Here is a 72,089-nt window from a genome sequence, read left to right as displayed (position 1 = left end):
AAAAATAAAGTCCAAACACTATAATTTTTCTCACAGAAAAGTTACATATACTGTAGGTATCTTTAGACACAGCTGCAAAAGTGGATTCACTTCTGACAAGATTGGTGTTAATTACCAGCAAGGACTTCAGTATAATACTATTTAAATCATTTTAAATTATCCCTCTCAAAAATTAATTTTTCATCAAAGATTACACAAAAAAATCATGATATCATCTCTGCAGCTGCGATTTAGTAATAATTTCATCTATTATTACCAATGTCAGTTAGATAAAAGAAAAATGGCATCCTACTGTGCTGATTCCAGCATAGGCCATATATAGAAATTTTTAACTATCACTTATAATCGCCTTGATGAGCTTAAACCTCCTCTCAATTAACACCCTAAATGACACTGAGACATCTTAATGGAGGATGTAAGTAAAGGAAAAAGACTTTAATCAAAGAATAAAAAGAGAAGTGCCAAGTGAAAGGAGGGGGTTTCATGCACCTCTCAGTGTCCAATCACATAGAGGTCCTTTATCTTGTCTTGAACTTCTTGTCATCCCAATATTGCTAGTGTAACTTTGCAGTAGCAGTGAAAAAAAGTGAATCTGCAGTCAGGGTCCAAATCAAAGAAGGAGAACGGTGGATACTGAGTTGTATGGTGTGTCACAAACACGGATTGAATAAGCCTGGTTACAGTTAACCTACCACTGCTTTTTTTTTTTTTTTTTTTTTTTTTAACCAATAAAGTCAAAAGAAAGTCATTGTTTTCAAGACTGAAATATGGCAATTCCCATTCCTTTCTATAAGAATGAAACTTAGGGGTGAGTTCTAATCCAAACATCCCACTCTAAATGGGAGTTATGCACGGGTACTAAGAGGTAACTACACCTCTAAAGATCCAAAATGTCGGAAATCCTTGTATTAAGTGCACCCACAATCACTGCTATGAGGGCCGTGTTGGCATTGCTAGTCTATATATATACTGCTGGCACAGGCATACTCTACCAGAAGCATTGCCGGTGGCATTCCATAGCAGAGGGAGACAGAATGGGTCCAGGAGTGGTGGAGGAGAACGCTTAAGAGTGTGTAGAGTGCTCTCCCTCTGACAGTGCCTGCCACTGGCCCCCAGAGAGCCTATGGCGCCACACACCTCCACTGTGATAGCTAGTGATGCTGGCAGTACTAGGACTCTCTTGGACCTTGGGCTCAGGTACAACAAGCAGCAGGATTCTGACTTGCTGTGAGGGGCACCCTATCTTCCTTTGCATAACTCCTGGCCCTTGGTCCATATAAATAATACCCCTTCAATGTACGGGCACTATTTTATATTTAATATCCTTTTCATGGTCTATATGAATTCTGAGAAGATGATCCTTTACTTGTGTACATACCCATTGACAGCCAGATTTTTAAAACATTGTTTTAGCCATTTTTAAAGTAGCCAGAGAGTGCTAACACAAAATACAAGTTACTGGTTTTAGATTCTTTTTGTTGTTTTTTCTGTGACTCATGGGAAAAAAAATTGTTTCATGCCCTGATATTTTTCAATGAGAAGCAAACTAATATCTTTGGGTATGTTAAGAGTAAAAATGAATCCAATTAATATCAACCATAGTATTCCGTTTCTTTAAAGTGTTTATTTGCCTATTAGAGCTTAACAAGCTGTCTGCTACAAATAATATCAGTTAAGGATTTACCCAAGTTTCATTAGCAAATCATTTGCAAACTCATCCTGATTTAATTTGTAATTTATAAGTATTTGCTGAATAGTGCAACCAATCATTTTCAGGTGGACTGTTTGCTTCAGCTACTTGCTAGTCACTAACTGTTATTCATGCTATGTGTTTAATATCAGTGTGCTACACACAAGCAATGTTAAGAGTCAATTTTAGTGCTTGGAACTACCATGGCAAAGGTAAGAAAGGCCTAGACCTTTGCCACATGACAGGATCGATAACCATTGACTTCAGCCGCTGTTCTTACAGCAAGGTTGGTCACACTCACATGGCATTGTTTCTTCTCCCTCATTGGACGATTGAAACATTTTAGACATGTGAGTAACAAATAAACAATAATAAGCAATGAAATGTGCACTTTTAGGGAGAATTTTTCAGCTGTTCAGTCATTCTTGCTAAAATCTGTGAAGCTGTCAGCATTTGCAAATATTTTCACTGTTCTCTGATGGCTATCTGAATATTCACAACTAAATTAATAATAGGCCTCCATGAATTACAGAAAACCAACTTCAGCACTTTAATTCCCCAAAATATTTGTGGATCACCTTTTTTTCTTCCCGACAGTTCTACTGTCCATACACATTTCTTCTTTCAATTAACATTTGCAAAGGATGGGGTTTGTGCACATATCATGCAAGGCAGTAATCAAACAATTAATTCAATTAAAAATCCCTAAGTATTCATTGATCTGGAGCCTAACAGTCTATCAGTTTATAATAGAAATGAAACTAATAGCTTTATAGAAATAAAATATCTTGCATGGAATCAGAAAGGTCAGCTGCTGCAGCTATACCCTGCCAAACAAGCACTAAGGCAGGGTATTTGCTTATGAATTCATTGCCACATCATCAAATCTATTGTTTTAAAGGCAACAATCCTCTTTGTGTGTGGTGGGAGGGAATGGATACTTATCTGGCAGGAGAACTCCAAATGCGTTGCTTTAACTAAAGGTGTGACGTGATAGTGCAACTGTGTGTAGAGACACACATAATGGTTTAGACCCAGGTAAACCAGGTTTAAACCTGCATTAGTGTCCACACACAGTTTAACTAAATCAGTGCAACTTCTGTGATTAGACAAGCCTAAGGCATCTGCACCCAGACTGTACTTAACAGTTTTGCCAGCAAACCCTTTCTAGTGTAGTCAAGGCCAGAGAGTCAGTCTGGGGCTTTAGAATTTGAAGACAGAGCTGTGTTTCAATTGGTGCCACGCAGCAAGGCTACATGCAGTAGTGCCTAGTGCTTCTTTGGCTGTTGTAGCCACTGTTGTTCAAGATAAAGAGGAATTATCAACATACTGTGAATAAAAATGGTCTAAAATGAATATCCTGAGTGTGCATCCTCTTATGTTTCTTGAAAGCCAGGAAAACCCTCAGACTATCAAAAACAAACAAACCAACAAAAGACAAGTGATGAAAAGTGAGATGAGATTTTCCATGTGGTCATCAGGATTTCTCACAGATCAGCTACTATAAAGACCTGTATACTGGGTCCACCATTGAAAATATATTATTAAATCCCCTTTCCAATGGAAAACATCACAAATGCTATACAGATTCCAGCATCATTTTCGCAGCAGATTCTCTTACTCTGCAACTAAATTATGGGAAAATATATCAGAAATTCAGAAGTTTTTTTAAATAAAACAATAAAAGAAGAATCTTCTAAGGCTATAGGAGTTGCCCCTTTGGTTCAGATTAATATTCTGCAGCTTTACATCTCTAATTTTGCACATTGTTGGTTATCTATACTGGGCTCTGATGGGCCTATGAAAAAAGGACTTATTCTGATCTCTCATACACCAGTTTTACAAAATTGTAACTCTACTGAATTGACCGGCCTACTCCTACTTTACATAATTCCCTTTCAATCTTACCAGGTCAGATTTGAGCACCACCAATAGTTTACAAACAGGATCTGTTACTAAGAAATGTGAGCAAACCAGAATTAATGGATTTCTTATTAGTTTGTAGATATAGTCTTATGAAAATAGGTTTGCACGTCTTTAAATAAAAAAATTAAAAAAAACATGCTCCCGACAGGATAGCCTGACAGACTCGCCCTAAGCCACTTTAGGTTCATTTAACTGAAGATTTAATCTTGCAGAATGGAATTCCTCCTACACTATATCTTATGCTTGGATGGATCTATGGCTAACTGGACAGGTACAAGGATGAATGATAATACATGACTATATGAGCAAGTACTACTTTTACACATGAAATCCTGGAGGAAACTATGCCTGACAGAGATTTCACTTGCATTGAGGTAAATCAGATATAACTCCACTGAAATCAATGGAGTTACATGATCATAAAAGCATTATGAGTAAAGAGAAAAATCAGGCTCTATATATTTAAGCATAAGATATCCTGCAATAAGTTTGGCTTCTGTTTCTCTGAAACTGTAGATATGTTTTAAAGGGCAAGTGAACAATAAATAAATCTTGAGTATAGCATTATCTTAATGTTGCTATGAAAAAATTCCACTAAGAACGCTCTTATATACCATTTAGGTTTAAAATCATTATTTGAGGGAGGAAGAAAAACTCTCCTTGTTTCTTCTTGAAAATGAATAAAACTATGGGGAAATAATTCCCATGTGTCTTATTTTACATCTCATCATGTTCAGCCCAGAGAATTGTAACAACCCATTAATATTATATCTTTAATTTATATACGGTGCTTTTCTTCCCAAAGGATCACAAAGTGCTTTACAAATAATATAGCTATGAATTTCTTTAGTTACTAATGAAATTCAACCACGTCTGAGGTAGAATATAGCAAGTATTTAATCCAAACCCATTCATTCGTTAGATCTGAAGAAAAATGCCTTACACAACTGAAATTCCAGGTAAGTAGGGAGAATGTACTCGCCTAGTTTGGACATCCAGATAACACTTCTCCTCCTTTGAAAAGTATTGGAGCATGGGCTCTTTAATATCCACAAGTGATCAAGACCTCAAATCTACATCTTGTTCAAAAGATGCCACCTGCCAATGACTTAGAACCGCTAACATGCCAGCGTATTGACTCAGAGAGAAGAGCACTATTCACTGAATCTCCATCACCACTCCTTTGCAGTACATGACTAAAGGTGTATCTTGTCCCTGAAGATTATCATTCTTCTCAGAGACTAAACTTAGAAAGAATCTCTGTAATACAAGAGAACAGAGTATGTTTGGTACAGAGGAAGCCACCCAATACCTGCAAGTTTCCTGAGATGGCACATGAGTTTACTGTGTCTGGGTATGTAAATCATATAGTGGCACTACAATCAAATAATAAAATACAAATAATAATCTCCTCCACTTTGTCATCAATTATCAATATTTTCAGTAAATATTTTTCTAGGCCAGATTTTCAGCATCAGTTAAGAAGTACACAAGCAGCTGAAAAGCAGGCAGTGCAAAGGGGGGCTATAAGCTATTTTTGAGATTGCCTGAACCTGAGGTCACTCTGTTCTGGTTTGGTCCCCAGGTGCATGATAGAGAAGCCCAAAGGCTGCTTTAACTTGTAACTCCAGCCTTTGGACTTAAAGGTCTGCCAGGGCAGCTAGGAATTGCTGAGGCACAGGAATGCCCTAAAGATGTCTCCTCTGCTGGCTACAGGGAGGGATTTGGTTTACAATCTGCTGTGGTGGCTCTACAGCACCCAAATATCCCCGAGCTGGCTTAATCCTCCTTTGGTCAGAGAAGGCAGCCTTAGAATAGCTGTGTTCTATGGAAGCTGCACAAAATTCCTGTACTCAGTCTAATCCAGTGCATGGACATGTACTTCATTCCTTGTTCATTCTTATTGTGGGAGACGGACAATCATATACAAAAAAGTTATACTAAATATGGAACAATGGAAACAGTGCCACCTTCTGATATTGTTAATACTGTATCGTGATTGAATAAGACATTAGGCGGACTGCAAAGCAAAGCAAAATGCTGCCCTACTGTTAAGCTTTAATTAGCTAAGGCAGCAAAGAGCCTCCTTGGAACAGAAATTCTTTTATGGAAATTTGAATTAAGAGCTGTGCTGTAGTGGGGCCAGATCATGCCAGAACGACATACTGGCACTTTTGCCACATGGAGGATGCCATTTTGTTGAGAACAAAATGGCATCCTCTGCACAGCATGACCTCGTACGCAGGGCCAGCTCCAAGCACCAGCTTGTCAAGCAGGTGCTTGGGGTGGCCACTCCGGAGAGGGGCGGCACGTCCAGCTATTCGGTGGCAATTCGGCGGACGGTCCCTCATTCCGGCTTGGAGCGAAGGACCTCCTGCTGAATTGCCGCTGCGGATCGCGATCGCGGCTTTTTTTTTTTTTTGGCTGCTTGGGGCGGCCAAAACCCTGGAGCCGGCCCTGCTCGCACGCATGCACGCTACATGGAGGATGCCACTTGGTAGGGCAAAGTGGTGTCATTCACACGGTGTGTATGTGTATCTGGTTATGCTGACTGGGGCGTTCCCATGCTGGTGGGAGCATTCCGGTAGCAGCCCAATTCAGACTACACCCCGATTAAAAGTAAAATGGGGGGGAAAAAAAAGAGAGAGAGAGACGCTGGGGGTTGGGAAAAGGGCATGATATCCTACTGGCAGAGCTCATCTCTCTTCTCTTCGGGTAGCCTTTTCTCACTCTTTGAAATACAGCATAAGCACTGCCCTGCCAATAGCAATGAGCATTAGCGGCACCATGCTATCTTCTTCAGGTATTCCACAAACACCTCATACGGTATTGCGAGCGGGCACCCACCAGAGGCTGCCCTTCCTTTTGACTTTATCATCTTTGCAAATGGTGTTTCTAGGAGCACTGGACTGGACTGACTTCCTGTGTGTGAATAAGTGATGTTGCCATCACTACAACCTTACCACCTCAGCCACACAAACTCGCTCCCAAAATACTAATCCCTGTAGAATGTTATCACCCTTTCACTTAAGTCATTTCAACACCCAATCTGGGGTAGCAATTAGCACAGGGGATTGGGAGTGAAGACTGCTGTGTGTTATTCTGTTCTGGATCTGCCACTGAATCACTGTATGACCTTTGGCGAGTCACTTCACTATATGTAAAACAGGGACAATAACATGCCTATCACAAAGGTTTGTTGTAAGTTTTAATTCCTAAAAGTTTTCAAAGTGTTGTGAGATCCCTGGATAAAAATCACTATACAAATATGATCTTAATGCGTGAATGTGGTGGGGAACACTGAATAAATGTGAATGATCTAGGTTTTAGATAATCAAGGGAATTTTCTATGTAATGAATTGACACCAAGGACACAACCCCATTTCAGATAACAGGGAATGCTGGGTAATCAAGGTGGCACTTTAATGTTATGGCATTGTGTATTACATATTTTTACAGTGAAATATTGCATCAAACATAAAACAAACTGAATTAGAGGTATGTTAATATGCAGTATGGAACAATTTCAGTTGAACAGCAGAATTTGTCCTAAGTATAAAATTGCTTCAGTTCAGAAATGACTGGAGTTGCAGGCACGGGTAGTGGAGAATAGTTAAAAGTGACTGGAGTACTCTTCAAATTATTGAAGCAATCTAGGAAACCTAAATTGGTCTACAGTGCACGTGCCCAGAACACCCTAATTCACTTCCAAAATGAAGTGCTCTTAAAAAAAAAAGTGAAGCATTGCATTTGGAAAGGATCAGAGTTCTGGGCATGCACTATGCAGAACAATTTAAAATTATTGGAGCACTTCAACTTTTTTTTTTTAAAAAGCACTTCATTTTGGAAGTGAATCAAATAGCATTCTCCTACTGCAGTTGAACATATGAATGATTTAAAAATGCAACAACCCCCTTCTCCCCCCAAAAAAACTCTTGGGGAAAAAAAGTTGATAATTAAAACTAAAAAAAGGAGTAAGAGGGACAGCGGAGAGAGAAGGAAAAAATGTCCATACCAAGTGGATTAAAAAAAATAATAATCACACCACCACCTCTGTTCTCTCAGCCAGTCTGCTGACCTTTTCAATGGTTCAAACACTAATAAGTACAGCAGTAGAGTGATGTGATGGTGCATTTATGCTCCGTGGGCCTGTCAACAAGTCTCATATCAATAAAACTGTATTCCACCCCCTATGGGTGACACAGGGTGAGATAGGCTATACCTTATCGTCTCGTCCCTGGTTATGTGAGCTTCTCTTACATTTCCGTACATGTACAAGCATCTCACCTACTCATTCCTGATTACATCTAAGTATCTGCTTCCTTAATGCCCTCATTTGTCCAGGACTAATTAACAATTTTACCTATGGATTTTTCTCTCTTGCTGAAGCGAAGCCATTTCCGGTGTTGCCAACGCTTGTGATTTTATTGTGAGTCTTGCAATAGTTGATGTTCTTCTTAAAGCGCCTGCTCCTGGAGGCATGTGATTAGGAAAGAATCTCAGTTTTCATTTAAAATAAAAATAAGTTTCTAGCCCCCATGCTGGAAGAGAAAAGCTAGAAAATGTGAACCAAGAGTGCCCAGGGATTCAAAATCCAAGGCAGCAAATAAAAAGGACCCCCAAATTATATAATTTTAAAATCTCATATTTTAAACCAATCTCATGATATTTTGGGGGAGGGAGGGGTAACTCATGATTTTTGAGCTACTTGGTGTTGCTAATACTTTTATCTGAGCCTCCCATTTCAGTATTTAACTTTTTCTCATGATCTAAGATTAAATACAGAATACGGATCGCTCCATGATTCTACCAAGTCCATTTCTGAGAGAGGAATTTGAGGATTCTGCAGCAGTCGGGCTGCCTCCAGAGCCAGCCCGTAGTACACTTTCACTGGATCTAGAGAAAGAAGCGGTGTCCCTCTTGGACCTGCTGCCAATAGAGAATCCTCAAGCTGGCAATCAATCCTGATGCTGGTAAAATTCCATGAAGGTTTCTGTGTCTGTGGAATGCTGCAGGCCCTGCTCAAAGGGAAAAAAGGAAGAATCAGCTCCATTGCCAACAAAATTATGGCCCTATTCCAGCTTTCAGAAACTTACATGCTTTTATATATTTGCCACGTGGTTCTTCAGTGCAGCAGCACATGTGTTTTGGCTTCATGATACTGAGAAAAAAGAGCACTCAAGTCAGGGAACTTTATACTAGTCTATGGATGAAGCTTGATGAGTTGTGAACCTGAATTTAGGTTACAAATACAGAAATATTCTCTGACTGTATAAAGGGATAAGTCACTTAAAGAAGTAGCCAACACCTGATTGTACATTTGGGATAAAGGGCAGGAAACCCCTTTGTACAGTCTGGTCAGATTTACACTCTTACCTTGAGCATTTGGGAAGCATCAGCTTTTATTTTCTTAACTTCCTTCTGTTATGATCATTGCATGCATTATTACTACTATCTATTTTACGGTACCCCCAAACTGAGATCAAGACTCATTGTGCTAGGCGCTGTAGAAACATATGTGAAGGGAAGGTCCATGCCCCCAATGAGCTAACATTCAATCAGATAAGACAGATAAAAGATGGGTATTAGCCACATTTTACAGAGGGAAAACTGAGGCATGGAAAAATTAAGTGATTAGCCTAACATTCCACAAGAAGTTTGTGGCAGAGCTGTGAACTGACTCCAGATCTCTGGAGTGCCAGGCCAGTGCCTTAACCACAAGACCATCTCTCCTCTATGCATTTTGCTCAGCTGGATTAAGAAGCTACCTATGGAAGCAAGAGGTGAAAAATTGCCTTTAACATCCCCTCATCCCCGCCGCCCCCCGAAAATAATCCACAATACAAATCCCTACCTGGTGTCCATGTCTCAAAAAAAGGAATCCACAAAAATGGCATTAAAATCAATCACAAGCCTATGTTTCATGAATATCCTGAGATGATCAGAGAGATAATTTGGGGAGAATCGGCTATACAGGCAGAGTGGGGTTTTCCTTGCCACAGAGAGAGTCAGTAGTTGTTCGGTATGAACAGGTGACACAGGATGATCTGCCTGCAGCCTAATGTTGATGGAAAGCTTGTTTGTACTTAGTACATTAGAGGAGTTGCTCGGGAACAGTTAAATAAAGATTAGTCCTGTAACTCTGCCAAAGACTTTGTGTTATTATGTGTTGTGCTTGTGCCAGGCAGCCCCACATGTCAGAGCTGCCTAGTGGGGCAGTTTTAATATGCACACCCACATTTCCTGAAGATTTTTTTTAAGATTGAGGAGCCAACTCTGACCTCGCTTACACGCTGCAATCACCACGGACTTCAATCAGGCTGCACCTGTGTGAGCCTGTGCAGCATTGATTTTTAACGGCATGTCCAGTGCTTGTTCCGGAGAAGGCTGTCCTTTCTCCCCACCACCACCTCCTTTTCTCCCATTACACTCCAGCAGATAATCCCAGCAGTATGCCAACAAAACCACCATCCCTAGCCCCTTCCCATCCCCACACACCTCCAACCATGAGGGAGCATACAAAATTAATGTCAGCTAAGTTGTCTAAATAACTCAGTGATCCGTGTTCTAAACAGGTCATACATCTAGGGAGTAAAGACCTCACAGCATGGCCTTGTCGCTGGGTTTCTTCCTAAAAGTTCATTAAACAACTGTTTTGTTTAAAAATGCATGCGTGAATTTGATGCTCTTAAAAATGAGAATGTAAAAGCGTTGGCCTGAACCAGACATAGTGCAGTTGGACACTGTGCACCCTTCCCTAAATACATTCCTCTACCAATGTACGAGGCTGATCCCAAACACTGCTCCAATTGCTGTCTGAGCTTCTTTTATAAAAGAGGCTGTCAGCCACGCACACAAATGTTAACTGTGCTATGTTTATCTTTGGTGATGTCCTTACAGCAAGTCAGCATTTGAACCCAGTCCCAGAGGAAAACATTACTTGGCTAACCCCGTGTGTTATGGCCTCCTCCTTGCATTAAACAAGGTACATGTGCACACGTGTCGACTTATTTAGGGCTAGACTGTGGAAGCATCCTGTGCAGCCACACAGGGGAATAAGGGAGAGCAAGGCTTGTCTGCATGCAGGATAACTAAACCAGCACAGCTAAAGCAGTACAACATCCCTAATATGGATGTTATTGTACTGGTATAAAGGAGCGGACAATGGCACAGCTTATTCCTGTAAGGAAAGGACAATCCATAATCAATAATCAATAATAGTAATACCCAGCTCTTATATAGCATTTTACAAAGAAGGTAAGTTCCCTTCATTTCTCATTCTTATTCTCCCTCCATCTCTCTACACATCGTCATTTTTCTTCTTTCTTTTCTCTTCATTATATATACACCTCTACCCCGATATAACGCGGCCCGATAGAACACGAATTCGGATATAACGCGGTAAAGCAGCCCTCCGGGGGGGAAGGGGGGGCAGGGCTGTGCACTCCAGTGTATCAAAGCAAGGTCGATATAACGCGGTTTCACCTGTAACGCGGTAAGATTTTTTGGCTCCCGAGGACAGCGTTATATCGGGGTAGAGGTGTATTATACATCTATTATATATTATACATCTAATTTGGGTTCATGTTTTAGTTTTCCTTTGGTTTTGGATTCTTTGGGGTTTAAGTACCTCTCCAGTTTTTCCAGGATTCTCCTTTTGTTCATTCCTTTGGATTTCCATATCTCTTCCGCTATGATCTTCGCCTGTCTGCTTGCCCTGCAAAAGACCTGCGGCGCAGCTGACTCGTGCTTCCAAGGCTCGGCTATGGCGCTTAAAATTGCAGTGTAGCTGTTCAGGATTGGGCTGGATCCTGGGATCTAAGGCCCCACGAGGCAGGAGGGTCTCAGAGCCCAGGCTCCAGACTGAGCCCAAATGTTTACACTGCTATTTTTAGTCCGACAGCCCAAGCCCTAGTAAACTGACCCAGGCTCTGAGTCTCAATGCCATGGGTTTTTATTGCAGTGTAGATGGATCCTTTCAGTCTGCTGTTCTTCATTCTCCTTGAAGGTTATTCTCTTCCTTCCTGGTTCTGCTTTGAAAGCCCTATTTTTACACTCCATTCCCTTCCATGATCATTTGGAATGTCCCTTTCCCATCCTCTTCTTCTGTTATTCTGATTTATAATTTATTGTAATAGTGCCCATAGGACCAATCCTGACAATCCCCTCCCCACCATGCTACATGCTCTGCACACATCAAGTTAGGGACATTCCCCGCCTCAAAGTTCTGACAATCTTCTCCCTTCCATCTTCTTATTCTCCACATGCAGTTAGTAGCTGCTGGCAGGCAGTGGAAGCTCAGAGTAAGTCTACACTGCAATTAGACATCCACGGAGCTTGGGCCAAGGGGCTGTTTAATTGCAGTGTAGACGCTTGGGCTGAGGCCCAGGCTGTAGGATCCTGAAAGGTGGAGGGTCCCAAAGCTTGGGCTGCACCCCCTGGCATGAAGTGGTTTCCATCATATACAGGGTTTATAGTTTGGTTCAATGGCTCTCAGCACCTCCACTATAAAAACTGTTCCAGCACCCCTGCACGAGCATCTACACCACAAACAAAAAGCCCCTTAGCCCAAGCCCTGTGAGCCCAAGTCTCCTGGGCCGGGCCAACCACAGGTCTCTAACTGCAGAGTAGACATATCCTCAGGGATAATTCCTCACAGTACCTCCTCAGAACAGGTTCTGGCTCCAAGGACAGCTCACATTAGACTCTGACGAGGAGGGACCACACTGCAAAGTGACTCCCATAAGCAATTTCAACTCACTCAAGTCGAGAATGCCTGCTGGTGTAACTCATACTGATGCCCACCGATGGCCAAGGTCTGTTGGCGTTACACTGGCACCCGCACACAGAACATGCTGGAGGAGCAGCTTAGAAAGGGTAAATCCTTTTGGCCCTGGGTCAGTTGGTGAGTGCAGAATAGGAAACAGAGCCATGACTCTACCCTGGAGCTTCTAGCACCAATGGCAGCACCTCTCAGAAAGATCACCTAAAACTCCAGGATGAAAACCATAGCTGAAAACTTTGCTCCTCTGACACAATGGGCCTCTCTACAACATAGAGAGAGAGCTTTCTTAGGGGTGGCCCATGACTGTGGAATGTATGTCCCTCAAACCTCAGCACCTTGCACTCTAGACTGGAGCTGGAGCTGTAGTGTCCACCTCACATAGACATACACACACTTGCTTTGATCAGGCTAGTGTGCTAAAAAATAGCAGTATGCCACCACAATGCAGGTAGAAGATGGGCTAGCAACTCCGAATACAACCCAATCTGATACGTCCCCATACTCAGCAACTAGCCCATCCCACCACCCACATCACTGTGACTACACTTTAAAAAACAACAACATGCTAGCTCAGTCAAAACTAGCGTGTGTACATCTACCCATGCTGGACGTTACGCCTCCACTGCAGTCTGGATGTCTTCTAAATGCAAGGCACATTTCTTTGTCCTTGCCTTCTCTAACTTAAACATATAGCTCTGATATCCAAAACAAGATAGTCTGCTGCACCTAACCCCGCCGGGAAGAGGATAAGAGAACAAACATGACATATGTTAGTCACACTACTTAATGCACTACTGAAAAGTGCTCAGATACTGTGATGATGAACCTGGTGTAAGAACCCATTAAAAAAAAGAATAGAATAAGATGGTATCTGACCCTTTACAAGGATGCAACGAGAGGGCACTTGGAGCCCTCTCCACACCTGTTGTACACCTGATCAGAGAGATCAGACATGGCAGGGCAGGCAGGGGAGGAAGAGTCTACCATATTTCATCAAAGACTATTGTTGCGGAGATAAGGGAATTTGCAAAAGTGTAATCAGGATGGGGAAGGGAGACTCTTGCATTTAGGGCATGAGAAGGGATGCTAACATAGAGGAAGAGAACAGAAAAAGGATCAATGTAGGAGGGAAGCAAGAACAAAAGAAGGAGGAGGAACACAGGAGCAACAGAGAGAAATTAAATGACCACAAGAAAAATAAAAGGGGGAAGGACAAATGAGAGGAAGAGAGACAGAGAAAGAGAAGGAATGAGATAGAACAAAAACTATACAAGAAAACTACTTACAAAAAAGATAAGCTGAAAACTGGCTATGCAGGTGTGGGTTTTATTTAATATTTTCTCTTTTTCTATTTCCCCCCCCCACCACACACACACACACATTTTTCCTTCCCTCTTCGTACACAATTGGCATGTGGCCCATCTGTGCATGCCTGTCAAGCTCTTCGACCTTTAGCCAGGTGTGTACAAATCTGTATGATGTGGTAAAGAGGTCCTTGGATATAGTGCCTGATTACACTGATCTACATTGCACTGATTTTAAAATTAAAATCACCAACAACTGTGTGCCCCAGATACACACATCACATTTACCTGGCCACCTCCTGATGTTACCAAACTCCCTTGTAGGAGATGATAGATGCCTGGATCCATTTCGCTTTCTCTGAACTCCATAGGGAGTAAGTCAGAGGATTCAGCCATGGTCTATAGTATCTGGTCAGCAGCAAACTAGAAGTGTGCTGATACACAAACAGTGGAGGAAAGAGGAAGTTGTGGTATCAGAGTTTCGCTCTTGAATTTTCAAGGTCATTCAGACTCTGAACATCTCGGGGAAGAGAACTGTAATCATCCTGTTGAACATAACAAGAAAGTTGTTTATTTTTGTGAGAAAAAAGAAATGTTCTACCAATACATCAGCATTTGATGCCACCATAAAGGATATGCATTCACGCTGCACATCCTCAGCTATATAAAAAATAGATCAAGAGATTTGTTTTGGGAAGAGGAAGAGATGCAAAAATAATGAAATTTAATTTGTTTGCAATGTGTGTATAAATTTAAAAAAGTAGCTCAAATTATTAACTTATTTTAGAGCAAAAGATGACAAGATTATTACTGTACCAAAGAAAGAGGGAAGGAGGCAGGAGGAAATGAGGGAGGAAGGAAGGGAAGGAGGGGGAGAAACTGTATTATTCTCATGCACACATGTTCTGACATAATAATGAGGATTTTGTCTGTTAAATGTTGACATGCACAAAATCATAGCCAGGTCTAAATGCCTTAGTCATGGCAGGGGGTTAAAAAAGAGAATATTTGAGAATAATGTGAATTAAAAAGGCAAGTTAGTTTAAATTTCTGTTTGGTAGGGCCTGAGGCCTACAACTCCAATGGGAATACACTGTAGCTGGAGGGCTGATGAATGCCCTTAATGAAGTTGGACAACCTGGAATACATGCATAAAATGATTTTAAATATTGATATGAAGTCATTGTGTGTCTGAAGATATTGAAATGTTCATTTTCAGAGCTAGACAGGTTGCATGTAATTTATGAAAGGGGAGGGGTGATTATTTACATTCTAGAATGTTGCAATAAAACAATTATGGGATTCAGGGAGAGAGAGAAAACATTCATTCTTCTTAGGGGGAATAATATATGTTCAGATGTAAATGACTTAGACTAGCTTATATCAGCAGCTATTAAAAAAACCCACTTTCCTTTCCCTCCCTGATAATTGAGGCAATACATTCATAAAATATGTAAAGCAAAAGGACCCGCTGACCAGTGTTAATTATATTTAACCTGCTCAACATATAATAGAGAGAATGGTTTAAATATATCACTGGGGACAGCTGGCTCACCCATATATTCTGGATGTGTCTATTATAACATTTCCATGACATTGCCTGGTTGTCTGAACAGTGTGAAGAAGCAGAAAAGAGATATGGCGTGATAGTGGTATGTTCAGCTCTGTTGTGATATGAACGTTTTTACAGAGAATGCCTCAGGGCAGCCACCTGCCTCATGTGTTCAATGTTACAGCTGTATAACATACAGAAGTGGAAGAGTGTTTGAGGCAGCAGCCACTGCAGAGTCTGCTGGAAGTTTCCAGTGCTAACTATTCTGAGGATCTAAAACAACAAACTCTTTCCTTCTTGCTTAGGATACTTTTCATCCAGCACCTTTTGTCCCCAAATGTTATTTATCTCATTCCACGAGCGTGAGTTTAGGCTAAATTTCAGTAGGGGTGTAACTGGGAACGACTCCATTAGAATAAGCATCAAGTGATACATTTGGGGCCTGACTCTCCATTTCCCTGAACCTTGTGTGTGCCAAATGTGGATAAAAAACTACCAAATCTGAACGGAGGTGTTCAACACCCACCTTATTCTCACTAAACATTGGTATAAGGCCTCAGTTCAGCAGAGTACTTCATCTGTGCCTCTAATCACTTCAATGGGGAGTATTTCTGCACTTGCTTAAGTAACTTGCTGAGTCAGGACCTATGTGATTGTCTAAGGTGCAGGGTAATGGCGGCCTTTAAAGGACCTAACAGTTATAGTCTATGTCTGTGCCACTTAATGGCCTCCACTATGACTATAGGCACTGGCTGTGGTGTGGAGGGAGCAGTAGCAGTGCACTGCCATGATGGGACCTCCAGAAGGCATTGTGCCTCAAGGTTTCCAGGAGCACCTGGGAAGCTTGGGCCACATCTATAGCTTATTACAGGATGCACATATATGTCTCCCCTTCCTACCTTAGCTTTGCTCCACTGGCCAATGTAGAGGAGGTGGGATAACCCTTGGCCCTCTTGGTCCACTTCATGGAAACTCATACAGCTGTTGATAGGAAACTGGTGCTGTCCTTATGCTCCCTGGAGCAGGATTGTGTCTGCCCTCTGCTTATCGCACAAAGGGGAAGGAAATTTCCTTACACCCTCTCCTCATTACCCTTGTACACACACACGCACCCCCTCCCCTCCACTGCGCACTGTCTAGTCCATTCATCTTGTTCTGATATCCAAGGCTTTCATATCACAGCTACATTTTACCTTATCTAAGGGACATTCCTTTTTATGTTTTACCTCGTGAACATAGAGCTGTTTAAAGCAAAACAATGGATGCATCAGATCTCACAACTGTTCCAGCTATTCACTTATTTGGAGTGATTAGCCTGGAAGGACCAGGATTTGGATCTCAAATCAAATAGGCAAACGATGCAATTAGCTTATATCAAATTAGCCACCATTCACCAGCTGACACCCCAGAAGTCTGGACTCCAACCACTAACTGACTTTATTTCCACTTCCTTTAATGTTTCTACCTGTTTTCATGCTGATAATTGGATTTACCTGCCTCTTAATTTCAACCGTATGATAATTTCCTGCACCCTTTTCTCTTCCTTTCACCTGTCCCTAACACCATCACTCCTCTCTCTCTCTCTCACTCTCTCTGTGTTCCTCCGATCTTTCCTTTTCTCACCATCCCGGCACCTTCTTCACTGCTGTCACATCAGATCTACTCACTAGGACTCTGTCTGTATAACTCTCTAAGACAGGGACACTCAGACCTCAGTGGTTCAGGAGCCAAATTAGCAATCAACATTACCCAAAAGAGCTACAGTACTGTGAATTCATTGTTTCATTTACTATATCTATCTATCTATAGCTATATATATCTGATACATATATATGTGTATTTCAACTCCTGGAGCGTGAGAGGGGCCATAGCATGAGCAAGAGACAGAAGACAGTGTCAGATATATATAGATATATATCATTATTTTCACAGCAAAATGACTGACGAAATATTTTGGAATTGGTTAATAACATAGTAAAAAGCATTCTGATTGGTTAATAATTAAATCACAGTGTTTTAATATTATGTGCTGCAAAGAGTCGCAGGAGACACATTAAAGAGCCACTTGCAACTCCCGAGCCCCAGTATGAGTATCACTGCTCTAAGAAATGTCTAGTACACTTCAGGGTCGTGTACAATAATACGCCATAATAATTTATGGCATAAAAGGAGCCAATGTGGTCAGCCTAACTTTTAAATAGAGAAGTGTCCACATTACAAAAGAACATGTGGACTAGTTGGAATTCTTGTTAACCAGTCAGAATAAAGAGGCCAAAGTCTGTCTGCAAAGGGGGGAAATGAACAACTCTCTCACCATATCCCCACTAGGACAGGATTGAGGCATATTGTTGGCATGGAATGTGGAATCATATCTAGCCATGGCCCATCCTGTGATTATAAAGAACTTCAGCCTCTGGGGCTATTTAATCCAAACACTCAAAAAATCCACTTCTACCAGTTTGATTTTCTTTTAAGGACCTGAGATTGTCCAAGAAAAGTTGATGTCTGACAGAATGAACAAAAGCAATTTCTGCAACCACCTCTACTTAGATCTCCCTGATTCCTGTATCATCCCTCTCCAGCCCATCCAAACTGTTGCTGCTAACCTTGTCTTCCTCACCACCATGCAGATGTCATGTCCATTGTCAAATCCCTCCACTTTGCCTATCACATTCATTAAAAACTTCCCGTCCTCTCCTGCTGAACCCAACTATGGTACACCTTGGTTTACGTTGAGGGCTACTGGGTTTATTAATTTCATTTTTGGGGTGGGTTATTTTTAGTTTTATGTAAGATGCCCCAAAATCAGGGGGGTTGGGGACTCTCTCTTAGCATGTACTGTAAGCAGTAATGTATATCAGACACTGTCACAGGGTTCTCTACTCACTGCTGGGATGCCTCCTTGAGGCTGCATCTGTGGAACAGCTCCGCCCAGTCTGACAGCCTCTTTTGTCTCTCGGTCACGCTATGGCCCCTCCCACACTCCGGGAGTTGCAGGACTTCATCTTTGTGAGTCAGGATGCTCCCTCTTCATGGCTTGGAGTGTTGCCTTTTCATGCCTTGGTCTTCCAGACAGATCACTATGTGGTCTTCCCCTTTCCAGGGTATCAAAGCCTCACTGGACTGGCGGATCGGGTACTGTTTCCAGCAGTCCTCCAATCCAAGGCCATGTCACTTCCCCAGTGGCTGATAAGGGAACCTGAGCACACCCACTGCTTCCGGTTCCAGGACAGGGACCTTCGAATCAGTGGCCAAGGTCTGCACCATGCCAAATCTTGCTGCTGTTTCCCTGAGCCTTTTCCTGCTCCGCCACCCTTCTGGGTAAAACCTTCATTCAGGGTCAGGATCCCAGGATTTCTACTATTCCTCCTCCTTTCCTTCTCTAAGCCCAGAGAGTGACTGCAGGCTTCTACCCTACAGCCCCTTTCTTTGCAAATGTCCTGGCTTTATACTAGCCCGACTTGCTCCCACTCAGGTGGGCTCCATCCTTAATTAGTGTTTGCTCATCAAGCCTAACTCTCCCTCAGGTCTGGCCTATCAGGTTACTTAACCCCTCGGGGCCAAATTAACCCCGTTCCAGGCTAGTGTAGGGTGAACACCCCCATCACATTCACATTCTCATTGCAGTGATATATAATGTAATGAGTCAACTCTTCATAATGTTCCCCAGTGTATTTGAATGTTTCAAAGAGCACGGTCTTAAAGCGCACTAGAGAATCTTTAGTGCACACCAGCAGGGTCTACGTGGCCCAATTAATGTGCAACACGTTTGTGCACTTTAGAAATCACATCTCTGTAGCCCACATTACTTCTCCATATAGATAAGCTCTTAGATAAAAGTAACCATTTCTGGTGCTTATTGGACAAACAGCAGTTTCATTTTATTTTATTTTTATTGGAGGTGTTTTATAGACTAAAAACAAAAGTCCCAAACCATACTTATATCTCAGACCTTTCTTGTTAGTGTGTCCCTCCACGTTTTCTTTGCTCTTACCCACCAATGCCAGCATCACCATTCCTTTGTTCCCTTCTTCTTCTCTCATCTTCACACTTTCTTCTAAGTGAGGCCCCTTAGACAATAACCCAGATCAGCAAAATGCTCTCTCCATCTTGACACTATGTAAGAGAAGAGACTGAAAGTAAAAAACAATCAAAATTACTCCCATATTCTGAGTGGAGTATCATGGAAACTTGGAGTGCACAGGAGTCGGGTAATATCTCTTTAAATAGTTTGTGAGCCCGCTAGTGGTGCTCTCTGTGTTTTAAAGAGCTTCTAGAAACCACTCAGAGCAGCAGTATGTAGGTAGGTAGATCTTGGGTGTTTAGGTAGATTTTGTCAAATGTTTATTTGGGACCCAACTGTGCCCATGTGTTTTGTTTGTATTGCTATTGTTGTGTAGGGAGCAAAAAAACACATCAGAACTGTAGTTTTTTCAGGAACAGTCACCATGCAGTCCCATCCTAATGAAAAGGATAATATTTCTCATCAGGCATTGTAACCTCAGCTTTCCAAATGCTTTTAGAGCCCTTAGGATTCCAGACAATGAGAATAAAAGGATCCGAGCGCTGCAAGCTAAACATCAGAGGAATTGAGGCTACTCAACACTTTGCAGGCTCTAATCCAGAAATAACATAATATAAATGAGCAATTCACCTTCTCTCATTTCAATTATCTAAAACATGCCACACCATACCATGGCTGGGATGGAAGAACATACCATTGAAGAGCTACTGCCACCTAATATCATGAGACAAGATTTAACTTAACAGACCTCTGGTCAATTATTATAAGGCCAGAGAAGCTCAGTGATAAGAGAGAATCCATCAGCTGGCTTGCCAAGTGGATTTCTCAAACTCTCCCTCAGACCTATGCAGAGGCCTTAGAATTCCATAACATTTCAGGGCTAATATCTGTGCCTCACACAGAAAATTTTAACCAGTTCTTCTGAATACTTCCAACCCACAGGGCTACGTTCTCCTTTGCATCCCACCCCCTTTGTGCTGCCTCAGTGCCACAGAGCAGACAGAAAGCAGCTGGAGCTGGCTAAATGAGAATGCTCCTGATGTATGAGAGCTATCAACTGATGCAGAACAGGCCTCTGGACCCCACCCCAATCAGCACTGGCATAGGCAGGGGCGGCTCTATGTATTTTGCCGCCCCAAGCATGGCAGTCAGGCAGCCTTCGGCAGCATGCCTGCGGGAGGTCCACTAGTAACACGGATTCAGCGGCATGCCTGTGGGAGGTCCGCCAGTCCCGCGCCTTCAGTGTGCCCGCCGCCGAATTGCTGCCGGCGGACGTCCCGCAGGCATGCCACCAAAGGCCACCTGACTGCCACCCTCACAGCGACCAGCAGGCCACCCCCATGGCTTGCTGCCCCAGGCATGCGCTTGGTGCGCTGGTGCCTGGAGCTGCCCCTGGACATAGGGAACATATTGGGGAAGGGATGGTGTGATCAGAGCATTATGTGCTATAGCAATGCTCACCAGTTCTGTAGTGAGCATGGCTTAAATTTAGAGCAGCCTTCAGGGGGCTCAGCATAGTAAGAGAATCAGTAAGCCATAACAGGTTCCCTGACAATCTCCTCCCTTTCTGCTTGCTGAGTGAAAGCCCGACAAAGCAGAGAATGTGGATCATTTTCTTTCCAGTATTTGGCTTCAGAATGCCAGCATTTCCATGGTGGCTATGTAATTCAATTAATCATTTAATTAAACTTGACTCTAGAGTAAATTTCTAGGGAAAAAAACAAAACTATAAATGAACATCACTGAGTGTTAAACAAAATCCAGGACAGGAAAGGAATAAAACAAAAGATTAGTGCAAGAAGCAAATGATTTCTAGGCAACCCCGTAAGTGTGGGGAGAAACTATTCTTTAACAAATTTTTAAAAGCTTCTAGATAACTTTTTTTTTTAAAAAAACAACACAGCAAATCTGTAAGATATAAATGTAAACCTAGACTTGTCAAAACGTATTCTCTAAATAGTAATGTTTTGCTACTTTGATACTTAGGGCTTGTCTACACGGTGTGTTAGTCCACACAGAGGTGTGTAAATTCTAGTGTGCGCTAGCATGTTGCACACTAACAGGCCTGTGTGGACCCTGCTGGCATGCACTAAAAGATCCCTAGTGCATGTAGTGTTGTTCGAAGTGGGACTATGCTAACATGCACCAGGGAACTTTTAATGCATTCCAGCAGGGTCCACACGGGCCAGTCAGTGTGCAACAGACTAGTGCGCACCAGAATTCACATCCCTCTAATGTGGACTAATGCACTATGTGGACAAGCCCTTATAAAACTGGAGGTAATATCAACTTTAATTCATTCTTATGTTAGATTGAAATTCAACTATCTTCAATCAATGAATATAATTGTAGTTCAGAGTAAATGAAAATATGCTTAAATTCACCTTTTCACTTTTTAGACATTTTTATATTGTAATTGATAAAATCCTAAAGCGATCAGATTGTGTTTCGCATTTCTCTGCAGAAGACAATTGAAAAGCACTTTATAATGCAGACCATAATGAAGAGTCTCATTTCTAAACTTCACCTTTGCAGAATTCTGTTCACCTGGGGTGAATATTTATTGTTTTTATTGGATATGTAAATTATGACCTGTTTTTTCCCAATGTCATCAATCATCATTATAAAGGATGGACAAGAAGACTTTTCTCTGGCAAACTTCAGGACAAATTTGCTAGGCTGAGTTACACAATGCATTACAATATATTATCTAGGCCTTCTCACAGAAAATCAATGATACAACTGAATAAACCAGTGCGAGCCTTGCTAGAATAATACTGGCACAAAAAGAATATACTACACCAAGGATCTAGAGCTATTATAGAGCAACACAATGTATATTACCCAGATATAAACCCCCTATTTTGAGATCCTTAATCTCTTACATTATAACACTTCATATCAGGAATAGCTTTTTTTAAGGGGGATCTTGGGGTCAAAGCTAGGATTTGTCTATGGATAGTTGAATCAAAGACACCAACAAATCCTCTCAAATCCAAGACACAGAGACATAATCAATGACATTGGAGCCAATGGAATTACTACAAGCATACAAGAGCAAAATCTGCCACAAAGTTCCCTGTCTGCTCTGTCTATTGGCTGAACCTCCTGTCTGGTCTTGAAAACAATACTCTCACATTAATAAGTGTCTGAGAGTCCTGGGGGCAACACAGACAAATGGATTCTTCATGATTGGTTGAAGTGATAGCCAGCAAGTGCCTAGAAGCCTCAGCTCCACTGTGCTGCTCACTCTACAAACACATAACAAAAAGACAGTCTCTGCCCCCCGAAACTTACAATCTATGGAGCAAGAATATACTTCTGTGATTTCTTTCAAGAGATGCCAAGCTAGAACTAGTGGGGACCATAGGGATGAAGTGAGACCAAGATCCCTTGGTCTCCGGCATCTTTGGTGCAGTTTGATTACTGCCTTTTCCTGTCACTTATGTTTTGCAAATGATTGAGTCAAAAGTTTCAGGTAGCTGTATCAGTGATTAAAGAGTTGTATGTTAAATTGCTTCCATTTCTTTGTGTGTTACACTTATTATATAGAAAAATGTTACACACATTTACACAAACAGACACTCACGAGCCCATGTGCATTTTAGATGTCAAAAGAACAGGGGCCCAATTTTTTGAAGTCTTGCATAGTGTGTAAGTCATTTATACCCATGCAAAATAGATGCTAAACATTATCATGGTGATATGGTAGCATTTTACACCCGCTCTACACTGGAACAATGACTACACAAGATGCAGGGCAATGGATGTTCAGGCTCCAGGTTTCTGGGCAGATTACATACCTCTTGATTCCAGTGTAGAATGTGTTAGGAGATGATACTCAAGTGGATGGTTCAGAAGAGGATCCTTTAAGAAGAGTGTGGTCATACTGACCTCACTTTCACCAGGCTGACAGCTTGGTGAAGAAAGCTAAACCGAATATCAAAATCATCAGTAAAACCCCCCTCTCTTTTTGATTGTACAGTTTAAGAGGAGCCATTCAGCTCAATTTATTCTCTACACAGGAACTTCATTGATTGTCTCAGACATTCATGCAGGAAGGAAGATGAGATAACATTTTTAAGTGATTGCAAGATGGAGCAAACTGCTTTGTGAGAGTAATATATACCGTAAAGTTTCTTTTGTGTAATCTGCTTCTGAAAAGTAACAGGAGTTTACCTTTTTTGAACAAAGGAATCATTAGAGATGATCTAATGATTACTGAAGACAGGAACTTGAATGCTGGGACATAGATTCAGATATATTTTGGATATTAAGACACAAAAAAGTTTTATTGGGGGAAAATTTGTAGAATACTGCCCCGTTGACTTCACCTCTTATCATATCCCCCATTGGCTTCAGTAATAAATAGAGACTGATCACATCTCATTGACTTCAAAGGATATTTTGATCTGATCTAATCTTATTGCCTGCAATTGGGATTTCAGTGATTTAGAGAGAGAATTAATCCTGATTGGGAACCGCTGACATCAGTAGGGATGTGATTTGAATCATGTGTCATAAAAATCAATATGGATTTTCTACCAATCACATCTTCTTACTATCAAAGGGGATACCCTACTTAACATTTAGGATTAAACTTTGTACTTGATTATGCACACAAGTTTCTTTCCAGACTAAAACTCTATACTCCAGTGTGTGATGGCTGTGCATATTCCACCCAGGTGGTGATTTAGAAATGTATTTACGGCAAGTAAATGAGAGGAGGGGTTCAAACTGTAGATGTTTTATGTGGAATTTTGCTCATTTTACTATAATTTGAATTGATTAAATAGCAACATACACACAGAGGGTCTCTACCGTCAAACAGGTTGTTTGGATGATGTTGTCACCATCATGCTAAACTTTACACTTCACAAGATAGGTGTGACATAGATTTTCAAATATGGGCATAACCAGTCTATTGACTAGTATTTGTGTACACCCTAATTTGTGCAGGCAAATGCTCATCCATTTATTGAATCCATTTATGGGCTTCTACTCAATATTCAAATGCAAGCTTAGATTCAAGAAGGGCAAAGGCCTTTACAGGCACACACTTTGTAACCACTGTCAAACTGTCTGAAGTGAGTGCCAACCTCAGGGCAGACTGTTACAAACCAGGGCACAAACCCCAATCTGATTGTGAGTTCCGTACTGAGATTTCACCAACCACGTATCTAGTGTGAACTCCTCAAGCACTACAACGGCCTTAACCTGGAGTCACAAACAATCCCCTTGGGTACTCTGGTCTATCTTGCCACCCAGGTAAACTTGCTTTTGTGATTGATGGTCCCTTACACCAAAAATCACACCACCATTCAGGTTACTCCTAGTCCCAAAGGACCAGTCACTCACCCCTGATCAATTGGTACTCTAGATCTTACATCAAAGACAACACTTGTAGCCAATCTTGTAATAAAATTAACTAAGAAAAGGAAACAAGAAATAAGAGAGTTATTTACAAGGTTATGGCAGGTAAACATACACACACACACATGAATTACAGTCTTAGGTTTCAAAAGTTAATAGAAGCTGCTGTAATATGCAAGCTCTGAATGTCCTTTAGGGCCGACCCAAGCTAAGCAGCTTGGGGATCTCTTGCTTAAGCTTAGAAATATTGCCCTTTCCAAATTCCAAGCAGCACAGTGATACAGATCCTTCTGGTCAGGATTTTTATTCCCTTCCCAGAGTTCAAACTGTGGTGGGATGAGGGTTTGTGCATGTCCCCTCTTATGGGAATGCGGGGAGCAAGTCTTTTGTCCAATGACGTTCCACAGTGGCTCATCTGGTGTCTATGGGCCTTCTTTTGTTGGGCAAGAGATGACACCTCTTGTGATAAACTAGTATCTCACACTTGGTAATGCTTATCTCCTGCCTTGGGCGAGGCAGGAAATTCCATTTTCATAGCAAACACAGTTATAGTTGCAAAGCAAACCTTAAATATTACCTCATAGTAATTACCTCATCGGATACAGATATTACAAGTCAGATTAATGCATGCAGCAACTCACAAGCATTTCATAAAATCCAAATGCTAAACATATTTCTATAAATCGAATACCTATTTTCACAATACTAACACACAGGTGAACCAACCTGGTTTCCAGCTATGCATTCGTCAGTGTTCAGTGAGGCCTAAGGGCCTTGGCATGAGCTGGCACCTGGTCTGCCAGCTATACAACCATATTTGAAAATTTGGAGTATATTATTACTGCTCTGTACAGCAGTTTGCAGGAATGGTCCCAATCTTTGGCTCTGGCTGAGGAGACTCAGTGGGGGGAGGTTGATCTAAGCCATCTTTGATCCCTACTCCCCTAATTGGCTTCTCTATGCCAGGCCAGTTCCTTGGCACAAACTGGAATAGCCTAAAGGCTGCTCTAACATGTATACCAAAAGACTGTTACAGCATCCAGCAATCAGCAGGGAATAGGGATGCCATGGGCACAGCCCCTCTCTTCCTTGGTCATGCAATGTGTCTGGGCAGCAAGGAAGGAAATGGCATGGAAGCCCCTACTGCATCTGCATGCCACCTTGGAAACCACCTACACTGATGATTCTCCTCTGGCCAGCTAAACTGGCTTTAAGGAATCTTTGCAAGACGCCCTCAAACAGGGGGTATCTGGCCCAGTATCTTTAAATTATAAGTATTTTTCATTTTCAAAGTGTTGTATCACCAACATGAACTAAATCCATATTATGCCAATTTCATTGATGCCGTCAACAGTATAGAAATATAGTGAAAAAATTCACTGTAAGTGTGGCCTCTCTTGCAGCACTGGAGCCAGGGCTGCTTGAATTCTCATCCCAACACTTACTCCTGTGTTCTTGGGCAAATCTCTTAACCTCTCTCCCTGAGTTTATCCATGTGTAAAAATGCAAATAATGATGCACTGTCTACATCACAGGGGTACTGCGAGAAATGAGTACTTCTTGTTAAGTTGTGGGTTTAAACCACAGTCCTTCACAGAGGGGTACTGTCCCAGCACGAGCTTCCAGATAAATTGCATCCTGCTACACCCTCTGAAAGGGCGAGTTTAGCCTGCCTGTCTGGGGGTAAAGTCATGGCCCCACCCTCAGCCTGTCTTCTTTAAGAAAGATGGTTATGAGTTTCCCAGTGGGCTCTAGCCTACAGTAGTGGTTGCATTCCTCGAGCATAATTTCAGCCCTTATAGCTAGACTCTCCACAGAAGGACAATACAGATCTGTCTCATCTTACGCGGGGGTTCCGTTCCACGGTTAGTGCGTAAAGCGAAAACCGCGTATAGCCAAAATCCCATTGAGTTCAATGGCGGGCGAAATCGCCCGCACTACAGGTATAGTATTAAAATTGTTGTTTTTCTCCTTTTTTTTGTTTTTTGTTTTTGCCGACCGCGTAAAGTTGAAATCACGCATGTTAAATGCATGTAAGATGTGACAGACCTGTATAGGCTCTTCATAGCCCCTCCTTCCCTTGCACATGCATGCAGGGCTGGGCACATTCTATTCCTTAATCTCTGTAAAACCCTTTGACGCAGGCAAACCAAGTGCTATTAAATGGACACTTTTCTTTAAATCTCTCTCTCTCTCTCTTATATATATAGGCTACTAAACCAATCACACTAGGGTGCAGACCAAAATGAAGTTTGAAATCTGCACCTTTTAATAAAACAATCTGTATGAGAGCAGATAATATTTGGTTATGGAATTTATCTGTAAATATAATTTAAAAATTCAACCACAGAGTGCTCTGAATTAAGAAGTAAATATTCAGTGTAATGCAGAGCCATCGAATTACATGATTCCTATTATCGTTAATGGGACTCTTAGAGTTAAATCCCTGAGCATCATGCTAAAAATTTACCCCCTAGTGTTTGCAGATGGAGCAAAAGGATTATCGAATATACCAGCAGAAAATAAAGCCACCACAGATATTTTGACCAGAAAGCCTTCTTGATCCAGGAAGGCTCAGCAGAAGATTTAGCTTAGTTAATTATTTTCCTGTAGGCTCTTCCTGAAGGACTTTTCCTATTTGAGATGACATTATTGATTTGTGTTTCATTCACTTTTATTTTGTTTTAATTTCACAATCATGCTCAAATTTCTTTTTGTCTGCCAGCCAACAGCCCAATCTTGCACCACTGAAGCCAATCAGCAATTTATCTTTGACTTCAATGGGCACAGGATCTAGGGTGACCAGACAGCAAGTGTGAAAAATTGGGATGGGGGTGGGGGGTAATAGGAGCCTATATAAGAAAAAGCCTAACAAATTGGGACTGGCCCTATAAAATCAGGTCATCTGGTCACCCAACAGGATCAGGTCCCAAACATTTGTTTTGCAACACCATTAAGGGACACAAGGATACAGCAAATGTGCACATGCTGTTGCAACCTCAGATTATTTAATTGCATGTGCAAATGGGTGGTTGGCTGTGCAATTACCTACTTTGTGCATAAACAGAAGCTTTTGTGGGATATACCCCATTTCGAAAATATGGCCGTGAAGAATTACAGTTTGTTTTTTTAATATATTTTCTAAAAATATAGGTAAAAAAAATCTTAAAAATCTAACTTGGATTCCCATTTTCACTACTGTAACTCAAAATGGCCAAGCAGATTTGTTTACGTTTTGTATACAATGCTTCAGTCCGGAGTGAATTTTTATGGGTGAATTTTAAAACATTTGACAATAGGGGATTATAATGGAAACACTGATAGACCGTTATTATAGTGTTGCTCATAAATACAACATAATTTCATTTTATATAACATTCTTCATACAAAGCATCACTAAAAGCTTTACAGTGAGTATCAATCGTAAGCTAAAGTAAAGAGAGGGGACATTTAAAGGCAACATTTAGTGATAGGGGAGAGAATTCCAAATAGATGGGGCATCACAAATGAAAGAGTAACCTGTCTCCTGACACACTTTATTGTGGGGAGATGATGGGAAGAGGGTGAAGATGTATTTATTAGGTTTATTTCAAAATGTGGCCTTCCTGAGAACAGACTAAGGCCCCAATCTTGCAAAGACTCACCCATGTGTTTAACTTCACACACTATTAGCAGTCCCATGGACATACATAGTTAAGCACATGAATTAAGTCTTTCGGGATCGGGAGCTAAGATCCAGAGTTCTCATAGACTTCAATGGTCGGGGTGGGGGCGGAGGGCGGGGAGGGGCTGGCAGCTAAAGTTGCTCATCACCTTTCAGGATTGTGATCGTAAGACTGGGAGAGCATCGGCAGCATAAGAGAGTAAAGGTGAATATGAGGACAGGTTTGAAATTGTTTTGTCCAAGTCCTCCTCACAATCTTATTATAGGGTAAGTAAAATAATGAAACAGTCCCTATATGACACAAGGCACATGGGTACAGACAGCTATTAAAACTGAAATGATTTATTTCATAACATGCCAAGGTAGCATACTTTAACTCTAGGTACAACAACCCCTCAATTTCTGCTTCCCTAATTTGCATAGGTAATTGACAGCTTGTTAACAGCTCATTAGGAACACTGAAAACCATGTGACAGATACAAACCTAGCGCTAGAGGGGAGAAAATCTGTGAATTACAGTATATTGAAAACTCAATCAGATTCAGAATTACAGGTCACAGAACAACTTGATTATTTTATTGGGTTAAAAAAATTAAAAGGTTAACAGACCATTTTTAGATATTTTAGATATCTGTATTTTAAAAGATAGTACACTACAGAGTAATTCATTAGGAATCTAATTGTGGTGTTGAGTTGCCTTCCAGTTTTGTTCTCCACTGCCATGGATATGATTTGAGCATTGCTAGCTTTATACAAGTAATGATTGCTGAGAATTTTAGGTTTTTACAAAACATTAAAAAGCATTGATGTTGTTTCCAATTTTGTTTTAAGAATTCACCTTTCTCAAAGTGCAAGTCACTTATAGACACTACCATCTAATATTCTGTAACTGAGAAAAATGTAAGGAATAATTTGATTTTAGTCTATAAAAAGAAGATAAGTGTTCTGATTTGCACTGTTACTATCCATAAATTTTGATGATGACTTATTTTTTTAGGAGATTTGAATATAAAGAGTGCAAATAACTGTTACATCAGCAAATCTACTTTGTGTATTAAACATAGACCCATGCACACCATAATCTTGCTTTTCTAGCACTGCTAGCAGAAATAGGGCAACCAGTTTGAAGAAAACGGTCTCCTTGAATCAGTCCCCTGTTCCCTGAAATCTGATATGCATTCTGTAACCAGAGTGACATTTGCTGATGAGGACAGAGCTGGTCAACTGCACATTATTTTGTAAAGGAAACCAGAAAACTGTGATTCCAAAAAATGTTTTCTCTCTTACAGATTCTGGCAGCTTATGGATTCTTTCCCCGTCCTTCCTAGAACTAAACACCAATATAACATAAACAATAGCCAAAAAAAAAAAAAGAAAGAAAGAAAGAAAGAAAGAAAGAAAGAAAGAAAGAAAGAAAGAAAGAAGAAAGGACTCCTTAGATGAATGAATGAAAAGAAAGATTTAAGGATGGGGTTTTCAAAAGGGCCTAGGGATTTGGAACATGTGACCTAAAAGACAATGAGAGTTGTGCTTCTAAATCACTTATGGTACTATCTTCTGTCTTCATTGTGGGGACAATGAGAGATTTTTTTTGGTGTTCTGCATAGGCTTTGGTTCAGGGGTGCCAGAACAGCGGGGGTCCTACTATAGTCAGGCCAAACCACAGAAATACCCTTTCTTGAGGGTGTTTTTTTTTTAAACCCTTCTATTTCCAGTCCTGGCTTCGATCCAGTCTGACAAAAGTGTACACAAATATGATAATCAAATTCTTTCAAACCTCCAGTATATTCCAGTTGGGTTTTGATTGAGTTACGGGTGAAATTTGAGGGGAGACTCTTATTCCATCTAAGCCAGTTTAATTACCCCATAAGCAGATGACATACTGTTCAAATGAAGTTCTCCTGGATCAGAAATTTGAACTGATTTTACAGGTTAATTCTATGGCATATGACAAAAGTCTTCTAGTTTTCATTAATTGTAAGTGCCATTTTCTGTAGGCTTTTATTTCTGCAATTTGTACTCTACAACTTTTTAAATGACCTGGCCTCAAAATCATATTCTCCCATATTGCCCCTTCCCCCAGTCCTTGCGCAACATATATACTAGCTCTGCAGGAAGTGAAAATGACTATTTTATTCAGGCTTCCAACTTGATGATGTATGAGCATAAGGCTGAAAGACAAAGTATAACCCAGGCCCTGTGATATCAGATTCCACTTTTGAGTGTGGTTGCTGATCAATCCATTCTTTGAATTTTCTTATCCACTTGATGGGCAAAGTGTTCAGCTTCTGGCTACATAATTACTCATGCTCTTGAAGCACACCACCCAGTTCTACTTCAAAGAAAGTATATTTTCCAGCATAACCCACCCTCAGTAACCATGGTTCAACTCCATAGCAACAGTCCAAGCATGGTCAAGGTGCCACCAGCCTCCAGAGTATTATGTGGCATGTTCTGTAGACTTGATTGAGCAGCATTAGGTAATATGGTACTTTAAATGGTAGGGTTCACCTGGAAGCTTCACTAAACTAGCTCTCCCACTGCTGCTCCCACTCATGGAGTTGAACCAGTAATAGCTGTAGTAGGACATTTGGGGCTATTCATGAAATCATGGAACTAGAAAACAGGTTTGCAACAAATCTGCTTCTCATGAATTTGTAAAGCTTCCTCACTTTGTAGACTCACAAATGTCCATAGTCTGCTTTCCCAAGTCTCCGTGGTAACAATAGGCTGCTTGCACTTCGGTAGGTTGAGAAGTATATTGAAGACACCCCTCCATACTAAAAGTTTTTTTGGGGGGAAGGGAGATTTGAAATTATTTTATATTATTTGTAGAGAAAATATTTAATTTCTATAGGATCATGTTATATTCACTGAAGTGACACCTTTAAAACAGATTTAAAATTTTCAAACTAAGGATGTCTGGGCTTCATTCCCAGTTCTTCCATTGGCCTGCTGTGTGACTTCAGGCAAGTCTCTACTTACCCTTTGTCTATTTAGCTTGTAAGCTTTTCAAGGCAGGGCCTGTCTCTTACTGTGTGTCATATCAAAAGTTATGATACTATTATATTAGTTTTAGGAGCTACAGAATGAACTTCTATAGACACTTGGTGCTCAGCCTCAGACTGATGAACATAATTTCTTTCCTTAAATATGAAACGAAAGTGTGATTGGAAATGCCATATTCTGGGTATGGGAGCAGTGTTTCTCTAATCAACCATCCAAAATAAACTCTTTGATTAGGGGAAATCTATGTTACTAATTGAAGGCATGCAAGTTGAAAGCATATATTGAATTCATTTGACATACTTGGAATACCCCAGACAACTATCTTACTTTTCCTACATGCATACTGGATATTGTTTCATATTGAAGATAGTTTAGCTTATAAGGCCCTTCACTAATATGAGTGCATGAAGCACCACAGAAAGAGAGTGGAAAGAAATGCTGACTTGCATAAAAACTACATGCAACAAAAAGATGTGAAGGTACATGACTGGAGCTGCCCACCTACAAATCTTTGAATATGCTCCTGAATATCAAGGTGCAAAAGAAATGCCTGCTTACTAGCAAACCTGGTTGGTTAAATGTGTGCAGACAAACACATAGGTCTTCAAATTTCATTGTGAAACTATTGAAAAAAGGCATAGTTAGCACATCTAATACCCATGCAGTCTTGGGCAAGTTGACTTATTTGCAATTTTCCCTAGCATCTAGCCCTATAAATGTACATGATCGTGTGTGCCATAAATTAGGTCCAGAATGCAGTTTGCCTGTTTTTAATCCACAAAACTTCTAAGCCACTGCACTAAACTTCCCTATGCCTCACTAAGCATCACAGGGGCATGCAAAACAAAAGCAGATGAAGCAGGCGCACACACACACACACACACGTTGTAGCCTTTTGAACACATTTTATTCCCATTCAGAAATAAGAAAAATAACTAAATCCAGATAATGCCCTTGACCAGGCAGAGCAGCATTTATACATTCACCTCTGTCATTGCTTTTCAACCCCTCCATTTCTTCTTAGCTTTTTTCTTAATGGGGATTTGCTGGATCTAAATGGGGTTCCCTGCACAGAAACCACTCACTGAGCTTAAAAAAATTCTGCAAACGTATGCACCTAACTAGTTATTTCCCACTACAAACCCTAAATTATTATGTTGCTTAAGAGATGCACTTGCATTTCTTAGCAGAACCAATGCGCGCATGGACAAGCACCCACACACACAAAAAACAACATTCCTTTCTAAGAATTCATTACATTTCACAAAATCTCTTTATCAAAAAACTTGGTTCTCTTTCAAAATAAGGTTTTCTTACCAAAACTAGTGTAATATATATTACACTATTATATTATTATATACTATATATTATATATATGAAAAGTCATGAAATGTATGTATATGTATTTTTACTTCTTCAGCCCCCCACACAAGGCTATGAAAAATTTTCTTCTGGCAATGACATCTGTCTCCATGGCCGGTTCCTCGGGTGGCTCTGTTGGCTGCTTTGGAGTTGCCCCAGGTCTGTCATGCGGTTATGCTGCTGATGGGCTGTCAATGGTGTCTCGTCTTGCTCTTGCTGGCTGCCATGTCTTTTGATTTACCTTTTGATTCTGCAGAATTTGCATGCTTTCATCATTTAGTGGACAAAGTTCTGTGCAAATCCCTCATGGCACTTGCCCCTTTATTTACTGCCTACAGAGAGGTTTCCCTATGTGCATATTTCTTTGAGGTGTAAATCTAGGCTCTCTGCTAGCCTATGCCATCCAGATTTCAGAAGCTACTGCTTTAATGCGGCAGGCATGGACTGTGATTCAGAAATGAAAATCTACAGCTTCCCTGTTTCTCAGAAATAAACTTCATTTTGTTGTTGCCCACATATATGTCTCCAATGAATGGAGCCCATACTACATAGATGGGCCTAATTCTCAAGATTTGGAGCTTATTCTGAACTTCACAGATTTCAGTGGTTATTGTTGCGCTGAGATATCTAAATCCAAATCCATCTCTAGCCCTTAAACTTCAATCAATTTACCAAATACACCACTGCACAATGAAAAGCCTCAATAAGGCAGTAATCTGGGGTTGGTGCTCATTCAAATCTTCTCCTACCTCTGTTTTCCTTAAGAAAAGAGCTATTAAAGATCTTTTACCCCCATCTGGGAAACCCTTGCTTTGAAACAATTCAAAACTCCCATCTTTTTTCCCCATTCCCATTGCACTGAAGTAACGACAGGGTTAAATTGCTAATAGAGGTTTCATGAGGTCTGCCAGAGCCCACTCTCCAACACTTACATCTGTTCAACAATTATTACAGCATTTTTGTCATAAAAAATTCAACACCCTGAGTGTCGTGCTAGCAAAACCTGAAAATTTATGCAGTGAATAGAATAGCTAATTTCTCTGAGGAAATGCAGGGGGAAAAAATACAGATTTAACTTAAATTCTCAAGTACTGTAGAGCACACATCTGACTCCTTCTTTAGGTTTTGCCACTGTGTAGCATAAGTAGAAATACCATCAACAGTAGATCAGCAGAGCTAGCAAAGTAAATTTATGCCTTCGAAGAAACAATGGTTAAAACTCAGAAGGGTACTGTACCGGGTTCGCCTCTTTATCTCTTCGCAGAATCTCATTTAAATAATACATTCTTTAGTTTAATTTCAGGATGGGGTTATTCTCTCAGTTCATATTGCTCCTATAGAATTAATGGTATCTTTCGAAATGGATAGATTAACCGCATAGATGAGAAGGAGAAGAGCTGACAGGAAAAACATGCTTTAATCTTATGAACTCTGTAATGTTGCTTGATGGTTTCAATGAAAAAGAATCTTGTTTCTTTTCTCCGTAAGGTTAGAAATATGGATTTTATGCTAAAATTAAAGCTGTCTAGTTAGGATGCCAGTGGACTAGAACAACATGCTAGAGGCTATAGCCTTCTATTCTCAAGGGCCATAGTCTTACTTCTAGTACTGGTGAGTTTGCAGCCATAATGATAATTGCAGGCATGATGAACAGGGAGTTCTTTCACTGTCACAGGAGTAACAAATAAGACAAATGGTTATTAGGGGTCGGGGAGGTGGAACAATTTCAAATATTAAGGTGCACAGAGTATGCTGGCTCAAGGAAGGATGAGCATTTTACATTTATCCCCTGGGGGCCACATCCTGCAGAAGCTACAAGAGCTGTGCAAATGCTCCTACAAAAAAGTATTCAAGAACAATTCATTCAGATATAAAACTACCAAGTGACTTGAAAAGTATTTACATTCACACAAGTGAGCTTGATTTTTTTTATTCACAAGAACGTGAGAAGGATGTGAGTCTCGCAAGTGCTCATGCAAACATATGTTCAAGCAAAAGTTTACATGGGAAGGGTTCAGGTAGTCCAGTCATCCAATCAGAGGCCAGAAACAATCCCATGTGACTTAGTAAGCAATCACATACCACAGGGAGCATATATTGAATAGTCAAAGTGTACAGTTCACAAACTGCCCACAGGCTAAAATATACTGGCATAAAGTGCCTGAAGAACACTTTTAAATAACCAACAAATCTAAAAATCAAGTCACACCGTTTCAAAAGTGGCAAATGATTTGAATGCCTTAGTTTTCGTATGTCAAACTTGAGCTATCTGGGACTTGATTTCAGAGGTGCTGAGCACCTGCAGTTGCTATTGACTGGGCTCCCAAAACCGCCGAATATCAAGGGCCATTTTTGAGAATTTCGGGTCACATTACACAGATGTAATTTGTGAAAAGAAAAATAAAGATTAAATGCTAGTCCTTACTGAACCACAATACCACTGAGGTGAAGAATTGAGTAGAGACTACACAATTTTGTCCTTGAATATTAATGCACTTCCTCCAATTTTCAAATTGTCAATACGAATGAAAATGGGCATGTTATACATTAAAAAAAAATCACTCTGCTCCATAAATACTCAAAATAATTCTCTCTCCCCAAATGAATGACTGCTATAAAATGATCATTTTTATCCCCTACCATTGCAGCAAGTGGTAGAGGTGCATATGCTCTATGAATCTTAGGACCTGCAGAAATAATATTTCAATGATGCTTATCACTTGATGCAATGTACCTGTTAAAAGAACATGTCCCATATATATATTTTTCAAATAAACATTCAAATTTTTTGGTATTGTTATGTAATGTGAATTTCAAACATGCTTCCCCAAAATACTTGGTGATTCTACATCCGAATTCTAGATAACTGTTAGTGCGATCAATTATAGGCCACAAAGAACAGAAGGAAAAATAACTTTTCTTCTCCTCTTTGCTTTCCTTTTCTCCTTCTCCCAGCAGTGGGGCTAGCACTGTGTATGGTTGGCCTTCACAGGACACAGATGCCAAGTGTTGGCAGATATTATTGCAGTGTCAGAATCTTTTTCCTTGTCAAGATCCCCTGGCAGTTGTGTTAATGGATCTGGAGCTGCCTCTCGGTCTGTCACACTGGGCAGCAGCTGATGGGTTGTTTTCTACAGTGTCCTCCTGCATGACATCTTCCTTTAGCTTATCTTTGGTCTAAGGAATTTGTACACTATTGTTTGCTTGGAAATAAGCTTCTATACATTCTGCATTAGGGCTGTGAATTCTTCACAGATTTCCTTGCTGCCCTCAAAGCTCACATGTGCACGTTTTTCTTCTGTAGTAGAGCCTCTATATAACTCTGACTGTCCTGCAGTTAAATAACTTCTCCTGCAACAACAAAAATGGCTTGAGCTGATGTAACTATTTGTTATGAATTTGTGTCACTGCCCACCCCCTATAAAATTTTTTGATTGTTTTTGGTAAGTTAATCTTTTGCCAACTGATCCAGACTTTCTTCTATTGTATTTGTCACTTTTGAGTATTCATTGATTCGTTTGGAACAATTTTTAGCCTGTGGGTTTTCCCATGAACTGTTCACTTTCTTCGACGATTTGCCATTCGCTATCTGTGCTGCATGGACTAGTCACTTAAGTATTAGGCCCTTGAGCCTACAAAGACTTACCTGAACTCACTGGGATGACACACAGTGAATATAATTAAGCACGTGTGTAAATCTTTGCAGGCTTGGAGTCTTTGACTACAATCTACTATTCAGATTGTACATTTTTTGGGATAGGGACTCATGGGCTTGATCATGCTTGTGCCAATCCAGCAAAGAACTGGTAGAGAAAAAAGGCCAGATCCTCAGCTGGTGTAAATCAGCATACATCTATTTTCAGTAGAGTTATGACAGTTTACACCAGCTGAGGACTGGGTCCAAAGTATTTGGCTCCGGACTGATTAACTTTTTGTGGGCAACACTGACTCAGAGCAGAGCTCTTCATCACACTTGGTAGCTTGTATCAGAGGGGTAGCCGTGTTAGTCTAGATCTGTAAAAAGCAACAGAGTCCTGCGGCACCTTTAAGACTAACAGATGTATTGGAGCATAAGCTTTCGTGGGTGAATGCCCACTTCGTAGGATGCATGTAATGGAAATTTCCAGGGGCAGGTATAAATATGCTGGCAAGAATCAGTCTGGAGATAACGAGGTTAGTTCAATCAGGGAGGGTGAGGTCCTCTGCTAGTAGTTGAAGTGTGAACACCAAGGGAGGAGAAACTGCTTCTGTAGTTGGCCAGCCATTCACAGGCTTTGTTTAATCCTGATCTGATGGTGTCAAATTTGCAAATGAACTGAAGCTCAGCAGTTTCTCTTTGGAGTCTGGTCCTGAAGTTTTTTTGCTGTAAGATGGCTACCTTTACATTTGCTATTGTGTGGCCAGGGAGGTTGAAATGTTCTCCTACAGGTTTTGTATATTGCCATTCCTGATATCTGACTTTTGTCCATTTATCCTTTTACATAGTGACTGTCCAGTTTGGCCAATGTACATAGCAGAGGGGCATTGCTGGCACATGATGGCATGTATAACATTGGTGGACCTGCAGGTGAATGAACCGGTGATGTTGTAGCTGATCTGGTTAGGTCCTGTGATGGTGTTGCTGGTGTAGATATATGTGGGCAGAGTTGGCATCAAGGTTTGTTGCATGGATTGGTTCCTGAGTTAGAGTTGTTATGGTGCGGTGTGTGGTTGCTGGTGAGAATATGCTTAAGGTTGGCAGGTTGTCTGTGGGCGAGGACTGGCCTGCCTCCCAAGGTCTGAGAAAGTGAGGGATCATTGTCCAGGATGGGTTGTAGATCACTGATGATGCGTTGGAGAGGTTTAAGCTGAGGACTGTAGGTGATGGACTTGGTAGCTTGTGTACATGACCCGCGCAGGCTCCATTTGCCCTTTCATTTGTAAAATCATTCTCTCACTCCCCCCCCCCAAACCCGAGCTAACTTTTACATTTTTAAACAATCTTGTAATGTTTTGAATGCACAAAATATGTTTGGTATAGAGGAAACCGGTGATGATTAGGAGGAGTCAGTGCACCGCAAAGCATCCTGATTTGGCTACACCAGCATCCAAAAGCTGTTCCATGCAGACCAGATGCAGTAATCCACCTTTCCAAATGCACACTGATGGAAATGTTTAGTCCTATGGCTTTTTGGGTTAATCAGTTTTTAAACTCAACGCACAAAGGGAAAAAAAGTGGGTCAAGGAAATGTTGAGGTTCATACAGCAATGCCATTTTCTATTACATAGCTCGAAACACAAACAGAATTCGTAAATCGCAGCATGTAACACGACATGAAATTCTGAGGGGCAGATGCATTCCTGCACTGAGAGGCAGCTTGAGGCTTCTCTACTCACAGGCTCCTGTGAGCCCATTAGGCCCCTGGCACAAGCTAGAGTAGCACTGTGGGCTGCCCTAAGTTGCACTACTACATCAATGGTCTCGATGGGCCATTAAAGGGATAAAGAATCTAGGATAATAGGCCTGTCTCAGTCATTCCCTATTTTGCCCAGGATCTGCTCCCTCACTTCTCTGTGCCACTCCCTCACACTCCTGCTCAGAGGCTGTGCAGAGCAAGCTTTGCAGCTGGAGTACAGGCTCCCTGTTCTGGTGCTGCTCACCTGAGAGCTGTAGAGCAATGCCGAATCAGGCCCTCACAGACTGTGGACCTGATTCTCCTCTCATGTATCCAATCATAAAACAGGAGCAACTCCAGTGATGCCAATGGGTTTATACCAAAATGAAACAGGTGTAATTGAGAGGAAATCATGCCCACTGTATCTCTTAAAGACAAGAAGCCAAGTAACCACATTAAAGGCTGGAATCACACTGATTGAATGATCACATGTTACATTTGAAATTTTCCTCAAACTCTTATTGCTAAAGCAGAGCAATTTTTTTTTTATAAATGTCATCAAATAGTGTTAATTGAGAATCTTATTTCTACGCCCTTGAGGAGAGAGGCAGCATCTTCCTCTGCCTTTGGATAGCACCTTGTGCATTTGGATGCCGCTGCAACCCAAGTAAATAATACACCTGTTCAAAACTAGAAAGAGTCAGTATTCTGTACTGGAAAGAAGCCAGGTCACCTGAGGAACAGCAAGAGGTGTTAGGTGAGGTGACTCTACTCTCTCTAGAGGGAAGAAAGAACAGCCAAAAGCCTTCTGTTACCATTATGAAGTGTCCGAAGGGCTGAAGATGGAAAATAAAAGCTCTCTTCTCATTATTCTGGTATCTCTGGAAGGGGAAGATGAGACCTGTAACAGCCTTCTCCTCATGAGTCAATTGGCTCCAGAGTGGGGGAAGACAGCATGATGAGATACCACTACATTTCCACAAGAATCTGCTATAGGCAAGCCATGTGCACAGAGCAAAGCCCAGAAGTTGCTTCCCCATATGAACTTAGAAAGGGCCAGCAGGATGTCAACAACTCTCTAGGTTGTTCTGCTTCAGAGAACAATCTGCTTTCATTATCAAGGGGCAGAGGAAATGGGCCACCAGGAATCTCTACCCAAAGAAAGGCAAGTCTCAGAAGAGGGTAAAAACAGAACACTAGCAACACCCTCCTGTGTGACATTATGATTCTGCTGCCCCTGAAGTGGGCCTTGTCCCACTCTATGATAGGTTGTCTTAGGCAGGAACTGGACCACCATCTGCCTTTTGCTTACATAGGACAAGGAAGTAGGTCAACAGCATCTTCCTCTCTCCCACTCTTCTGCCATTCCTTGAAAGAGGAAGGAAGGCAGGCTGCCAAAGAAGTGAGACCTCAGCAGTCTCCCTTCATGAAGATCTGTGGTGCAGCAAAGACTTGCAACAGGTCACACTCCCTCATGTTCGCAGTAGTTTTTTATTTCTATTGTCTCTTCAAATCAGGACTAATTGAGCCTGACACTTGGTTAGACCACAGTTGACCCCCAATTTACACCCATGAAAGTGGCAAAAGAAACAAGCCGATTGTCTGTTTTAAGTAATCTCGCTTCATACTGATGAGTCAATACAGGGGCACAGTTATCTGTTATTCTCCCAGAGTATGGCTCTGTTTCAAAAACCCAAAATAGCAAAGTCTGCTGCATTGACAAGCAGAAGACCCAGATTAGAGAATTTCAGACATCAGTCTATCACAAGCCCATCAAAACCATGTATACTATGCAAATGCTGATAGGAGAGATGGACCAGCTGACTGAAACAATATAGCAATACAATATGTTTGCTTTTAAAAAGTTAGATAATTAAGGTAGCAATCATAATTATTCCCCCTTATGAGGCTCTTTAGTTTTACTATGTTTATGGCTGGGGGACTATTTTTAAAGAAAGAATTAGAAAACAGCCATGATTCATGACAAAGGTCAATTTTTAAACACATATAGTTGAATTATAATTAGTTGTGATTTCTAGTTACTATCTAAATGTAGGGTCTACCCCCCAGGAGATCATTCTGTTCTGCCACTGAGTTTTAGAACTAAGCATCTGAGGCAAATGAATGCATACAAGAGATAAAAATAATAGTCGAAATAACCTATTATCTTTGAAAGCTGGTTTTAGTGTTATTTTTAATTCCAAGCACAAACAGAAATTCATAGGTGAATGCTGCCTCAGTTGGTTTCACTTTATAAAATGGTCATCAAGTCCATATCAAACATGTGTGTTTTGGAGTTAAATCCTCTAAAACAATGAGACGAAATAAGTAATCATTTGATAGAAGTACTTATAATGAATTAGATTTGAAAATGTTGGAAAGTCATTCAAGGAAAATCCTTCTTTTACCTTACACTGAAAACATATCATTAGCCTTAATTTAAATCAAGGTGAGGGGGAGAAGGGGGAAACAGACATTGCAGGAAATTCTTGAGTGACTATTGTTTAATCCCATTTAGGGACACTTTGAACAATGACATATATATAATGAGATATTTAAAATTCTTTGGTCAATCTCTAGCTAAAGGCTTTTACTGTGGAAAGAATGAGTAATTCAATATGGACTACACAGCCTTTCACATGCTTTTATTCTTGATTTGTTGGACATGTGTAACATAAATTTTGAAACCAATCTATTAATGACTTAAACTGGAAACTGGTTTCCTTTGCTTTACATACAGCATTTCAGTAACAAGCATAATAACAGGTAGATCAATAGATCCTATTTGGTGCAGTATGTTAACATTAGTCCTGTGTCTCTATTATTGAATATTGTGTCAACAAATTTCTGTTTCAAGGAGGATGGCAAAAATATTTTTCCAGTGTCAAGGTTATTTAACCACATGAAATGGTAGAAATTTTTGTATATGTGTTTCGTTTCATACTAACCTTCTCCCTCCTCCCCCATTTAAATAACCCATGTTTTGATCAAATCAGTGGGTAAAAATATTTTTGCATCAAATCTGTCTGCTGTCAACTCAGATTATGTTCTTTAAAATGGACAGTGGTTCTGGGAAGAAAATCAATTTTTTTTCTCTCAGTGAGAGAAACATAAGGAAGGAGAAGGGCACTAATATAAACACAAATTTAAAAAGAGAGAGAGAGAGAGAGAGACAGAGAGAGAAAGACATAGAGAGCGCAAATGACTGAGTTTACCATTTGAAGAAGAAATTTAGCTAGGGAATTATTTCCAACCTATAGTTCTCAAACACAGCATGAAAAGACAGAAAAATGAAATTTTAGTCATTAGAATTTGACAGCTCCCAGTCATAATATGCTGACATGTGTAACGGGAATTAAGGGGTTCTGCAGGCAGAATGAGCATTAATAATTTTTTAGGCAAATCATTTCTTTTAGCTCCATGAATCTACTATGTTGGAGGATCTCTGGACACTTACAAATGACAGGTATAGCACAGCTGTTCTGTGCTTTGTATTCTTTGTTAAATAGATTTAATCTAGGGGCATTAATTATTGTTTGACTGGAACAAATTTTCTATGTCACAAGTATGTAAGGGCTCTGTCCAGGAAGGCACAAGAAATGAAACATGGGTGCAGTCAAAATAGATCCAGTAGGCTCTTTGGCCCCTCACCAGTGAAGCACAACTTTGGCTCATTACCACAAAACCATGAACACTTTGGGGGCTCCACAGACTAAATGTTTCCTGCTTGACTAATGACCTTCAGTTTCTATACAACATCGAGCTGTTTCTCCACTCATGATCCTATTTGGAAATTGGTACAGATGGAATGCATCAAGCCCACAGAACCTGATAATACCCAGACAAAACTAATGTTAAACAAAGGGAGTGAGGGATTTGTTCCTGGGGGCCGAAAGGGATGAAGTCGATGTAAACAGGCTGTAGGTGTAGGGAAGGGACTCCAATGTCAGGAGGTTGAAGGACAGAATCCTGTGCAACAAGCTGCAGCATATGGTGCGAGCTGAGCCACAGTGGCTGCTGCTGCTGGGTGTGAGGAGATGTGACCTGTTGCTTCTCACCAGCTGAGGTATTTACCTTCTATTCCTTTGTCATGGAGTCCCCGGGCGATGCTCTGGAACTGCTCCCCACAAAGCCAGTCAGGACTTTGGGGAGCCTCCTCTGTCTCGGAGCAGATCGTCTTCAGGGCAGGAAGCTCACATGTCTTCACCTCCTGGGTCTGACCTTGGAGCATTCAGCATATGCCTCTCCGTGCGCTTCCCACAGCAAGTCCGCCCAGGCGTGGTCCTGGGGAAGCCAGAGGTCCTGCACGCACCCCCACTTTGCAGTCAGACGTGACTCTTAACCAGCCAGTAAAACAGAGGTTTATTAGATGACAGGAACACAGTCTAATACAGAGCTTGTAGGTACAGCGGCGAACGGGACCACTCCGCCGGGTCCATTCTGGGGTCCAGCAAGCCAGACACCCCCGTTTGCACTCCCTTCCCCGTTCCCAGCTAGCACTCAACTGAAAACCCCCTGCACCCCCTCCTCTCTGGTCTTTGTCTCTTTCCCGGGCCAGGAGGTCACCTGATCTCTTTATTCACCTGTAGCTATTTCCTTGCACGGGGGAAGGGCTGGGTCATTTGTTGCCAGGGAGACACAGTGTCCTGATTTATGCACACTGGCCTTTATCCCACCACCTAGAAACTTAAGAAATGCATAGGGGAAACTGAGGCACTCACACAGTAGTCAGAGGAAACATTAAGAACAGTCCCACTTCGTCACATCCTTGCTGTGCATAAACCCATTAGCAGGCACCCTTCCCCCCCTCTGCACTGCAGCCCAGAACCACAGTCAAGCTCTGCTCTGCTGGGCACTGAGGTGTGTGGAATCCCTCTGTGTGAATTCTCCCCTGCTTGGTCTATGGCAGCATCATTTCCACTGTATCTGGGCCTTTCAAATTCACATTAGGCCACTCAGGGTTTGCCTCCACTACAGGGAGCCCTATTGCAACAGATCAGTTACAGAGAGAAACAAAGAGGATCCCAGCACACTGCATACAGTACGTTTCTCCAATAGGATCGTTGGCTTTTTATGAGCTCTAGATCAAACAGCTTGTTTCCAGGAGACATAACTATATAACATACAGGTCAGGACCATTAAGCAACAGGGGATGCATTTCTTTGGCACTTATCTGCCACTATGGTACAAACAATTGGGATGATTATCTGACTCAACAAACAGCTGCTAAGATTCCCCTTTGTCTTTCCCTTCCAAGCAGACAACACAACACACCTTGTCTATGCCCTCTACAAATGCACTGGTTCAACAATGTCCTCATCCAATGCACAACTGGCTCTTAGAGTGACACCACATAATAGTTCTATGCTGCAATATCTTCTTCCTGTATTCCTACAGAGGGAGTGAAATTCATGTTGGGTCAGAGGGCCTGCATCAATCTGAGATTTAAATGATCCATAGACCGTGTGATGGCCTTCTGCCTAGGGTGAATTGTACCCTGAGTGTTTCACAATAGTAAGAGATAGGCAATGGGCATGCAATATTGTCACCAGTCTCTTTGGTACAGCATGTTATTTGTTATCAGTGGCTTCAGGAGATCTGTTCTGTCAATTCAGAGACCCAGTCATGCCACCACCACCACCTAGTAATAACTTCTCCTCTTTACTTTCTGCTAAGTGCTCAGCTCTATTGACTATAAGCAAGTCACCTTGTGCAATATATGAAAACTGCAGAGGGAAAAGACAGAATGGTTTGAAGAAACGAATGATGGGTAAACACCCAAACCTGAATTTGGCTAGTCTTCCTCCAACCCAAAAATACCTGCAAGCTTAGCTGAAGCTTATCAAATGTTCTGAGGTTCTCTCTCTCCATTTCCTCCTCTTCTGTGTGGCATCCTTCTTCCTTCCCTGACCTCATTCTTTCCTTCCTTCCATTTGCATTCTACATCCTACTCCCCTTCTTCCTTCTCTCAGAGGACAATCTGCTTTTTGGCTAATCTACTCTACATGGACCTGATGAAACCCTCCATTTCCTTCTGAAACTTCTCTTTCCCACAGACCCAGTCACCAGTTCTGTTCTGCCTCTAGAAGCCCTACCTTTGCTGATATTTTGACTCTCTTGCAAGGTCTCTGCCAAGCCCTCTCTGACAGCTCTCATAAAACCTTACAGGGCTCTAAGATATCCCTGCCTCAAAAGGTATGCAATGTCCTGGGATACCAACAGCGGGGAGAGAAAGAAATTATAGTTATGGTGCCTGCATGAGGCGACATCACAGACCATGAAGCAATGTGAGGTCATGTTTACCCTTTGGGTGCTACAACGGCACAGCTGCAGCATTGCAACTATGCCACTGTAGTACCGTAGTTTACATGCTTCCTACATTGACAGAAGGGGTTTTTCCATCACTGCAGAAACTCTACCTCTGAGCGGTGGTAACACTGGGGGTTAGGTCACTTAAACTATGGCGCCCAGGTGTGTGAATTTGTCACACCCCTGAGTAACGTAGCTAGGTTGATCTCAATTTTAAGTGTAGACCAGGCCTTAGTTTCCAATGCTAGAGACTGGTCCATAGTTTCAGGAGGTCCACGACAACAAACAGATTCCACTAGTGGCAAGAGACACCTCTCCCAGATTCCTTCATGACACTGCATTGCCTTCTCACACTCATCTCGTCTCCTAGCAGTACACTTTATTTCCTCCTGCCTGCAGCTGGCATTTACCAGTCAGTTAAGGTAGCTAGAGATGGCATAGGTATCCAAATGTGGGTAGGAAGCCGTATTGTAAGAGCTATAATATAAATACTTTTTTTATAAAGTTTGGTACAGACCTTTTCCAGTAAATGTGTTTTTCAGCCTTAAAACAGTAAATGTGTTTTTTCAGAGCAGAGCCTTAAAATAGCCAAGAACATAGAGCTAAGAACAGGTTTAAGAAACCTGAAGGGTGAGAGATGGAGTCGCAGCAGACATCTTGGCAACACAGATCTCCACAAGCGGGATGCCAAGATTAAAAACGACAACAAAAAGGAGGGGATATCTTTGGCTGTCTCCTGTTCTCATATCTCAAAAAAATGGGCTCAGCTATAACTATTGGATTCTGGTAGTGATTTCATGGTAAATGAGAGCAACAGCATGCCCCAGATGCAAGGGAATTTTCGAAGTGAGGTTAGATGCACATTCAACACCTTTTAGTTGATATTTATCAGCAACGCCCAATGATCTACCAACTTTTCAGTGACTAAGTAACAGGGCCTTCTGTTCCTGTCACATTTTGAGGTGCACCCCAAACCAGTAAGGGGTTGTGTCACTGCTTGTTCTGCAACGCTGTTTGCCTTGATATGTTCTGCTGCTGTAGCTTCCTGTTTGTACACTCTCAGCCAGCATACAAGCATGCACTGAGAGTCTGTGTGCTGAGCACTCCTGGCTTAGCAACCCTGACTCAAACAGCCTCCTTGTTACACCGCAGCCACACTCTGGTCTCCACCAACCTGGATTACTACTACCCAAGAGACCCCAACTCCCAGTCCCAAATTTCCACCAAACCCTCTGCCCTGAAATGTCCAGTCCTTTCCTGAAACATCCGGAGGAGAAATAAGATCCGTTGAAGAGACAAAAGCACAGCATATCATTTTAACTCCTGTTAACAATCCTCTCTTTTTTTCTTTTTGTTTTTGTTAACAAAAAGACATAGGTTAAGTGATACCAAGTAGAAGGGATTGAAGGTAGAATGGGTTACAAATGAACAACAGTAAAAATATGCTTTTTGGTAGCTGAGACTTAACAAGCTATAGAAGGGGTGGCCAAACTGTGGCTTGCGAGCCGCAAGCGGCTCTTTTACAGTTAAAGTGCGGCTCGTGGAGCCCCTCATACTCTCCCATTCTTGGCCTAGCAAACTGGTGGGGAGCTCAGGGCTACTGCCCTGTGACAGGGTGGAGAGATTAGGGGCTTCTGCACAGCAGGGGAGGGGGAGAGGGGTCTAAGGGTTTCAACCCTGTGGGAGGTGCCTGCAGGGGCTCAGTGCTTCAGCCCCGTGGGGCATACCTGCTGGCACTGAAGTCCCGAACCCCAGCAGATGCCTCCTGTGGGGCTGAAGCCCTGAGGCTCCCCTCCCTGTGGTGTAGAAGACCCTAGACCCATCATCCCACTCCAGGGCTGAAGCTCCAAGCCCCAGCAGGCACGCCCAGCTCTCAAACTTCTGAAAATTAGCACATGCAGCTCGCAGGGTCAGTAAGTTTGGCCACCCCTGAGCTATAGCCTAGGTTTAAGGTAAATTTCTCACCAACCTTTAGTTCCCAGAAATTTCAACCGCCTTGGTTAAAGGACCCATCTTTCTCAGCATGCAAGAGCTCTGGGCCCTTATATCTGTCTAGTGATGATGTCAAGATGGCTTCTTCACTCTCTTTATAACTTTCCAAACTCAGTTTTGTCCCCAGACTAAGGGCAACTTCATGCTGTTTTTTCCTTCTTGTAGACTTCCCATCCCCTTGTCAATTCATATGTAAAATGGGGCTTCCATAATTTTTAGTTACACATTGCTTAATTTCACTGGAGATGGGTAGATGGCTCCCTTCCCTCCTGTGTGGGGGAAAACCTGTTTCTCCCTGTGTTTGGTCACAGAATTTAAAGCATAATATAATTAAGTATCCATAATTCCTCATATACTCTTAATACACACATTTTGCAATGAAATTAATCACCTGTATGTCATTAGCTTTAATAAAAGACCTTGGCACACTTTTATAATACAATGATATGGTGTATAATCAATTTATTTATTTGCTTCTCAATTGAGGTTAAGACCTCCTCAAGAGGTTCTCCCCCTCCATTCGCTAGCTTGAGGCTTTGTTCAGCTTTTATGTAAATGTGCCTTCATTATCTGTGCCTGACAACTAGACTGGTCAGGCAAACAAATACACGTTCCTTTATCTAAGGCAAACTGTGCTTACGCATGGTTTGTCTAACACATTAAGAACATAATTCTAGCACATTCATAACTCTTTGTATGCTCATCACTCAAGAATATTAATGATCAGTGAGTTGTTAGTTCTCCAGTTACATATGACATGCCATCTTTTGGGTATATATCATGACTACAGTGTTTTAGGTGTAGTGAGTACATTAGGTCTGACCAGAGTTGCTGACACAGAGTAAGGAGCCATCAATGGGCCTCTGTGTCACTGCCCCATCCTGCCAATTAGTGTGAGAACACTACATAAAGTTGCTGAATTTCTGCTGACTCACTGTAGCAGCTGCGGTTTATTACCTCCACTATGGACAAAAGGAAGGTAAAAGTAACAGAGTGATGATTTTGTACGCTAGCTGAAGGGTCTGTGTGTTCTGATGAGGCTGGAGTAGGAACAGAGCCCCTCCATGGGGTTCCTTAGTTCCCATGTATAAAAAGGCTGAACAATAATATTATGTAACCTTCATAAAATGGGTTACCAACTGGATGAGAAATAATTTCAGGAAGTCATATTTTTGTAATAACATTTCTCCACTGTCTGTCCAGAGTTCTGTCTAATCTTATCTATATAGTATACCCATCACCTTGGAATCGAATTACCATTTTTCATCATATCTAGTTAATCCACCTTTGAAAATTCAAAACACAGGTCAGAGGAAGATTACAGCCCTGTGAAATAAAAACAAAAGTAAAACAAAAAACCCACACCCCTGAATCTATGCAGTCAACTACTAAGCAAAAGTTAAAATGTGCATTGAACTCCACAGATCTTTTGTCCTTCCAAAGGAGGAAGTGAGAAAGAAAAGTTTCCATGGCCCAGATATGTCTTTATTAAATCACTTAGTTAAGGTGTGGATGCCTGAGTCATAAACTTTCACACTACAGATGGCTGTGTATCTTTCATAGTGAACCTAGCTCTAAAAGATCTGTGATGTTTTTATGTTATATGTTAGCTAAAGATGCATATTATGAAAAAACACATAGGGCTTGATTCTCCATGTGTACTGTTGCTCTGGACAAGAGAAAATCATTTCTAACATTCACTTAAGAGACCAGTTTCCACATTTTTTAATCTAATCTTTAATGTTTATTCCATGTGGATTGCTATCAATTGGAATCCCTTTTATGATTAAAAATGTGTATCAAAATTATTGTGTATGATACACAAATTCTTCAATTTAATCATTTTACATCCCCTTTAAATGTTATTCTGTTTTGACATAAAAACATTCAATGAGAGGACAAAGAGCAAAATTTTAATAGATTGTCACCTAATCTGACGTCACTTTGAACGATCTACAAACATCTGATGCTAACACATACCTTCATTTATTCTTATGCGTTTAAAAACAATCAAAAGTTTTAAATAAATGTTAATTTTTTGGATAATTTGGTGATGTAAAAATACTTGGTGACTGATCTGAACCATTTTTTATGGAACATCCCCTGAAGATAAGGCCTCACAACATAAAAGCTGACAACTTTAACTATAGTGAGTCGACCACCAATGCTATAATAGCTTTAAGAGCTACAGTAAAACTCCTATTTACATTTTGAGTGCAAGCACATTCCCTAAACACATTCATTTCTGAAATCAGATAAAAGAGCATGAAGTGACGCCCGTTTGACTGACAGATAGTTATGTGGCAATGGGCTGAGGTACAATCGCTAAGAAGGATCAATAGCTAAAACTAGCATTAACACTTCATTTATTTGAACAAAGAACATTTTCTTTAACCAGGTGAACATTTTTATACAAGCACAAATTGTTCTCTAAGGCAATTATGACTGACTGTATGTTTAAAGAAAAACAAAGATAATTTATAGGCAAGGATTTTCTATAGTACACCTATCAAGCTAGAGCCTCTCCCGTGGCCAACAGCAACTTCACACAAACTTGTAATTACCAGAAGTAGTTGTAGAAGACAAAATTGTTGTAATTATTAAAATGGGGTACAATGATTTCCTGCAGGAGTAAACTGATGCAGCTCCATAAGGAACGAGGCGGACTTTGCACGACTGGGGATCTGATCTCATATTTTTGCCTATCTAAGCAAGTATAGGCTATTGAGTCTCTTCATGAGATGTAACAGAATATCAGGTTGGATCACAGACAAATCCACACATTCTTATTTATGCCTTAGAACAGGGCTGACTAAACATGTCGATCCAAAAGATAAAAAGTCCTAAGGGTCATGGAAGGACCCTTTCTATGGACCGAGGGAGGGACAGAAATGGCAAAAACAGGAAGTAGAAGGCAGAAAGAAAAATGGTGGAAAGACAACAGGAATTGTTCAATACCTCCTGTCTTTGTGAATATAAGCCATGTCTATACAAACAAATTGTTCCATCAATCTTTTATCACAGTCCCTAGAATTTTACATAGAACTAGTTATTGGCCTAATGCCTAACAGATCTATAGTGTACTGCTCACACCTTTTCATGTTGTGGTAACAATCAGATTGTCTTGTACTACATGCACAACACTAGAAGCAGTGGATGTCTAAGCTGGTTTGCCAGATCCTCACTGAGACCACTTCATATTCCAGGATGCAAACTATCCAAGCCTGGTATTTTTTTCAAGGTTTAGGTATTATTTTCAGAAAACAATGCTCAGTCATACTCATTGTCATCCCCTATGGTACCTATATGTGGCACCTGCAACACATATAAACAGGGCTGGCTCCAGGGTTTTGGCCGCCCCAAGCAGCCAAAAAAAAAGCTGCGATCGCGATCTGCGGCAGCAATTCGGCGGGAGGTCCTTTGCTCCCAGCGGGAGTGAGGGACCGTCCGCCGAATTGCCGCCAAATACCTGGACGTGCCGCCCCTCTCCGGAGCGGCCGCCCCAAGCACCTGCTTTCCAGGCTGGTGCCTGGAGCCGGTCCTGCATATAAACATTGAAAAATACTGTGTTAAAAGAACTTTAAAGTTGCAAACTCAAGAACTCAAAAGTTAGGACAATGCCAGAATTAAGGTTACCCATGCTAACTTAAACACTAAAAAGAACAGAAAATTCATTGTGTGGAACCATATTGACCCGCCATCCCCACCTCTAAGTCAGCAGCAGGGTTTGGATCACAGCACAGTCCTCTGCCACTCAAGCTTACGGAGCTAGTACCATAGTAGGCTTTTATCTTCTATGTGGACCTGCTATTACAGGAGAGAGACTTTGCCAGTGGATTTTCAAAGCTATTTGCTAGACAGCAAAAGAATGCTGGGACTCACGTTCCATTCCAGGTCCTGAAGAGGAGTGTGGTCTAGTGGTTACAGGCCCTTTGCCCCTCTCCCCTCCTTCCCAGCATCTCATTCTTCCATTCTGCTCCTATCTCCCTTCTCCCCCAGCTCCTGCTCCTGTTAAAGCATTTAATAACCTGTGCAGAAATTAAATAAGATCCTTATCACCACACTATAATCCCTACTACTGCTCAGTGGTTTTTGACCTCTAAAGCCCCAATATTTTTTTTTCAGACTCCGTGCTAAGTTTAGTAGCATCTCCACACTTATTGGCACCCCGACTAGCTGTAACAAAGTTTTCTCACACAAGGAAACGCTGGTCTGCTTTGCTGGTAACTCACCCTGTTACTACTCTCATAGTAATTACCATCTCTGTTTTAACTGCCCTTTTAATTTCAGACCATAGGTCCAGCTGATGGTTTGTAGTGAACATTCCCCAGCAAGTACCTAATCACTCCTATCCATGCACAAGTAGGATTTCTGAGAGAGTCACCCACAGATAGACCTTCCAGATTAATTTGTTCTGCATGCTCCACTGTGTTCTTCCTTATATTGGCTAAAATTCTATCTAAGATCCCCTCCATAAGTAACCAGGCATTCAAAATATTATGCTGTTCTCCGCACATCAGCTGCACACCCTGCTACTTCATGTTACTTTCTGAAGTAATTTCCTACTGCCATTTTCCCCTCAATGGTCAGTACTCTTTCCCTACATCCTTTCATTGCACAACCAATGTTAACATTTTATACATATTGGGAAATAGCATGATGAGACGAGCCAGTCAAAAATGTGGACCAAAAAATTGTCAATAAAACTTTCACAATTTTATTCGGTCTGCTTTTTTCAACTTTTCTAATTATGAGATTTCAAATGTTCATTTAACAAGACCACTGAGATGTATTTTATGAGCAAGTTTAGAAGGAGACCAGTTGTGGTTTCATCCTAGTAACAAGTGTTAAAAAGTTAAATATTTTCATTGTAATGGACAGGTTTTGCAAGCTCCTTCTGAACATGAAACAGTCAGATCTCCCCGGGAAGAGCATATTGAAAGGCACACTTCACATGGTTTCTTGTAGAATTTTACAAGTCATACACTATTCGAAATTTACTGTACAATCATCTCTTCTGTAAAACATTGAAGAGGTAGTATTTGCATAGATTCATCCTCACAATAAGGTTCTTGTAATAGCACACTGATGTAATAAACTTCTAAAACTTGACTCCCAACCACAATAATCCTTCTCATCAGCCGAACATGTGCTTGCTGTGTGATGTTGTGGCTAAAAGGGCTAATGCTATCATAGGATATATAAACAGGGGAATATCAAGCAATAGTAGGGAGATTATATTATCTCTGTGTTTGACACTGGTGTGACCACTACTGGAGTACTGTGTCCAGTTCTGGTGCCGACACTTCAGGAAGGATGTTGAGAAACAGAAGAAGGTTCAGAGAAGAGCCACAAGAATGACTAAAAGATTGGAGATCAATTCATGTAGCTTGTCAAAGGGAAGGTTAAGGGGTGATTTGATCACTGTCTGTAAGTGCCTAGTTGGGAAAGAGAATTTTGATAATAGATGATTCCTCACAGGACAAAACACAATCCAATGGCTGCAAACTGAAGCGATATACATTTAGACTAGAAATAAGGTGCAAATTGTTAACAGGGAAGGTAATGGACACCTTACCAAAGGCTGTGGTGGATTCTCCCTGCAAGCCCCCAATGTAGATGTCTTGCACTGGTGTAAAATGGGGCCTGCACCAATGTGTCCTACCTGGGTTTGAACAGTGCAAGCCCCATATTACATTGGTGATGTATTTTGATGTTGCGGATTTACACTGGTATAGCTGGTAGCCTAACTATCCTGGTACAAGCATCATTAGTATAGACAGCCTTAAAGAGTTTTATCTAAGGAGTAGCACTGAGCCTCCCAAAGGACTGAGCCTACAATGACTCTCAAAGGAGCGAGACACATCCGAAAGGAGTGGGAGACCAACACTCCACTGCACATTATATAAAGGTTCCCAGTCATCTGTGCACCCACTGCCATACTGCAGATGTGCGTAGTATCTTATAAAACAAAAAAAGAACAGATCTCTGCACTGAGAAACTAGCCATTTAAAATCAGACAATGCAGATCTGCATAATTACAAACACTATGCCCCTTCCCCTGGCTCAACCCAATGCTATCCTAGTCACTGGACTACATGAATCCAGCACCCAGACCACTCCTCTACAAGCAGGATATGCAAATATCCCCCCCTTTTACCTGACCTTTCCCCCTCATAGCTCCATCACTGTATTCACTTGATGCAGATGGCTTTGTGTGAGGCCTGTTTGGCTGAAAGTGAACCAAAGTGACTTTGAAAAAGGAGAGAGGAGCCATGGGGAAGGCAGGGTGGGTGGAGGGGAACACACTGCAACATTATGTCTCAGCTTTTAGCTGAGGTTGGTGGATTTGCTCTCTTACCCATCATGCACTTCATCTGCATGAAGCTGATTATTCAGTCTTAATCAGGGTGAAGTCAATTTCACCCTTAATGTGTTTAGATGTTGCAGTGAAAGCAGTATGAAACTTGGTCCTCAATCCTCTAAAGCAGTGTTTTTCAATGAACGGTCCGTGGTCTGATGCTGGTCCCTGAGATCTCCCTGACACAGCTTAGGAAGGCAGCAAGCTGGTTCCTGGTATCAAAAAGGTTGAGAAACACTGCTCTAAAGAGCTTTGTGTGGGCAGATCTCTATGCAGTGCTTATTGCAAGATCAGGTCATATGTTGGTTATAGGGACTGAAGAGCAGCAGAACTGGGAGGTGCCAAAACCCACACAAAATTAACCCTAGAAACACTTTATAGTTAACTCTTGAAAAATCCTGATTTCAGACTGAATGGGAAAATTGTGTGTGTATGGCGGGTTGTTTATTCTTGTGCGTAATATTTCATTTATTCTAAATATTAATCACTACTCTATACCCAGTAAAAATGAGTCACTCTCATTCCAAATTAATGCAGAATCATCTTCTTAATGGCTTATGGTCGACACAAATACGCCTCTATCTTGAAGAACACAGCAATATACAAATAAAGCTTCTGTTAAAATTCATACATAATCAAAACAAATTGAATATCCACTCTTATTTCCATAGGGAACAGAGCTATAAAGATTAATGCTAGACAATGATATTTAATTAAAGCTTATTTACTTTATAAATACTTCCATGTTTTCAAGACTATTCTTCTCTCATGGAGCAGGAAGCAGTAACACATTCCAGAGCCATCCAGCAATCATAGATGGGGAAACTAGTTATGATCACAGCGCAACACTTACCGCGAAACTGACAAACTGTCTAGCAAAATTTTTCACATTAAAGAATTCTGATGTTAAAGAATTTAAATGCATTTTAATTGACTTTTCAAACTTCATTTTTTTTATTCACAAATACACCTGAACACAATAACAAGAATTCATTTTGATATGCATTATTCTCTCTGATGGCATGTTGTTGTTTTGCACACACACACACACAAACAGAGCTCTTTCCTTTCTTCTAATACAAAACAAAAGGTTGTGCTCTTATATGCAAGAACCAAAAAAGTTTCTTTTCCTTGGGCTCTCGTCCAGTGTTGTGTTCTCAATTTTTTTTTTTACAAAAATAAACTTAAGTACTTCAGTGAAATTAGATGAATTGGTTTAGGTATGAATGCAGATATTGACTTGAGGAATCAAAAGGAGCAGAGAAGAAAATTGCATGTAACAGAAAAAAAAAACTTCCATTCTTTTTGCCAAGGTTAAAAATTACAACAAGGCAATACTGGAATACTAGTTTCTAAGAGAGGATTTAGCTTTAAAACGTACGGACTGTAGGGGTATATGTTGCTAACTCTTATTTCTCATTTGTATGAACACTCAACTCCCCAACACAGTACATTCCATAACAGTTGTATCAGTCATCTACAGCTATAAGCTGCTTAAGATGCACAAATAAAATTGCTTTATTAGCTTTGTAATTAACATGGCAAATATCATATTCTACAGGAAGCAAACATTCCAAATATACGTATTTTATTTCTTCTGACAACTGGCAAAGTATATTTTACTACAGAATGTTTTATTGCTTCTTAACTATTTAACCTACCAGCATACATAAAAGCTTAATGAATATAGCTGCATACAAACTAATTTTAATGCTTTTAAAATCAATAGTGAACAAAACATTGTTTAGACTGTTTTTCAAACAACTCTATGCAGCTCATCCTTTGAGGAAAAATAATTACTTCTTGTTGTCATAGACAATCCATTTCTTTATTCCCCCATTTTAGATTTACCTTACTAGACACCTTTACACTAGTTGCCATACAAACAGTTAAATATTTGAGCAAGTATAGGAGAATATAGTTATTAAGTATCCAATCGATAAGATGCCACTTCTGCTAATAGGCTAACAGTAGGGAGGGAAGGGGGAACAATGAATGTTTTTTTTTAAATTAACAAATAGGATATGCAAGTTTGCATGATTCAGTAGGTCTTCAAGGAAATATTTTAGAAAATAATTTATATAAATGGTGTACAAAGTTCCTTACAAAGAACAGCTGTTATAATCCATATTTAGATCATTGTTCTTTTATCCATTCTATGAATAACCACCAGTGTTTGCTATTTTCCAACACAACACCATCACATATAATCTTTTTTTTTTTTTTTGTAAGTTTCAAGTGCTATAAATCACTGGGAACTTATGTACACCTAATTTATGCAATCTTATTGCTAGTAAGGAAATCATCATTCTTTAGTGTTTTGTAACCCTGTCATTCTCTCCCAGTGCATTTCTTTATTACCACAGGCACCACAACAGTTAAGAGTTTCTCAGCATTTATATTATTGAGAACAATTTTTAAAGGTATACAACTCAACCATAAAAATTAAAATCACAGTCTGAAGGGGTCTGTGAATTTCTCACACACATATACACCATACACACACACACAATTCCTATTTTCCCCCACCTTTACTGCTGGAATTTTAAAACATCTTTATTGCTTTAAAGTAATTTTCTAGGCCATCAGTCCATAATATAGACTAGCTCTTGTGGTAGAGACGAAGGAGAACAAAAAAAAAAAAAACCCCAACCAACAAATGGCTGAGGTATTGAGATTTAAAAAGCAGCCTCAACACATGCATAAAAGCCACTTTTCATAAGGACTTGTTATGTATTCTGGAGTATGTTTCAGAGATACAGAAAAGTGCATAATACGCAAGTGCATACTATTATTCATGGGCATTCACAACACACATCTCCTATGAGGCGTGTTGTGAATCCATATTAAGAGTAATACAGAAACTTGGCTAAACATGTTCCTTTTTACCTAGTCCACAATATAGCATACACACTACTCTTGCTATAGAGTAGTGCAGATCATTGGACTATAGACCATTCTGGTACATGCTTTGAATATGTATTTATTTATATTTATAAAAACATGTTTCTATTGGGAGTTTTGCCTGTACAAAGACTGCAGCTTCAGGCGTATGTGTTACAACAGCATGAGTGGGTTAAGCACAGACTTTCCTTGCTTTTGTGAATTAAGGAAGCCTTTTGGAAAGAAGTTTTTGAGGAATATTTATTTAACCTTGCTTTAACCACCTGGTCCAGTAAAAAATAATAGACTGGAGTGGCCTTGTAATTTCTTAAAAGCACAGCTATTTAATTTAAGTACCTAGACTTTTTATAATGATTTTTTTTATTTGCGATGTAAATGATGAAAAGCAATAGAGGCAACAGAATCTGAGCACAGAAATACAGCTCCAGCCATTTCAACCAGAAATTTAGTAAAAATCAGAAAAAAAATGAGATTAAATTTCAACTTTAAGGTAATAAAAGATGGATATGGAAGTGCCAATGAAATCTGCCGAAACGAAATTTCAGGAAGCACGGCTTTCTCATCTTGAAATGTTACACCTATAAAAGCTGCCCATAAAATTAATCTACCTGGAGATTTTCCATGTTAAATCAGCTCAGAAATAACTTTTAAGCACTTATGGTATTATAGCTAAAATCCATATTCTCTTGTTGTCCATATTTCAAAATCCTGCGTATTTTGGATAATAATATCAGAGCTGCACTGAAATGTTTGTATTATAAGAAAGAACAGTAGTAAAGTATATCACTTTCAGAGAGATTTGACATTTGTAAGCATTCTCTAAAATACAACATTGGGCTGCACTATGGAAGCGGGGGAAATAAAAGATACTGTTAGAAGATGCCTAAGTCTATTTTTCTATGCTGATTTGATAAAAATAACCCAAACTGACATTATTTGATCAGAAAAGGAATCTGTACATTTTAATTACATTCGCTTGTACAGCTCACCCTCTGTTAATTCTGAGTTAGTGTTTTAAATACTACTATATCCCACACTGAGATTGCCTTGCAATTTTAAGGCAAAACCATGTTAATTTTGGAGGGAGGAAAGAGAATACATATAATTGTCACTCCCATTGTTTCTGGCTGGCTGGCTATAGACAGAGCAAGTGCATCTTTTAAACTGTACCTGCAAATGAATCTATACCTTAAAATGCCATTGTTTCCCATGTTACCAGAGGTTTGACATGGTCTATTAACATAAACTCTTATATTCTACTGGGACAAGAATAAAAAAGGCACACAATATGTGAGAGAAACAGGGAAATAACTTCCAAGTAAAACAACTATTTTATTTTAAATCCTTTTCCAATTGACCAGATCTGGAAAGAAAGTGAATTTAAAACACAACAATAATACACTAATTAACTTTGTTCGGGTGAGACTTTAAAAAATTTTATAGTATGAATTATATAATGCTCTGTCTAAATTTGGTTTGTTTCTCCTTCAAAGCCATCTTTAAGATGCAGAAGTAGCCCCAGATATAAGTGGGTTAAAAAAAAAAAAAGAAAGCTGCAGATTCCATACATTTGGGCTCTTTCCAAGAACTTTGTCACATTTTGCAGATTCTCAGCTTTCAAATAAAGGGGTCTTAGCCCTTCCAATCATGGAAATATTCTTGCCTCTGTAAATCAATGTATTGTTACTATGTAAAGCCAGCCTTGCAGAAATCTGTCTACAGCCAGCCAGCCAGAAACAATGGGAGCGACAATTATATGTATTCTCTTTCCTCCCTCCAAAATTAACATGGTTTTGCCTTAAAATTGCAAGGCAAACTCAGTAAGGGATATAGTAGTGTTCAAAACACTAACTCAGAATTAAACAGAGGGTGAGCTGTAAAAGGGAATGTAATTAAAGTGTACAGACTCCTTTTTTGCTCACATAATGTCAGTTTGGGTTACTTTTATCAAATCAGCGTAGAAGATCAGGCACAGAGTCAACTGAATGTTGTAGGAAATAAAATCAGGGTGAGCATTAGGATAGGATGGTCAGACACCCAGAAGTTTCAGGCAAAATTAATTTAAAAGTTAAAGGATGCTTCATGGGTCAAATTCTGATCTCTGTTATACCAGTGTAGATCCTAAGGAAGTGTACCTTGTTTACTTCAATAAAAAAGCATATTCATAAAGTTACTCTGAATTTACTCTGACATAACCAAGTTCAGGATCTGGCCCAATGGCTTTTTCTGGATACCTTTATTAAAATATATTTTGCATTCTTATTCCAAATTATGATAACTCACATTACATTTTTACATCTGTAAACACACATGAACATGAATTAAATTCTACACTCCACAATTTAATAACTGCACAAAGCACGGTGCAGTATAGTGTGTTGTTAATATGTTTCATATTTCTGAATCTGGAAGCTCTGAGCAATTTAAACCTGTTCACTTACATTCCTGACACATTTATACACAGATCAGGTTCAAAGGTGGACATTCTTTGATGTGAAATCAAGGTGCTACAGAATTCTGCAGAAACTATAGAAATACCTCCACAGATTTTGCCAAAAAACCTCAGCAGATTTACATTGGCCCTGCCAATGACTTTCTGTTTAACTTGTAATCAAAACAACTCAAACCCAGTTACTGTTTGCATATCTGCCAAGCCTCTCAATTTCAGCAGTAGGCAGCAGACTCTCAGTATGACAGCCTGTCTTTCAGATTCAAGCTGAATCTGCCAAGGCTCCACTACAGAGGCAACTGGTAAATTAAATGCCAACAAGCAAGGACATTCATGTACCTTTATACTCTGCACATGAAGAGACATCACAGGCCTCTTCATTCTAATGGGTGCTTTGTGTATTTTGGGCTGCAAAGTAAAGAGTACCTCCTCTTACGCATAATGAAGCCATTACATATATATCAGCTTAGCTGTATCTCTAATTCTATGGTCACAAATTCGCTGACCAGTTTTCTTATTACAAAAATACATACAATTCTTCACTGGCAAAATGAGCCCACGAAAAATCAAACAATGCAAGAAAAACCCACTTTTAATTGCTCTTCTGTCTCATAGAGGCTATAGATAGCATTACGTATTCAGATTACAACAGAGTCAATGCTAAACATAACTGAAAATAAGAAATAAATTCAGAACATACATACAAATATCTCATTCCAAGAGATAAGCACTCTCTTTGATTCTGGGAAAGTATGGGAAATCTTTTTAAACCATCAGAGGTACGGTTGATTCTTTATGGCAGACAGAACACGTTAACTACATTTATTGTTTTTAATAAATATTGACTGATTAGTACTATTTGACTACTGCTGGCTAATGTAGTCATTATTGCGAAGTTTAGATAGTATTGGTGATTATACAACCATAGAACAACTAGAGATATTAATACCATTGAATATACATAACAGTACTTGACAGAATTATGTAAATCAATAGGGAAAAAGCATTAACATGGGTTACTCTAATAGACAGATTAAATGATAGATTCAAATTATGAGTTTATATCAACCAGTTTTAGTTATATCTGTTTCTGAATTAAAGGGTGGGAAGGTATCAGTTTTGGTAAAAGAATAAGGATACAAACACATTAAAAATTAAAAGGGTGTTTTCAAATAACTGAAAGAAAAAACACTGACATCGAAAACTTATCTATTGTAACTCACAAGACTCTACAGTGGGCATTATCACTGTTTCCTGACATAGATTTAATCTGCCATCATACCTATAAATGAAAGAAAACCCAAGTGTATGAGCTTCCCAAGAGTTACTACAATAATGGGAAAGATTTTTTAACAGGGGGAGGAAGAGAGATCCTTGGTCCAATATAAAAGAGGTTACTGGTGTGCCAGTATCTTTTTTATTTACTATAATTTGGCAGACACAGCTCTGCAAGACTTCAGAACTAAGAGTGTGTCAAACTTTGATGTTCCTTTGACATGAGCTGGTTGAGATGCATCTTCTTGGAAATTGTACAGAGATATTATATTGTTGCAATTGCCTGATGTTAGCAATGAATTATGCTTCGTTTTACAAAGGAAACCCTTTCTCTCCCCCACGCACCCAAGCATCTAGAGTACTTACCTTGTCATATTAATCTTTACTTTAACTGGAACCACATCAGGTCTCTCAAGAAAGATGATAAACCAAAATTAACCTTTAATTGTAATATGAGCCTGAAGGCATGTGGTTGGTGGGGAGGAATTCACCTTCTTTGGGCACATAACAGCAAGTGTTAAAAGGATGTGTGAAATTCCAGAAGCCACATTTTCAGTAAATCAATGAGTAAATCAGTTATCAAGCATCTTTCCTTTTTTCAGCGTAAATGTAACTTGCATCTAGAACATACATTTAACTTGTCATTGTGCAGGAGAGCACCATCTTCAAGGTCTGATCCAGCGCCCATTATAAGCCATTGGCAAAGCTCCCATTGACTTCAACGGGTGCCGGATCATGCCCTTAGAATATACATTTCCCCTCTACTGCACTGTCAAGGATACTTACAAATCACCTAGTGTAATCTGCCTAGATGAGCAGCACTTAATTATACAAGTGAAGTTATAGACTGGTCTAAAAAGGAAAAAACAAACAAACAAAAACCATACACCAAAAACCCCTCATCATTTATACTTTCCTTTTGCAATATGGACTTTTTGGTCACCTATCTGTCAGATTAAAGGAGATTTTCTTTCATTTGTTGCTGGGTAGCCAGAAAAAAAAAGGCATATCTGCAGCCAACAGGACAGCCAAGTAAAAATCAACTATACTATGGAATATGAAGACACGCTATCCCCTCCAAGAGGCCTACCTCAGTCAGAACATAAAGTTCAAACGAATGAAACTTCTCCACTCTCCAGGAACTATTATATTTGATTTTTATAAACAGAAATTTCCATGTAAATATTCTCCTCTGTCCCCTTCCCACCCTCACTCCCTTTCCCCCAAAATATCTTGAAATAATGTAGTTCAGTCTATCCTTGCCAGAGTTGTTGTGTTAGGGCACATACTCCTCTCCTCTCTTCCCCCCCCCCCTTTTTTTTTTTTTACATCTAGATATAAAATGTTCCAGCTTACCTTGAAAAATAATTAATGGAGTTTTTAAAATGTATCACAGATGTTCAACCATAAGAGGGAAATAATTTAATGTTTTGTGTCCTTAAGCCATTTGATGGCAATTGATTTTGGGTTGGGGGGAGGGGAGAAGGGTGATTAAAGGGTTAATATTCAAATCAGAAATTTGCAAGGCCTGCATAATGGAACTGCCACCCTGATAACAATAGGAATTTTTAACAATATCGAGCCTTGTTAGCAAGAGAGTTACAAGCATTGAGGGCAATCAGTGTGTCTTGTCAGTTTCTTTTTATCTACCATCTCCAACCGCCAAGGAACCGAAATGAAGCACTTTGGAATTATCAATTTCAGCCACATTTGCATAACAAAGCCCCCGAGGAAGAGGCATGATAAATGTGAAGGACCCCTCTTGGAAAAGGAACTGTCAACCGCGCCCCGAAAGATTCTCCGACCGAGCGCATTCTCGGGGATTGTAGTCAGCGAAAATAAAATGAAAGCATTAAAGAAAGTCATTCTCTCAGAGAGAAAAATCTCCCCCTCTGCACAGAGAGAACTGGATGAAATGACATTATGCATATGAAAATGTCCAGAAAGATGTTTGATTTATGTATGCATTAGATGCAAATTCCATTACCGCACGCGCGCTGTTGTGTGATTTGGCTCTGAACACATCACTGCCCTGATCAAATCTGATCTCATTAATTCCGACAAGGAGAGAGAGAGGGAATTGAGAAGAATTTATGGCCTGGACACTTGAAAGAAGTAAATTGTAATTCTGTTTAAAGCTGTAGCGAACCTTTTAAACACCTTTTATTATAGAAAAAAGCACTTACTTTTATAACACTGTTAGAACTTACTTAATCTTGTACTTGGAACTTCTAGTCCTCATTTAAAAAAAAAAATCTATGACCTTGTTTGGGGGAGGGGGGGGAGGAGAGGGGAAGAGAGAGAGAGAGAAAATATGCCTGTCTTAGAATGAGATCCTGCAGAAGCATCATAATAATATGATCAAAGGAGACCTATTGACGATCTGAATAATCGTGTGAAAATTCAGCTCCAGTGGTACATGTTTATTTTTAAACAATCTTTTAATATCCTCAAATAAAATATCAAATACTTTACAAGTGTTTTTATGGGAGTGGATAGACATTTCATGCCTAAAAATATTATTAATTGTGATCTAGATAAAAATGGCAATGAGCACATGTTTTATAGCAGTATACTCAAGCAGTGCACTGGTAAGTATCAGCTGAAACTGATATGGGTTTCTTTCTGAGATATAGACAATAAGAAAAATTTGCTAAAAAGGAAGTATATTTCTGTAGGGAAAAAACAAATTGTTTCTTACACTAATAAAGATTCTTATCCTTGTTTTGCTCTTGAGAAAGACCTTAATAACTCATTTCCTCCCTTCATGAAAGATAATCACCCTTCATGGGTGAGATATCCTGTATTTACTTGATACCAAGTGTAAAACTGAAAGAGTGTCTCAATATGTTATTGCATTGTATAATCACTGTTCCTCCCCCAACATTCATGAACCCCGAGGGTGCATCATAGCCTAGAATAGTTTATTTTCTGTTAGGCATCTCCACCATATCTCACTAAAACGGAACTACCTCCCAAATAAAAAAGAAAAAACAAAAATCTTGATTCCTAAAATCTTAGTTGTCTCTCATGATTCATTTATAGAGAAATGAAGAGATTTCTGCAAACAGCTTCCCCAATGAAGCCTGCAGCTTCCTTTGGAAATCTACTCCAGCAGAAGTAATTGTTGAGCAAATGTTACCCAGAGAGATAGTGGAAACTTATAAGTTACTACATATTAACAAGAAACAATACTTGCAAGATAAACCATCTTAGAAGCAAATGAGCATATTTTAAGTGTCATTCAAATTTTCAATGGTTAATGCTGAATTATGTGCAAAGTGGTTCCTTTCCATATGCAGGAAATATGCATGCATTTGCAAATCTGTATGTATATGTGTATGTGTATAAATATAGAAAATGCAGTTGTCCTTTGAAGAATTACAGTGACTAAATTCAATTATTAGTATAGAAAAAGGGAGAAATTAATCCTACTTTGAGTAGAAATTTCAGTGCAGCCCTAGATATGGAATCACTACCAACACATCCATATTATATACAAACATGCACACGTTGTGTTATCTACATATGAAATATGTTCTGTCTTTTTTACTCTCTTCTGTGTGTTACATATAAACAAACAGAAGAGAGCAAAAAGGCAGAACATATTTCATATGTAGATAATACAGTGAGTGTAACATGCATAATATGTGTGTGTGAGTGGCTAGATAGATAGATAGAGTACAATCACACATGCAGATTGCTATACTAAGAAATCTGGGAAATAACTTGACAACTGTCATACCTAAAACATTATTGTATATAGTTCTGTTTGCTAGACTTCAGATATTAAAACCTTATTTTCTGTTATATATAAATCACTCATTCTTTCTAATGTATTCACGACATAACTACAAATTCCTGTGTGTATGGATTGCATGTAGTGTAACATTCTGTAATATTGGGGAGGGACCCAGAAATTTCTTTACTTCAAGACTTTAAGGAAATTAGCTCATTGAGAAGGAGACACTGCAATTTCAAAATTTAGTTTGGTGTTTTACATAGGTTATCCACCTCTTCCTGCAAGCCTTTAGCATATCAGTGAATGCTTGAGCATTTTTATTAAATATTCTCACCCACTGTCCATTTAAGTCTGTTTCATTTATAACCCAAAATAAAACAAACAATCTTGTACTTTAAAAATAAGGGGCCTATGAAATAAGTTTTTTTTATATTGGTGGCTAATTAAGCCAACTGTTCATACTGTCTCTTTAAAAAATCTTCCTGTCACTCTAACCCCTCCTTCCAATGCCCCCCTCCCCTCCAAATACACACACAGACACATACTTTCCTTCAATGAGTGGTTCAGGCTCCATGATTAAGGTCATGCCGTTTGTTCATTACTGGCCTGGCTAATGTGATTGAATTGGAACAATACCTTTGAACTCCTTGCCTCTGATCTGCATACTAATTGACTCTCTTGTCCTTGGCAGTGACCTTGACAGGCTCTCAACCACTCTGGGAATGTCTGACCAGTTTCTGATCAAAAGTTCCTATAAAAAAACAAAACAAATATTAGTAATTTATGTTACTCTTCTCTGTATTCATATTCCCTTATACACCATTAGAGAAAGCAAAATTGTTACTCCCTAGCTCCCCCTGGATGTATTTTAAAAATAGAAAATCACCATGTCATTTTAAAGTACTGACACAGTGACAGCATTGATTTTAGGGCATTCATTGTTGTAACCTAAAACACATTTTCACATATATTTTGAGGGGATTTTTTTCCCCATCTTTGTTATGAGAGATGCATGTTACTCAAGGCCCTTGATACTTTCCCAAGATTTCATTTTTTTAAAAGAATAATCTTCAATTGAGTTTTATTTTAACCCAAGAAAATTGCACATATTATTTCACTTTTACAGTCCTACCCATACCTTTACAGCATGGATGTTAACAGGTTCTAAAAAGCAGTACAAATTATTGTAATTAAAAAAACCTGCATCTAAAAGTGTGAGATTTCAGGTAATGATCTAAAGCTTTTATATCTATATCTCTGAGGCTCTTAGAACAACACATTTCTCTGCAGAGACAGGATTTCACTGCAGAAGAGGTTATTAAACATTGTACTAATGTTATGAAAAAAGCTGTTACAGAAAACTACTTTTCTGACTGGAAAGCATAGCTTGGCTTGGTTCTTACTGGAGGGGAGATTTACTTCATGAGGCAAGTTTCAGCATCTGTGAACCCTTCTTATTAAAGAACCCATATCATGCAGTAATAACTTAAATCACTAAAACGGAGTATCCATCAAGAAATATGCAAAGAGAGACAGACAGACAACAGAGAAAGAGAGAGTTATTTACAATAAAGATCAGCTTCAGAAAAAGTTTTAAAATAAAAAAAAAACATGACGTTCATTTTGCTTTTAGGAAAAATCTACAGTGAGAAAAAAATATTAGGAACATTAAACTTATTCATTCGTTTAATAATACTTTGAACTTCTGTAACACTTTTAATCCAAAGCTGTCAAAGTGTTTTAAACACATTAATGAATTAAGCCTTATGACAGCCAGGTGAGGTAAGTATTATTATTCTATATCAGTGGTGACCTGTAAATAGTATAGCAAACTATAAACTATGTATTTGTCAGAAATTTTAATGTAATTTCTACTTTTATTCTGCTCTGGTAATTAGACCAGCTGTTTTGAGAGAATGGTCTGAAAATGTATAAGAGGTTTTCATGATAAAGAAAATAAGGATTCTTTAAAAAAAAATCTGGCCCATATCCAGGTACTTAGGGCCAGATCTGGGCTTCATGGAAATCTACATGAAGCATATATATGGCTAGAGTATTTTCAAATCCAGACTTTCCACAAATTTGGGTTTCCAATTCAGAAATAAGAAGTTGAATTAGTCACCAAGTTCAGATCCAGACCCCAGCCTTCCCAAGCTTCAGGGGTGACTTGGATCCAGGATTCCAGTTTGGACCAACTCTAATATACATGTGGTTTCATCCAGTTTCTATGCCTGGTTCCATCCCAGGCTTAGTACCTAGGAGAGGCCCCTTACCTCATCTTGCGTCTGTCTGGCTGAAAGCCTTTGAGTTATGAGGCTCTGTGTCCTTAGGTGATCTCTCTGAGTTGTTCAGGAAATCTAGAAGTACAGCTAAAGAGGAAGCAGCAAGGGAAGACAGTTCCAGAATTCAGCATCCACAGTGGCCTGTAGCAGCAGATGTCAGATAGGGCTGCAGGTGGCAACCTGAAATAGCATTTGGCTGATGGGCTGCGTGTGTGTAGTCCAGAAGAGTGGAGCTCTATGTACCATAGAACGAAGGCCCATAACTTTAAAGGTATTCAGGCACCTAAAGATGCAGACAGGGCCGGTGCAAGGAAGTTTCACGCCCTAGGCGAAACTTCCACCTTGTGCCCGCCCCCCAGCCCTGCGGCAGCTCCCGCCCCACCCCGCCCTGAGGCGCCCCTCCTCGTGGCAGCTCCCCTCCCCTGAGGTGCGCCCCGCCCCCCCCCGCGGCAGCTCCTCCCCCCGTCCGGGGAGCCGTGCAGCAGCTCCCCACCCCAGCTCACCTCCGCTCCGCCTCCTCCCTGAGTATGCCACCCCCGCTCTAATTCTCCTCCCCTCCCAGGCTTGCAGCGCCAAACAGCTGATTGGCGCCGCAAGCCAAGAGACGGGAGAAGTGGAGCAGCTGTGCGCTGGGAGAGGGAGTCTGAGCCGCACGTGTCAGCGCGCCGCCGGCAGCCCAGCCCAAGAACGCTGTAAAAAAAAAATTGGGGGCACCGCTTTTTGGCACCCCCAAATCTTGACACCCAAGGTAACCGCCTAGTTTGCCTTAATGGTAGCACCGGCCCTGGATGCAGATAGGTGCCGAACTCCCATTGATTTCACTGCTCTCAGCCGGTGGTTTGCCCTGGGAGTAGCCGCTAACCAGATGACGTTAACATACAGATGCATATAAGATACTGATCTATTTTAAAAACAACAACATTGTTTATGTAAAAATATTACATTTATTTAGGATCCCACAGTGTATTCCAAGTTATATACACAGATATTATTCACTCCACCACTGAAATGCCACTACCTCTGCAGTAGAATACACCAGCCATTCTGAAACAAGACAGAATGCAGAAGAGATTTCACAAAGAATAAATTCTCCAAATGAAGCTGCAAAGGGGATGTTCTAGGTATGCTGAATGCAGTTACCCTAATTTACCAGAATTTACTCAGGCAATACTTCAGTGTCCTGTGCTCTGTCAATTACCACAAGGAGTCAGGACCTTGGTTTTATGTCTCATTCAAAAGATGGTATATCCAATGTCACACTGTCCCTACTTAGTGTCATTGCTTCAGTAACAAGCGCTCCCTACAGAAAGGGAAGTGTACCACCTATTCAGTCACCAAAATCTCTACTTCCTGCATTTTCCTAGGATGTCACCCATCCAAGTGACCAGAACTAACTATATCTCATATTTGAGATTGGAGATAATCACACCTAAAAGCAGCGTGTGCATATGTGTATACACGGATCTTTCTAATATGGACAAGATTTAACCATAAACCAGTTTCTTCTCAAAACTGAAAAGGAATATCAAATGGTTTCCAGTCACTTAATCCAATATGAAACAAGAAATCAAAGGAGTTCAGTCACTTGCAGCCGACTGGAATGTATTCTAGTCTGCACTGCATCTGTAAGTAGCATGTGCTAGAATAAGGGCCAGTCCATCATTAAAAAGAAATCACCAAGTAAGATTCTCTCCTGTGCCAGAGTTCAGTTTGGCCCAGAAGGGTGAGAATGAGGCACCAGGTTTGGTTGTCCTGATTCTAAAGACCAGCACTGGCCCTGATACCACTTAGAGCTGTTGCCAGGGTGCTCTAAGTTACACCATTAGCATGGGTCCTTAATGTACCCTGTGCCAGGGGTGGATAGGTACAGTGTAGCAGAGTTCTGCCATGCCCCCTCCCTGCCCCTTCCCCAAAGCTGGGATGGAGTCAGAGGTGTAGACCCAGATGTAGTCCAGTAATGCCCAGCAGAGTTTCCCTACAGCAAGGGAATTGTCTGTTGGGCATTTTCAGCCAGATTATAGCTGCCTGAAGGGTGCAAAGGGGCTGCCACACATGAAACAGTCTAACCCATTATTCGTGTAGAGTAACATTAAAATAAAGATGTCAAACTAAACATCTAAGAAGTATTGTACATAGTGCTCTAAGTGTGCATGGTGTCATACATGCATTCTACATAGCACATGCAACGTAGGTTGAAAAACAGGGATGTGGGAGCTATGTTTCTTTGACCTTGTTTTCTCTAACAAACATATAGCAACATGTATATATAGACACACTACTATTAAAAAAAAATCCAAAAACAAGACACTTCACTGCTCACACTTCTCTGAGGACAGGGTGCTAGAACAAACACTGACAGATGTGTAGTCACATGGCTTAATGCACTAGTGGAAGGTGCTCAGAAACTACAATGATGACCAGGGTATAACACCCTACACAGAAGAGAATATATGTGAGAAGTATTAATTATTGATAAGATACAAGGAAAATTAATGATCATCTGTCCACCAGCCTACCATGAGGATGGCAAAAATGTCTTCTCTGTGCCTAATAACCAGGGCGGTGTGTAGCAGTTTTCCCTTCTGGTTCGGTAGTCAGGTTCTTTTCTTCCTCCCTGGCTGAAATGCTGTTATACATATACTGTATTATTTGAGCTTCCTATTAGGGTCTATTGAAGTCACTGAAAGAAAAAAAAGTATAATTAAATAAGGCTTTAGAAGACAGATAATAAATAACTAGCGAAATCAAGGGATTGAGGCAAAGCTAGAGTTGCTTAAACATTCTACATGGCCATTCACTAGATGTAAGACAGCTAAACAGTTCATTATGACCAATGAAGATCTCAATTAAAAACTGTACTGACTGGCTTCAATAAAATGTAAGGATATCAGGGCCTATGAGACTTATGCGTGTGCTTTAAATAATCAGGGGCTTGATGCTGAGCTGACTTACCTGATCCTGTAAAGCATTTAAGCATGTGCTTAACATTAGGCATTATCTTTAATGGGACTACTCACATACCTAATATTAAATATGCTTTTATGTGCATTGGAGTGCTTGGAAATTTGCAGGGTCAAGCCTCTGATGAATAGGGAAGAGATTATTAATGTGTTTAAAATTAAGCATGTGCTTAACTGTTTGCTGAAGCAGGTGCATAGGCAGGTTTCAGTTTTGCTTTTATTGTTTTGTTAGTTCTACTAAGTTTTAGCGTAGGCACATTTGTCTGTGATTTATTTCTCTGTTTTTTTGTTTTTTTTTTAAATCATTCTTGGTGTTTTAATATTTAATAGCACCATTAGATGCTGAGGTACTTAGAATTTTTGTTTGTCAACATTCTGTTTCCATTATCACTCTAGTAATTATTGCTATTTTTTAATTGATTAAATAAGAGTTCTACTTTAACATTTAAACCTAAAGGTTAATAGCAAAGATGTGTGATGACAGAAACTGTGTAACAACTGCATGGTTTAGCTGCCTACCAGGGTCAAAGCAGAAGCTACATGTGTCCTCCGTAATCCACAAAGTGGGGGAAGCCAGAATATTCAAAATAAAATCCTTTTTTAGTTGAAACATGCCTGTTTTCATGTTTGCAAAATCTTTATTGTATTGGGGCAATTTTAAAAGATCTCAAATTTTTTGTATTAAACTTCGAAAATTGTTTTGCTACCAAGTTTATTGGGGAAAATGTTGTGACAGATTTATATGCAATTTTTCAAATGGGGCTGGTTGGTGATAACACTAAACACATGAAACTGGATCTGGTTCTCTGATCAGCTGAATCTATCCCTTATAGCTCCAATCAAATCTTTATGGGAAGATGCCTGCCCCTATGAGAAGCTCCATTCGCCTTTCTGATTTTGTAAAAGGAAATAGTGTCTGAAAAAATCAACATGGTTATTCTAAAGGGAAATCATGCCTCACCAATCTACTAGAATTCTTTGAGGGGGTCAACAAGCGTGTGGACAAAGGGTATCCAGGGGATATAGTGTACTTAGATTTTCAGAAAGCCTTTGACAAGGTCCCTCACTAAAGTCTCTTAAGCAAAGTAAGCTGTCATGAGATAAGAGGGAAGGTCCTCTCATGGATTGGTAACTGGTTAAAAGATAGGAAACAAAGAGTAGGAATAAATGGTCAGTTTTCAAAATGGAGAGAGGTAAATAGTGGTGTCCCCCAGAGGTCCATGCTGGGACCAGTCCTATTCAGCATATTCATAAATGATCTGGATAAAGGGGTAAACAGTGAGGAGGCAAAATTTGCAGATGCTACAAAACTACTCAAGATCGTTAAGTCCCAGGCAGACTGCAAAGAGCTATAAGGGATCTCTCAAAACTTGGGGACTAGGCAACAAAATGGCAGATAAGATTCAATGTTGATAAGTGCAAAGTAATGCACATTGGAAAGCATAATCCCAACTATACATATAAACTGATGGTGTCTAAATTAGCTGTTACCACTCAAGAAAGGTCTTGGAATCACTGAGGATAGTTCTCTGAAAACCTCCACTCACTGTGCAGCAGCAAGTCAAAAAAGCGAACAGAATGTTTGGAATCATTAAGAAAGGGACAGATAATAAGACAGAAAATATCATATTGCCTCTATATAAATCCATGGTACGCCCACATCTTGAATACTGCGTGAAGATGTGGTCGCCCCATCTCAAAAAAGATATACTGAATTGGAAAAGGTATAGAAAAAGGAAAAAAATTATGAGGGGTATAGAGCAGCTTCCATATGAGGAGAGATTAATAAGACTGGGACTTTTCAGCTTGAAAAAGAGAGGACTAAAGGGGGATATGAGAGAGGTCTATAAAATCATGACTGGCGTGGAGAAAGTAAATAAGGAAGTCTCATAACACAAGAACTAGGGGTCACCAAATGAAATTAATAGGCAGCAGTTTAAAACAAACAAAAGGAAGTATTTTTTCATACAATGTATAGTCAACCTGTGGAACTCTTTGCCAGAGGATGTTTTGAAGGCCAAGACTATAACAGTGTTCAAAAAAGAACTAGATAAATTTATGGCTGATGGGACCAAAAATTCTAGGGCCTGATTATTCCTACCCAGGAGGGGAATGGCTTGAATTAAGGAAATCATTAGATAGGCAAACTACTGCCCAACACCCAGTTTATTAAACAGGCAGGAAAGTTACCTACCCACATTTACGCAGATTCTGTCCTCTCCGCCTCCCAGCTCTGCTTGAAGAAACAACAATTATTACATATGCCCTGGAATCATCTCTAGTATTTTATGGAAGTATAATTTAGATAAACTGTAGTTTTTTGAACGTTGAAAAATTTGGCTCTCAGCTGGTCAGTATGGTTTTTCTGGCACCCGGAGATACTACAATGATAAGTGCCTACCAACCCATTAATCATAATAGCAAATAACAATTTAAAGTCACATTTAGACTCTGGGAGGGGGGGAAATAGAAATTGTGAGTAAGAGGATACTATGTGTCTAGCTGACTTGGATTGCCCACCTGTACTTTTAATTAATATGTTTATGTTGCTCTTTCACTGAATAGAGTATCCCCTCCTTCTACAACAGTGGTTCTTAACCTGGGGTGCATGCACCCCCTGGGGGTGCGAGATTCCCTTTCTGGGGGTGCAAGACATGCCAGATTTTTTTAGAAGGTAAATCATTGAAAATACAAATTAAGCACAGGCACGTAAGTACAACTACTTTGTTTCATCAAACCTATGTATTTATTAACATTGTACATTTTTAATGATTACTGTAATATACAAACAAAAAATATATCTAGGCTTAAGGGGTGCAAGAACATATTTTTTAGGTTTAAAGGGTGCGAGAACATATTTTGAGAACCAAAGGGGTGCAGGCTGCAGTAAAGGTTAAGAACCACTGCTTTACAGGGTGTGAAAGTGCTGTTTCTGCAATATTTTCTGCTCCTACTAGCCCAAAAAGCAAGAGACTGGTAGTATTAATTGAACTTAGGCCTTCTGCATAAAGATTCAGAGTATTACTGTTAGTTTGCGGGCTAACTACATAGTTCAGTGGTTAGCAAACTGACCTCTAGTGGAATGAAGGGGACTTGTAAATGAGTGGCAAGATGTGGCAGGTATCAACTGAAAGGCTGAATCTAGATAGGAAAGTAGACTACCACTTTTGCCAATTTTCATTTGCTAGATAATGGGTGCTGGCAGCTGGCATTATTTGACTACCTACACCAAAGTACTTTACCTGTACCAACTGCAGTGAATGCAACTGACTACGGTCTGCATCACGGATAAAAGGCTTCAGAGCAAGAGGTTTCCAGTTTGAATCTCCAGGCACTAACTCGAATCAAAAAAGAAAAAGAAAGCTAAGAGAAAAACGGAGAGGCTCAGAGAGACCCAAAACAAAAGAAAAAAGGAGAGAGACATAAAGACATGGATAGCGTGAAAAAGAAGAAGACAGAAAACAGTAATGGTCCAAAACCAGTTTCTCCTACAGTTGGGCCACACTGTTATACCCTGCTCACTCAAGTGGAGTAGTACTGTGCTCTATGAGTGGTCCCATGGAAGTCAAGGGGAGCACTACACAATGTGAGTAAGGGTTGGACAATCAGGCCCTATATAAGCTACCACAATTTGCCTTTATACTGAAAAATTGTGGTTGGAGGCAGGTTCTTTTTGTGCAACAGGCTACAGCTGCCAACTAAGCTCCTGGCCATAGGTGCCAACTCCGTGGGTGCTCCGGGGCTGGAGAAC

General features: G+C 40.2%; 2 long non-coding RNA genes across 2 annotated transcripts; both read right to left on the bottom strand.

Annotated features, from left to right (window-relative positions):
- Nucleotides 1–7,072: 7,072 nt before the first annotated feature.
- On the bottom strand, nucleotides 7,073–14,367 carry LOC135982754 (uncharacterized). The gene is made up of 3 exons (XR_010600303.1): nucleotides 13,994–14,367; nucleotides 8,713–8,777; nucleotides 7,073–8,634 (listed from the first exon to the last, which is right to left on the bottom strand). It is a non-coding gene; the product is annotated as an uncharacterized LOC135982754 (long non-coding RNA).
- Nucleotides 14,368–19,252: 4,885 nt separating this feature from the next.
- Nucleotides 19,253–70,576, bottom strand: LOC103305929 (uncharacterized). Its single transcript, XR_010600302.1, has 4 exons — nucleotides 70,533–70,576; nucleotides 67,895–68,058; nucleotides 63,733–63,847; nucleotides 19,253–19,390 (listed from the first exon to the last, which is right to left on the bottom strand). It is a non-coding gene; the product is annotated as an uncharacterized LOC103305929 (long non-coding RNA).
- Nucleotides 70,577–72,089: the final 1,513 nt, after the last annotated feature.

Source organism: Chrysemys picta, chromosome 4 (genome assembly GCF_011386835.1).
Source record: "Chrysemys picta bellii isolate R12L10 chromosome 4, ASM1138683v2, whole genome shotgun sequence".
Classification (NCBI taxonomy): Eukaryota; Metazoa; Chordata; order Testudines; family Emydidae; genus Chrysemys; species Chrysemys picta.
This window is presented reverse-complemented; position numbering and strand designations above follow the sequence as displayed.